Genomic DNA, 71,266 nt, shown 5'->3' with positions numbered 1-71,266 from the left:
GCTAGGGCACACTTTCTTGATTGAGTGTGAGGGGGAGGCCCAGGTCTTTGGGACGCAGCAGGGTCCCAGGGGCATTGCCTGGGGAAGGGAGGGGGCAAGGCGCACTGTCCTGACGCCCCCTCCCCCAGCAGGGCTACACAGGGGTCAACGTGGCGGTCAGCATGGCAGTCAGCAGAGCTGCCTCTTCCTTGTTGGGTGTGTGCAGGGGACTTACCCCCACCAGAGGAAACTGCCCTGGGGGCCACTGAGGGTGACAGGGAACACGCCTGGAAGCTCTGCCCACAGCCACAGCCCGTGGCATGAAAGAGTGGGGGCAGCAGAGTGTCCCTCCGGCCTCTGGGTTGGTGCTGCAGCTGGACATTCTCCATGCCCTCCAGGGTGTTGGCCGGGGGCAGGCCCAGTAGTCACGCTGTCCTGAGCGTGGTACGTACACACACACACTTGGGCACGCGGTGCTCCACCATGGGGTTCTGCTGTCATCACAGCCCAGAGGGACAAGAAAAGGAGGCTGGATCCTGAGATTACCTGCAGGGCAGGGACTTGGGCTCAGCCAACACAGGTGTGAACTGAGTGTCTAGAACCAGGATAAGCCACTGCCACACAGGCACAGTTCAGCCGCTTCCCTGCCAGACTCCCAGCAGCCTGAGGCTTGTCCTGTCCTTGGAGGTCAGAGCAAGGAGTCAGGTGCAATGTCCTCCTTTCAGATTCAGAGGCGATTAGTTACCATGGGCAGGTCCAGGCGCCAGCTGAGCTGGAGGACCTCTCCTCCTCCATGGCATTCAAATCCTTTGCTTCCAGTGCTGGTGAAAGATTCTGGGAGCCTGGCCCTCGCCAGGCACTGGGCCAGGGCTGGAGGAGCAGCCGTTGTCTTACCTTATCTTCTGGTGGCCTAAGAAGTCAGAGCTTTCCACTGTGCAGTTGAGAAAGTGAAGAGGGAAGTTTCTCAACAGTCAGGAGCCAGAGAGCAGCGGGGCTGGGCCCTGTGCCCTGCTGGAGCCCGGAGAATCACTGGGCCCAAGCCCTCCTCCTCAGTGGCCATTCTGCTGTCCCAGGCATGCTGTGAACTCCTGAGGTGGAGGTGGCACCCAGGTGCCCATCTCTGGTAGAGCACGTGGCTCACAGCAGGTCCCTGGGGGAGGGTCCCTGGGGATGAGTCGGGCTGCTTGAGCTGGGAAGCGGGTGGGCGTGGGGGTGGGAGAGAAATGTTTTGGGAGCCACCAGCTGGGGATGGGCCTGTGGGTATCTGTCTCAGAAGCACACTCTGCCACATGGTGTCATTTCTCAGAAGGACGCAGAGTCACTCTTTGTTGTGCACAGACCCCATGAACCGGGGGACATTTTTGCCCAGTTGGCACTCTCCCTCCACGCAGGCTAGGAGTGGTTGGCAGGGGTTGCAGGGTTGCCAAGAGGTGGCTCTCAGGACCTGGCATGTGGGACATGGGGAATGGGTCTGTCCTGGAGCACCCACCGTACCCACGGCGGGGAAAACATCAGAACATCCCCAAGAAGTTGGTGGCCCTGGGCTGATCCTTAGCCAGCTCAGGGGCACTGCTGGCTGGTTGGCATGGCTTGTGTTCCCTCGGTCTCTGCCAGGACAGCTCCCCAGGGAGCCAGAGGGGCCTGGAGGGCACCCTGGGCATCACAACAGGATCCATGCCTGGCCCTACCCAGGAACCAGGCAGCCCTCACAGCCTGTAGGACTGAAGTCCTGCCAAGGGTGTGCGGTGGGCTTTTGTTGCTGGGAGGAGGAGGGTGTCCCCAGGGAGGCTGTGGAAATGTCAGGCCTGCAATGCTGGCAGCTTCCAGGTCCTCCTGCTCTTCATGATAGCCTCAGTCCACCTGCACCGCCACAACACATCACCGCTGTCATGGAGTTTGGACAATGTGGTGGGAGACCTGGGTTCCCCAGACCTGTGGGCTGTGCCCTACTCAGAGGAGAGCCATGTCCAGGATTTCTGGGCAGCTGCAGTCAGTGGGCCCAGGGGCTGCCGTTTTCCCAGGGCTCAGGCTGCTGCCTGGGGAGGAGCCCCACCTGCCCTCCAGGAGCTCAGGCACCCAGGGAGTCAAGGTTCAGGGTCAAGGTCAGAGCATGAAAGCACACATATGGCTGCCATTCAAAGGTAGACAGTGTGTTGGCTCACAATGGGCTGAGGGACTCACCAGGATCAGTGGAGAAATGTCACCTCACTTAGCCTAAGGGAGGCTTGGATGAAAAGGTGAGGGCCGAGCAGGGAAGAAGTGCCCACCTCATCTCGCCTCCACCCCGGGCCCTCATCACTTCACCTGAGTAGAAACCCATGTGCATGAGCCCTGCCGTGGGGCCCAGGAGTCACCTCCTATGGGAGTGGCCGGGAATGGCCAGCATCCACCATCAGAAAACTGCAAGAAGGGGCTCCTAGGGACAGGGTGGCCCCCGTGGCCTTCTCTTTGCCAATGACTACAGACTCAGAGCTCCATCCTGGACCTTAGTCTTGACCAGCAAGCCAGCGGGGGCTCAGTTTCTTGATCGTGCATCATGGGTCACTGTCCCTGTCCACAGTTGTGCATGTTGGGTGCAGTACCAGACCAGGGCTGTGTGTCAAGTCAGGATCCCAGGCTCGCTTCCCAGTGCCAACGTGTTCCTGGCCTGACCCCTCTTGGCAGGCTGAAGGGCAGGGCTAGAAGGGAGCCGACAGGAGACATGCAGTGAGGAGATGCCTCCGTCTCTCTGGTTATTTTCTGTGCACAGTGCACCACTTAGGTGGCAGGGACACAGCGCCTTTTCTGCAGGGGTCAAGGCCAGGCCTGGGAGCAGCTGCAGGGAGGAAGCCAGGTGTGTTGGGTGCTGGGTGGGCATCTGCTGTAGCCCATGGGGGAGAAGGGCAGTGCCTTCCGGGGCTGCCAGCAGGTGTGTGCGTGGGGGCAGCTTCCAGGGCTCGAGCCAGGGGTGGAATATGGAGCCACTGAAATCCAAAGAAGGAGGAAGCTGGCCTGCGGGGGCCCGGCCCCTTTGGCCCTCCCTTCCCTGCCCGGAAGGACAGAGTCCTCTCTGAGCTTGGGGCCAAGAGCTCGAAGTTCTTTGCAGCCAGAAAATCTCTAAAATGAGGAGACCATCAGCCCAGGGCGGCAGGCAGCCCAAGGGGTCCTCAATGGGGTCCTCAGTGTGGCTGAGTCACAGGAGCCCCAAGCCCTGCAAGGCACCAAGGCCGCTGGGCACAGACCACTCTGAGCTGCCTCTAGAAAGGTGAGGATGTGGCTGTGGCCCAATGGGCACAGCCTAGGAGGAAGCAGCTGGCAGACCTGACCCATCACAGGGGACCTGCACTTCCCTGCCCTGCCTGGCACCTTCGTGTGCCTCGGTGTCCCCTGGAGCCTGGGCCGTCTTTTTCCTCCACAACCCTGCCCCTGCCCCTGCAAGCTGCCACCCAACACATTCTCATTATGCTTCTTTAATGAAGCAAAGTCACTCTGGATTATCCAAGGCCAGATTTAGCCTGGAATCAGTGTCCTCCCCGCTGCCTGTGACAGTTTGAGGCCACCAGATTCCAGTCACTAAGGCCGTGGGCACCGGGGAACAGAGCCTGACTTCCCATTAACCTGCGGGGATGGAACTGGAGGGTGATTCTGCTATTTTTGGAGAACCACATATCTGCGTGGTAACTGTCACACAGAGCTGTGTGTCAACCTGCCATTGCCCCTGCTCTGTGGTGGGAGTGAAAAGTCCAATGCACAACAAGGAGCGGCCTGCAGCAGGACCCGCAGGACCCTCCCAGTTCTCTGCTGCTGCCTTTCCTTTCCATGGGCAGAAGATGAGGCTCAGAGATGTTAAGCAGTTTGCCCAAGATCACACAGTGAACAGGGATTTGAACCCAGTTACCCAGCCACAGAGCCCATCGCAAGCTGACTGCCACTTGTCTGTGAGTGTGAAAGCCTTTCATAGAGAGGCCATTATTAAGTGTTTGAGGAGTGCAGAGGAGATGAAAGTGGTCAGGGGGAATGTCGGAGAACCAGGAGAGGGGTTTAGGGACATACACCAAGCCTCCAGGCCCAGGAGTGAGAACTGTTTCCCAGGGTAAGGCGCACCCACGGGAGGCCAAAGGAGGCAGAGGGGCTGGGCCAGTGGGGGCCGCCTCCCTGGCCTCCTTGCCTACTTTCAGGTTGAGGCTGAGAATCCAGCAGATGCAGCTGTCGGCCACCCCCACCCGCACATCTCGGATGCGCTCCTCAGGGACACTGGCACCAGGATGGCACCGCCGCCATGCCAGGCTCCCCACCAGCTCCTCTCCCCCATCCAGCCCTGCTCCCCCACCAGGCCATTTCCCTCCCTTGACAGCTGAGAGTATGTGTGTTTAGAGCTGGAATGGGCCATTTCGGCTCTGAGTCCAGATTCATCTTTATATCCACCTGGAAAAAGCACAGAGGCTCTGCTGGCAGCCAGGAAGGTTTTTTAAATTAAAGTTAAAAAAAAAAAAAGGAAGATGCAATTCCCCACACCTGGCCCTCTTCAGAACCCCATATGCCCTCCGTTGGCAACATGTGCTCAGGGCTGTGTCCCGCCCCTCCCATCCCTTCCTCTCCCAGGTGGGCACTGGGTGTCCTGGGTGACTTCCACTCTCAGCCCCTTCACAGAGGTGACCAGATGACCAGGGTGGGGTGAGGTCTGGTGGTGTCACCACTTGCTTCCCGGGGCTGTGGGACAAGTTGCCCTCCCCAGGCAGCTCCAGCAACCTCAGGGCACCCTCTGTGGGTCCCAGAGGCTGTGCATCCACAGTGGAGGTCAGCAGGGCCAGTCCTTGGAGTACCTCCACGACAACCACAGTGCCTGGCGTCCTCGGCTTGTGGTCTTGTCACTCAGCCTGTCTCCATGCAGTGAACCCCTGGTGGCACGGCTTCTGCCAGATGAGCGCCCACCCTCCTCCAGTGTCCCCTCACCCCAGTTGCTTCCTCCTAGTTCAGTCACCTGAGCCCCGGAGTGGCCCCAAAACAGATCGACTGTCCAGACCCCTCCTGGGTGAGAGCCAAGGACTTCCCGGCTGCCTGGTGTGTCTTGGCTTGGGGGAGCAGGAGGCACAGATCCCAATCCTCGCCTAGCCCCAGAGCTGCTATCCAGGACCCAGAGCAGAGCACTGGCTCCTCTCACCCTCCAATCCTGATGGGGATGCCTGGGCCTGGTCCTCTTCAAACCCAACACCTCCCTTAGCTCTGCCGAGAGCAGGCTGAGGTGATGTCAGATAACTGGCCCTGGGACTACCTGCTGTGAGCCCCACCCTTTCCTGAGACTGTTCACAGGTCACCTCTTCTGTCTCCTCTGAGCCCCACACTGGCTCATACTGATGTTCCCATCCAGAGACGGAGATTTGATCGCCCGGATTGTGAAGCTGTGGCTCACTCCTGCAGTCCCAGCAGCTCTGGAGGCTGAGGCAGGAGGATCACAAGTTCACAGCCAGCCTCACAATTTATAGAGGCCCTGAGCAACTTAGTGAGACCTTCATAATGAAAAGTCAGGGCCAGTGCTCAGTGGTGAAGCACCCCTGGGTTCAGTTTCCAGGCCCCAAAAGCAGAACACTACAGGAAGCCTTCCTGACATGGTCCTGCACGTAAAGGCAGGGCATTGGTCTGAGTGTGGAGGTTGGAACAGCAAGGAGGTAGAGGAGGAGCATGTGGAGGCCCCCAGCTGCAGGACCAGGGCTGGACCCAAGCAGCAGAAGAGCAGGGGACTCACAAGGAGTCAGCAGAAACCAAAAGGGCCTTACTCAAGAACAATGTGGGAGATAGGGCCACCGGGGCCAGAAAAGGAGAGTGGTACCAAGTGACACAGGGCTGCAAAGCTGTCATTCGGTGAGCACATGGAGCTGGGCTTCCTATAGCTGACGTGCGGGGGATGGGGAGCCTGCTAATGGGGCACCCTGTGCGTAGAGGGCATAACTCGGGAGCAAGGCCCTGGCCAGGCACCAGGCAGCCCTGCTGGCTGTGATGGCATTTGGGCCCTCACAGCATCCCCGGAAACAACCATTCATGGACAGATGGGCCCCAAGCCCCAACGTCCCCAGGCTATAGGTTCACACACTGCCTTGTCTCTTGTCCCCTTGCAGAGAGCCTTCAATGCCCTGTGTCACAGCACCCACTTGTATGGCCGAAGGTTGGTCTTGGAGTGGGCGGACTCCCAGGTGACCCTGCAGGCCCTGCGGCAGAAGACGGCCAAGCACTTCCACGGTAGGAGGGCATGGGGATGGGCCTTGACTGGGGCTTCCTGGAAGGCAGGAGGGCCTGGGCTCCAAAGGCACCACCAAGGCCCCCCACAGCCCCATGCCGGGCAGCACCCACCTGTCCCTGTGCCAGGCAGCACCCTCCTGTCCCAGTGCCAGGAGGCTGGCCCCTGGAGGCCTCCCTTCCCTCTCGGGTGCCTTCACTTTGGGGCTAGGTGACAGAGGATAGGTGCCAGCTCTCTTCCCCCTTCTGGTCTGTTAGATGGGTCATCTGGCAGGGAGTGCAGACCCTCTTCCTTATGCCTGGTGAGCCAGGCTCCAGGATGGGGCCAGGACAGTCACTCCTGTGGCCGACCATTGTGCTGAGGTGCCTGGCACAGTCCCCCTCCCTCATCAACCTGGGGCACGTGCCTTCCTGTGTCCCTGCCCTGTCATTCAGACCTGTCCTGGAGGTCAGCTAAGGGCCAAGGGGACCTGGAGCCAGGAGCAGTTGTCTGCCGCTGGCCAGGGAGGCTGGGGCTGGAGAGCAGGGACTCTGACAGCCCGCTGGACCCCAGAATGTCCTTGGAACCCAGCAGCAGCTGGAGGCCTCGGGTGAGGCCCACCTGCCAGGCCTGCAGAGGCCGACCCTGCCCACCCCAGGCTGCCCCTGCTCCGCTGCTCCCCAGTGCTGTTTCCCAGACTCGGGCAGGGCCTGACACTGCTGCTCTGTCCCCTGTACCATGGTGTCTTGCCCCTCATTCCCTCTTTATCCTGGATGCCTGTCCTTCCCATCCTTGTTCTCTCTCACCCTGTTGTGGTGGCCTCTGTGGTTCATTGTCCTTGCGAAATCCATGCCACCTGCGTGGGGCTGTTGTGCCCATCTTTGTGGGTTTTGGGTTCCCCTCTGGGTCTCTGCCACAGGCCAGGCCCTCACCTGAGGCTGTGGACATTCTAGCTAGGGTGAATGTGAAACCAGAGTCAGAGGCTGCAGACAACCTCAAGCTCAGTGAGTCTCCAAATCCTGATGTGCAGGAAGAGAACGTGTCCCTATCAACAGGCATTGATAGGCCCAAATGCAAATGTTTATGTAAGGGACTGTCCCTCCTTGCCCCCACTCCTGCCCTGGTGGGAGAGAAGCCCAGTCAGTAAGCTGAGCTCCAGGGGCAGCCCCCTCCCTATTGGGAGACTCTGCTGAAAGAGCCCCTGGGATCATCCCTGGGGGTGGCTTAACAGCAGGGGCCGGTCACAGCCCTGCCATAAACCCTTCAGGATGTGGCCCCTGCCATCTGCAGCCTCTGAGGTGAGTGAGCTCAGCCTCTTTTGCAGATGGGAAAACTGGGATCACCAGCCTGAGAGGTGACTGCACCCCTGGGACCCTCAGTTCCCCACCTGGCTTGGGTCTCAGTCCTGAACTCTCCAGGTGCAGGCCCCTGCCAGGCAGGGTAGGTGCTGTGTAGAGCCTGGTGACAACCCTCCCCTCTGTGTCCCAGAGGCACCCACAGCAGCTGGCCTGTGCAGATGGGGCCACAGGCCTCTGCCCTCCCGGCAGGGCCTTATTCCCTCTTTGCCCTTCCCTGTGGGGATGCTCTGCCACCGCCACCCAGCTCATTGTGTCAAAGTCACACTATTCAGAGCCAGCAGGCTCTGGCAGGCTCTGGGCCAGTGGGATCCGTGCCAAGTTCCCTCCCTGGCCCTGGCTCAGGCTTTGGTCTGAGGTCTTCCAGGAAAGTACTCGGAGCTCAGGGGGAGGCTGCTGAGCAGAGGCTATACAGAGGACTCCCGTGGAGGGAGCAGAAGGCAGGCTTCTTAGCTGTGCCCCAGGTCCTGGCAGTGGGCGAGCACTGACCCTGGGGCTGCAAGCAGTCCTCGGGGACAATGGGTGGCCAGAACAGACAAGTTGGCTCCTCACTGCAGCGCATGCAACCAGCCTGTGGCACCCAAGTCTGCTCTGCCCTGGGGTTCCATTTTTCAGACCACCCAGCCAATGACCTGGGTGACATTGTGGGGACAGAAAACCTGAGGGCCCGGAGCATGCAGCCCCCTGGACCAGCCTCCCTGATCCCCGGGGAGCCCAGGTGAAGGCCGGCACCAGATTGGCAAGCAGTGTGATGCTCGTGGTCACTGCTGGGCAGACTGGCCTGTCAGGCCTGACACGGGCCTGGGGGCTGGCTGTGTGCCATCACAGACATCGGCACTCATGTCCCTGGTATCTCCCATGTGAGGTGGGGAAGCCAAGACACAGAGAGGGCAAGTTACTTGCTCAGGGCCCCCAGCAGCTGATGGCAGTCAGAATTCAAGCCTGGCTTTGAGCCACCTGCTGACTGAGCTTCGGTCGTGGGTCCTCATGCCTGTCCCCTGACCCGGCATGCTCATCTTTGCTGTCTGTGTAATGGGCATATGTGGCCCTCGCTAGGGGCTTGGAGGGGAGAGTGAGGAGGCTCAGCTGCGCTGCTCCCCTCATGGACACTCCCACTTTCCCTGCCTCCCGCCCGGCCAGGCTGACTGTGGGTAGAGGGCCAGACTCGGGAGGCGTCCTGCGGCCTCACCTGGAGGGCAGAGGGTAGACAGCATGGAGTGGTACCCAGGCTGGTGCTGCCACCTGGTCACCTGTGTTGAGCCAGCAGCCAAGCCTGGCGCATAGTAGGAGCTCTGTTCGCAGTAGGACTGGTCAGGTGGAGCAGCAGCTGTCCTGCCTCATCATCAACTTGGGGGACCCGGAGCTCAGACCAGGCTGCCTGTGGGTGACCAGAGGGGCCAGTTTCCACCTGACCCACCCCTCCAGGGACACTCCACCTTGCCACCATCCTGTTCCCGCAGGTGTGGGAGCTCCCCTCGCATCTGTGAAGTCCAACAGCAGGGGCAGGTCTTGGAGGTCACTTTGAAAGGTGTTCTGTGTTGGCCAAGACCTTGACCTGGACAGCAGAGCTCCAGGAAGGGACAGCCCCGGACGTCCCCCCTGCCCCAGCCCCTCTCCCCTGTCCCTCTTCCCTCCCCAGCCTCTCACCCGCTGGTTGGTGGGTGAAGTGCGGCTCTTCAGGCCTTGCCGGGGGCAGCAGGGGCAGGGAGGCAGATAGAGGATAACCTGCCGCTGCTGTGCCCTTTTCTTCCCCAGCGCGTCCCAAGCCAGCAGGGTCGAGGCATCAAGAAGCTTCCAGGGCCTCTGTCCACGGGCTGCGGTAACTGCAAGAGATCATAATGGAGTACGCAAACAGGATTTTATTGGACCAGAAGAGAGGCCGGGCCTCCGAGTTGTCTTACTCCAGCTGCGGTCAGCCCTGTGCCTTTCCCCTGGATGGAAGCGCAGATATGACCCGCATGGCAAGTGGCCAGTGCCTCCCCAACTACCCTAGCAGGCTGGAGACCCAGGGCTGGAGACTCCGGGGAGTCTGATCTGGCCAGGCCTCAGCCTCCAGCACAGAGCCAAGGAGGGGACTCCCACACCAGCCTCATTGTCCCCCAGCATCCCAGATTGCCCTCCCTCTGGGCAGAGGCCCTATCTGTGGGCCCATGTGCCCTGTGTCCAGCACAGCTCTGGTGCTACAGGGCTGCTGGCATGGGGTGGACGGGCACTGGGCCAGCACAGGGTTACCAAGTCCAGCACTGGCATGTGCTGGCACCACCCAGTGATGCCCCTCTTGTGCCAGGGGCGCCCAGCCCGGGATCCCTTGGCCTCGCAGCTGGCATTGGAGCCATTTGGTCTGAAGCCAGGTGCTCCTGCCTGTGCCTTGAAGCTGCACCAACCTGAACAGAGGCAGCCACCCGATGTTCTGTTTCTGTTTTCTCTCATCCTGGGGACTGAACACAGAGTTCTGTCTGCCACTCGGCTGCGTCCCCAGTGCTTCCCATTGCTCTCTGGAGATGGGGCCTCTCAGCCTGTTGTCCAGGCTGGCCTCCAACTTATAGTCCTTCTTCCGCCTCCCAGGCACTGGGATTACAGGCATGCACGTGTGACTTCTTAGAAGAGGCCTTTGTCAAGGACCTACTGCGTGCAGAGAGGAACCCACAGCGGTTTTACATTCTGCATCTCAGATATAAGCCTCACAACTCCCTAGAGAAAGGTGCTGTTCCAGTTTTACAAAGGTGCAAACTGAGGCCCAGAGAGGTCTCCCAGCTTGCTTGAGGGCACACAGCTCTGGACCCGGTGGAGCAGAAAACCATTCTCACCTTGCCCTAAATCCCAAGTGCATTGCTCTAGCAAACTTGGGCTCCCCGTCCAGTAGGGAAGCAGTTGAGAGTTCGGCCCCCAGCCTGATACTATAAATAAAGTTTTGTTGGAATGTAGCCCTGAGCATCAGTGCTCTCACACTGCAGGAGCAGCGAGCAGTTGTGACAGAGCCTGTGTCCCATGAAGCCACAGGTCCTCATTGCCTGGGCCTCACTGGAAGTTTGCAGCCCCGAGGCTTTGTGGGCTGGCTGCCCTTGCTTTATCCAAAAGCCCCCAGGTGGCCATTTCCTCCTAAAATGACCATCCTTTCTCGGCATGTAATTCTGGAGCCTCCTACCTCCCTCCCCTATCCTGCCCTGCCCCAGGCCCCTGGCTTTGCTTCTCATTCTGCCCTTGGCACTCTTGCTGCCCACCTGGTTGTCCCAGTACTATGGGCTCTGAGCTGAAGGCCCGTCTAGCACAGAGCTGACCCTGGAGCAGGACAGGGAGATGTGATTACTATAGTGACCAAGTCCTGTGTGGGAAGGAGAAAGGGTAGACGGCATGATTTGCTCTGTTCCCTCGGGGACTTACAGAAACTTCCAGGGAGGCACCATTTCTCTGTCTGGAAGGGACCAGGCAGCAGAGATATGGGAGCAGGAAGCATGACAAACAGAGGAAACCACAGGTGCAAAGGCCCTGAGGCAGGAGGCAGTTCAGAGCAGGCCTCCGCAGCTGAAGAGCAGGCCCAGCCTGGGAAGTGATAGGAACAGCCTAGAGAGGCCTGTATGGGTCCATCCTCACAGCTGTCCACCTGCCTGGCCTGGCCAGCAGCCTGGCTTTCACTCAGGGTGCAGTGGGAAGACTCAAGAAGGCCCGAGAAGGGAGGCGCGTACCAGGGCCAGGCTCACACAGGCAGACCTCCTGCTCGCTGCTGTGTGAGGTGGCATTAGAGAGGCACAGGGTGCATGTTGGAGCGAGGACAGTAACCAGAGCAGAGCTGGGTGTCAGGAGACTCAGGTGGACTTTGCATTTCTGGAGAAGTTAGCATCACCGACGGGCTTCTAGGGCAAGAGGGAGAGCAAGGGTTGTCCTGGGTCTTGGCTCCGAGTCCCCAAGGACCGTGAGGCCATGAGAGGCACCACTGGGAAGAACAGGTGTGGGGGTGGGTTTCTGAGCCAGCTGGGTTACATGCACCTGTTTGGCCACCTTGGGTCTCACCAGAGACGTGCGAGTCAGAGCCCTCAGGAAGTCGGGGCTAAGAGATGAATGTGGAGCCGTCAACATGGAGAGGATGTGGCATTGAAAGGTTGTTGTGTGAATTTGTGAATTCTCTATGTTAGGTGTCTGAGGTCTCTCTTGGTACAAATCTCTGTCAGAGGTCCCTCTAGGAGGTCTTTGTCAGGTGTTCTGTGAGATCTGTGTGAAGACCCTAAACATGGTGCTGTATCTGAGGGAGGACCTTGTGTTTCTATGACTGCTGTGTTGGAGGTTCTGTGGTGGTCTCTGTGGACATCTTTAAGTTGGGTCTGAAAGGCCTATGTGGCCGGGGAGGGGTCTTCATTGTGTCTGACAGAGGATTCTGTGACATGTCTATGTGAAGGTGTCACTGTGGATCTCTAGGATGTCTCCTGGCTATTGGAATTACTGCCTCTGTGTCATCTATCAAAATTGTCTATTCAGGTCCTTTATCCACTTCAAAATCGGATGAGTGGATTTTTTGCTGCTAATTTGTTTGCATTCCTTTATCTTCCAGATTAGATGCCCTTAACAGAGGCAAGGTTTGCAAGAGTCTTCTCCCATTCCGTGGGTTCTCTTCACTATGTTGATTGTATTCTTTGTTGTATGGAAGCTTTTTAGTTCGATGTGATCCAGTTTGCCTACTTTTCTTTTGTCCCTTGTCTTTCAGGATAATAAAAAAAATCTGCTCAGATTAAGTTCAAGAAACTCTTGCCTTGAGAGTTTGCTTTTCGTAGTTTTACAGATTTAGGTCTTATGTTAAGTCTTTGGTCCATTTTGAGTTGGTTTTTCTATGTGGTACAAAATAAGTATTCGCTTTTATTGTTCTGCAGATGGACATCATTTTTCCTAGAATCTTTAGACTTTATTTGCTGTAATTCTGCTGGCAACTACTTTTAAAATTAATTTTCGATTAAGATATAATTCATACATGCCAATAATTGACCGTTTTAAAGTGCACAGTAGGGATTTTAGTGTATTCACAAAGTTATGCATCTTCTAATGCTAGAATATTTTCATCATTCACTCAAAACCCCAGTGTTCAATAACATTCACCTTCCCAAGATCCCAGCCCCAGGACCATCAATCCACTAATATACTCTCTGTAACTATGGATTTATCTGCTCTGGGCATTTTTTAGAAATTAAGCAAAATAATCTATGGTGTTTTGGGGCCTGCTCTCTCTCCCTGAGCATGTTTTCAGGCTCTTGGTGTCATTTCTCAGTGCCCCTTTAGTCTTTATGGTTGAAGAATCTCCCACTGTATGTAGAAAACATTTTATTTTACACATTAACTAACTGATGGACATTTTGGTTATTTCCACTCTTTGGAATAAATTACAAACCCATGAATCACACTACTGTGACTGGGAACTACTTTTTAGTTCACATCTAATGAAAAGTCACTGTTGCAATTTACAACTCTAGAGAAACTCTGTCTCACTTAATCCCCCAGCAACCTGGGACATAGATCTCAGTATCCCTTAACATAGAATGTCATAGACCCAGAAGACTCCTGTGTCTGGATCAAAGGATGGGAGGAGCCATTGGGTTGACAGGTTTCAGATTCAAGTCGACACCAAATGGAGTGCCCTTCTCAGGATTTCATGTAGCTTTAAAACCTGTGATATAAGCATGATCAAGTTCATTCTATTATGTCCATCTCCTCATGAATAAGATATGAGACTAAATCAGCTGGTCCTGACCACCTTATAAGGTTGCTAAGACATTCCAGGAAAGAGCTGTAAAATGCACAGCAAGACGAGTTACAGATATCTTCAGGTATGACCTGAGATGACCCACACAGTGTGCCAGCAAAGGGATCTAGATTCTTCCTCATCAGAAACTGGAAGTCAGATGGCCTGATCTTGGTCCTTACTTCCTGGGTGAGTCTCAGTAAAGTCACTTCCCTCACTATTGGACTCTCCCAAGATTGTCAACTAGTGGTACCCACGCTGGGAACTCACTTCTTCTCTTTTATTAAAAAAAGAAAAAGTCAAGCACACTGCCTGTGTGAATCCTAGTTAGCTGTATACTAGTAGACAAGCTGCTTCACTCCTCCCTAGCCCTGTTTCCTTATGTTTAAAACGTGTAATAATAACAGCCCCCATCTCATATGGTTGTGGCTCAGGGTTAAATGAGCTAATAGAACAACCTCACATAGAGTGACGCCCTATAATGTTAGTTACTTCTTAGTGAACTGCCTGCCTGGCTCCGTCAGCCTTGGATTTGGATGTGCTCTGGGTCCCCTTTCCTCCTGCCCGTGCTGCAGACTCTGCCCTCCTCTTCCCTATTGCACAGTTCTCCACGTTGACAGGGCCCTCAGAGTGGAGTTCACCTGCAGAGTTAACCCTCACTGTCCAATCTGACTGCCCGACTTCTGCTCACAGAATAAAGATTCTGCCCAGTTCCCCAGTCAGGAGCCTCTCCACAACAAACACATGCTGCCTTGCTTTTTTCCTTCTGTTTCTATAATTTAAACCTTGGGCTGGAGCTGGGGCTCAGTGGTAGAGCACTTGCCTCACATGTGTGAGTCCCTGGGTTGGATCCTTAGCACCACAGAAAAAAAAGATAAACAAAATCAAGTCATAAAAATTAAGAAAACCTCATTTGGGATGTTGGATGAACTTTACCTGGGTTTTGGCTCAGGCTTTGCCAGTAAATCACTGAAGACCTTGGATCCAGTATTTTTTTCCCCTCTTGGTTTCCTTTTTCTCATTGATGGCAGGAGTGGGCTTTGTTCCTGAAGATGTAAGGGTCCATCTTGTTTTAAAACTCTGACTTCTTCTTGTTCCTCTCTGCCAGGCTCCTGACCACCACTTTTCTCAAGTTCACCTTGGTCTGTGTTCCAGGGCTGCAGCCAATTCTTTGTCTTGGGCTCCCTTCCCTCTGTGTGTTTCCTTAGCAGAGGGAGAAGGGTGGAAATCCTCTCCTGCCTTTATAAAGGAAGTTCTGACTTATATTAATGGAAAAAACTGGTTTTCTAGAGAAGCCCAAGTCTAACAGTGAGACTGATACCCTGTCTTTATAGGTATGATGACTGTGAGACTAATAACTGACTGCCTTCTCCTAAGAGATTGATGTAGAGGAGCCTAATTAACCCACTAACAAGCAGGGCATGAAGGGGTGAATTGTCTCAGTAATTGATGAACTGATTCACAAGGGGCTAATCATTGACTCCTTCCGGCACTAATCTGATCCTTCACTGACACACAGCTTGGTTGCCTTATCAACAGACTGGTGACTCACTTGCTGCCCTTTTGGCTGACCTGGTGACTGATCTGGAAAACAGGCCGACCAGGGAACTGATGGGGAGGCAGGCTGACCAGGTGACAGGGGTGACATAGGACAGCACAGACCAAGGAGCACAGGCACAGGCTCCAGGTGAACTGACCAGGGCTCCAAGCTCTCGCTGGCCATTAACCCCTACAGGCCTGGGAGGCCTTGGTGCAGGGAGGGCCTCGATGGCCTGTGACTGGATCACTGACTCCCACTGCCTACTGGAGAGCAGCCCCGCCTCCTGAAACAGCCTACAGAGCCCCAAGGAGGCCCCCTCTGCCACTCCAGGGACGCCACAAGCAATGTGCCCCAGGGACAGATCATCACCATCCATTTGATGCTCTGGAAGGCAGTGTAGGGCTCAAAAGGGGCCAAAAAAAAAAAAAAACCCACAGGGCACTCCCATCCCTCAGTCATTCAGCGCTGGGTGGTCTTTTCATCAGCCAATCAGCAGCTGCACACACCTACTCCACACCCCCAGCCAGTCAGGCTGATGGGGCACAGTCCTCTGGGGACTGAGGCACAGTCACCAGGACCAATCAGGAGCTGAGGCTGCATGTCCCGCCTCTCCTTGTGACCAGTGGGAAGGAGCCAATCAATAGGGGGGGCTGAGTCTTGGGAGCTGATGGGGAGCAGTTTTTACTCAAGAGAGGCTTTTCTTAACCACGCTCATGAAAGCACAGATCACTGTGTTACTCTTGATTGATCCGCTTAACCTCTTATGCTTTACCTACTGCATGGTTTCTAAGCCATTTCAAAACATTATGCTGATCAATTCTGCTTTTATCGCCTGACTGTCCCACTAGGACATAAGCTCAAGTTGATAGAAATTGTTGTCACTACATTTCCTGGCTGTGTCCTCCAGGCTTGAAATATTGAGGGCATCATATTCGCCCGTGAGCGGTCATTTAATCAGGGACAAGCACGTGGGGCCGGCCTCGGAGTTCCACAGGTTAGACATAGAGATCACTTTGTAAGATGTGGCTGATGTGGATAAACAGGTGACACTCACACCACCAGAGCAGGAGAGTCCCATGTGCTCCACATCTCTGCTAACAGGTGATGAAGGCCTGTGTGTGTGTGTGTGGGGGGGATGGCTGTGTAAACTCTATATTCATTGAAGTAAAATTCAGTTGTGTTTTATTTTTATTTTTCTTGTTTTATAGCAGTTATGCAGTTGATATAAATTCTTCTTTTAGGTATACACACTGCAAATATCTTCTAGTCTTTGCTTGCCTTTCACTCTATTAGTGTTGTTTATTTATTTATTTTATTTATCAGGGATTGAAAGAAAGTGTGCTTCACGACTAAGCTAAATCTCCAGCTCCTTTTATTTTTTAATAAAAGACAGGGTCTTGATAAGTTGCTTAAGGCCTTAACAGTTTTGCAGGGGCTGGCCTCATACCTGCAATCCTCTTGCTCAGCCTCCTGAGGCACTTGGATTACAGATGTGTGCCACCACAGCTTTACAATTTTAAATTTTAATGCTTTTAAAATTGAGAGAAGTTATTAGAATTTTTAGTGAAATTCAATTTAACATTTTTAAAAAATTAGGGCCTGGGTTTGTGGCTCAAAGCAGAGTGATTGCTTCAAACCTATGGGGCACTATGTTTGATCCTCAGTACCACATAAAAATTTTAAAAAGGCATTATGTCCACCTACTACTAAAAACCATTTTTTAAAGTATGGCTAATGATTTTTTGTATATTGCTTAAGAAATATGAGCCCCACAAGGTTGTAAAGTATTCCTCTTTACTTCTTCTAGGAGCTTCAATGTTTTACAGTCACACTGAAGTCTATTATATATACCAAATTGATATTTGGGTGTGATTTGAAATGTGGATCCAGGTTAATCCTATTTTTGTTTAGATTTCTAATGACTTTGGCACCAATTATTGAAAACACCATTTCTCCCCTGAATAACTGTGGCCCTTAATCACCCCCAGTTCTCTGTGTTCGCAGGTCTTTATTTAGGTGCCCTGTTCTGTCCCAGTGGCCTATTTATCTCTGCTTCCACCAAAACCAGTGTCTTAGTTACTTTAACTTCATCCAAGTCTGAAAGTCAGGCATCTTCAAAATTCCAGCTTTCTATTACTGCAATAATGTCTTGATTTTCAACTGTTTTCCATTTTCTTATAACTTTGAATCAGCTTGTGAACCCCCCTCCACACATAACCCTACCAAAATTTTGATTGGAATTTTATTGAACTTATGGAAAAGTTCGGGGTGAATTATTCACAAATGTGATATAATAATCTTTATAATTTTTTGAGAAAATAAATGTGAAATAATAATTATGATTTTAAACATTTTAAGGTGTAACTGTCAGTGTCATTAAAGACAGAGGTTTCAGTTTGGAGTGTCATGTGGGGACCCTGGCATGGGGTTCCTGCTGGTGGGCAGCTCTATTTCCCTGTGGTCCTGTGTATCTGGCACATCCTCAGCACGATGCTGGCCTCCAGAATGAGCTGGTGCTCCTTTCCCCACACTTTATGGAGGAGATTGAGTTTCATGTTAGCCCCACATGATCAGTAGAGTTGACCAGTGAGGCCATCTGGGCCAGCACTGTCCTGGTGAAGGTTTTGGGTTAGGGACTCATCTTCTTGCCAGTGTGAGGTCTGCTCAGAGGCTCTGCCTGCTCATGGTTCAACCTGTGTAGGTTGCAGGTTCCAGGAATCTGTCCTCTCACCTAAGTGGGGCCACTCATTAGCTAGGACTGTCCCAGGGGCTCAATTAATCATCTTCATTTCTCTAAAGTCATTGGGATATTCTCATTTTCATTTACGACTTTCATGATGTGAGATTCTCTACTTGGTCAGTCTAGCTACACGTTGGTCAATTCTGTTTGATTTTTTAAGAAGCAGTTTCTTGTTTGCTTGATTTTCTGTTACTTTTCTGTTCCGGTGTCATGGTGTCTGTGGTGACCGTGGTTCCCCTCTGTAAGGTTTGTATTTTGGTCTTTGCCTGACGGCGGGTCGCTGGTTGGAGACTTTTCCTCCCCAGGTCAGCTCTTATGCTCACATTTCTCTCCAGCTCTGCCCCCTGGACCCATGAATCCTCACACTGTGTCCCGCTGCTCTTCATCTCCAGGAATTGTCGGGTCTCCCTGGGGAGTTCTTCTTGCCCACGGGGTGTTTACGGTTGGTGTAGGATTTCCACATCCGTGTGGCTCTCTGCTCTCTTCTTGGGATGGATTTCTGGTCTTGTTCCATCATGATAGGAAAAGATGTCGCACGATTCCAACCTTATAAAATCCATGATGACCTGTGTATGGCCCAGGGGTCCTCCTGCCCCAGCAGATTCTCCTGTTGATAAATCTCCTTCTGAGTCCAGGTTTGTCCTTTCCATGAGACTGCAGGGTGACGTCCGCCCTCATCCTGGCTGCCTGGCCCTTGGGCACAGACCCAGGTGACTCTGGAGGACCCTGATGTACAGGACCTGGCTGCTCCTTGGATCCTCTCTTTTGGCCAACTCCTGCCTCCCCTCCAGGTGCAGCTGTAAGGATCTTCTTCCAGGGAAACTCTCCAACCTCCACTGCCAGAAAAGGACTGAGATTTTCTCACTAGTCGGAGAACAGAGGAGGAAAGAGACAAGGGAGGTTTGTGACAATGAGGGTTTTAAGCTAAATCAAAAAAGAAAAGAAAACGGCTCCACCTTTATCTCCTGCAGGTTGGAGACCCCCCATCAAGGTGACATCCTTCTGCTCTTAGATCCAACCAATCAAGGAGGCACAAAAGCTTCCCTCCCTGGACTGCCCCTGTCCCAGGATTCTGCTCGCTCTGTGTCACCTTGTCTCTTATATCTTCAGCCAGTGTAAGTTCAGGGGAGATGATTTACATTTCTTCTCCCCATAATGTCATTCAAACCCTCCTGGTCACTTAACTCTGGTGGATGTTTTTCCAGCTGCCATCTGGCCACGCTGCTGGTGGCCCAGGGGACTGGTCTGAGGACCAGGTCTCTCCCCTGGGCCAGCATCCGTGCTGCTCACCAGCCCTTTCCTTCAGACACCTCTTAGTCTCAAAGCTGAACAACTTCCCTCCCCAAGAGCTCGTGCCCTTGGCCCCAGACCTGGGCCCTAATGACCTGTTCAATATCTTGGACTCCTTTTTACAGGAACCTCATCACATTGTGTCTTAGGAAGTCACCTATTTCTGTCCCTTTCCAAACCCCAACCACTCATGAATTTGAGCCCCACATATTGGTAGAAATAATTAACTGGGAAACCATTAGTGTTCCCAGATCTGGCTCTTGGCTCTGGTACCTTGGGTTTCAAGGTAATGAAAATGAACATTAACTCATAGTGACTGGTCATCTCCCAGGACAGTAAGCTTGAGGTTAACCACCAGAAACTGTCAACTAACCTCAAACTGGAACTTTCCAGAAGACACCAAATGTCTTTTAAAAAAAAAAATGAAGCAGAATACAACAGACACCAGAATGGCAATATGTAAATCAAAGGTTGTGCAACTGATGTGATTCTGCAATCTGTATATGGGGTAAAAATGGGAGTTCATATCCCACTTGAATCAAAGTGTGAAATATGATATATCAAGAACTATGTAATGTTTTGAACAACCTACAATAAAAATTAATTAAAAAATAAAAAATAAAAAATAAATTAAAAAAATGATACTAGGGACTGAACAAACCAACTTTCATTAACCACTGAGCCATACGCCAGATCCCTGGAACATTTTTTTTCTTTTTCTTTCTTTCTTTCTTTTTTCTTTTAGATACAGGGTATTGTTAAGTTGCTGAGGCTGACTTTCAACTTGCAGTCCTCCTGCCTCAGCCTCCCCAGCCACTGGGATTGAAACCAGGTGTGCTATTACCACTGAGCCTTTTCTTAATTTTTTAAATTTTGAGACCACCTCTTGTGCAGTTGCTGAAGACCTTGCCAGGTTGCTGAGGCTGGCGGTGAACTCGTGATCCTCGTGTCCCAGCCTCCCAAGTTACAGGGTAACAGGGGTGTGTCCCCTAAGCTGATGTCTTAAGGTGAGGGAAGCACTGTGCCTCCTTCCTCTGAGGTTCCTGGGGGTGGCAGATTCATGCATGTGGCAGAGCATGAAAGCAGAGAAACAGGAGAACCCAGCCACCCCCAGGGTTTCCTTCACAGGTGTGACGAGGAGGAACCAAATGCACTTAATTGTTTTACTGGTTGGAAACCAGACAAGGAGAGGAGTAATGGCCCAAGTAGGGAAAGTGATGTAGGAGGCTCCCAGCACAGGCTTCTTTTTTGACACTGGAGGAATGTCTGCACAGAGTGGAGACAGTTTTGCTTGTCAGCTGGACAGAGGGCACTGCCCATGTCCTGTAGGTGGAATCCAGGGAGGCTGCTCAGCTCCCACAGTGCCCAGGACAGCCCACCACACCACAGAGTCACCAGCCCCAAATGCCCAAATGGAAGGGTGCTGAGGGGGCTGAACCCAGCTCCAGGCCACCCCGTGGGAAAGTGCGGGGGTGGGGAGGCAGGGGAGCACTTGATGGGGAGGTGGGATTTGAGCCACAGGTGAGCATGTCCTGCCAAGATGGAGACAGGGGAGGGGACTTTAGTGGGCAGAACTGCGAAGGAGGTCTGGAGAGGCTTCCTGATAGTCCCAGGAAGGACCAGGTGTGCTGAGCAGGTCAGGGCTGAGACAGGGTTCTGGTGTGGAGGGGAGATGGAGAGTCCCCCAGGGGCTCACTGGAGGGGGTTAGTGGGGAAGGACAGGGCTGGTGGGGACCATTAGGAAGCTCCCTTTGCTGATGCTGTGGGTGATGGGCTGGAGGCTGAGGGGAGCCCAGAGGCTGGGGAGAAAACTGTAGGAATGATCTGGGGAACAGAGGTCACAACTTGGACCTGGAGGTGGGGAAGAGGGCACAGATCAGAAGTTGGGGACTGTGGGAAGGGACCACAAGAGAGAGAGGGAGAAGTGAAACAAAACCCTGGCCAGGCACATGCGAAATTTCTCCTTATAGAAACATTATCTAATACTTCCTATTTGCTAACTGGGACTTCAGCAGGTTTTCCCCTGTGACCACAGGGACACTCACTGTATCAGGAGGCAGGTGTAGAGCAGCATACAGCTGGCACCTTAGGGGATTCTTATGGTTTGAGTATGAGGTGTTCCCTGGAAATCTCCTGTCCCAATGCAGGAATGTCCACAGGTGAAATGAGGAGATTGTGACCCTGTCACCTAATTTGTGGATTACTCCACGTGATGGGATAATAATTTGAGGGATTACTGGGTGGTGATGGGAGGCATGTGGGGATGGCTGGAAGAAGCAGGTCCCTGGGGTGTGCCTTTGGGGCTTTTACTTGTCCCTGGCTCTGCCCTCTCACTGTGCTCTCCTCTGCCCTGGGATGAGCAGCTGTCCTCCACCATGCCCTTCTGCCACAATGTCCCACCTCACCTTGGCCCCAGAGCAATGGAGTCTGCCCACCATAGACTGAACCTCTGACTGTGATTCCCAGATAAACTTCTCTTCCTCTGAGCTGTTCTCACCAGGTGTTTGGGCCACATCGGTGAAAAGCTGACACAATCAATTAGAAAATTGAACAATGACCTCAGCAGCATGTGGCACTCAACTGAATGAACTTTGTCCAGTCCCCCAAAGCTGACTGCTGCTGGACCCTTACCACACCCCAGACATGCACCAGACTGCTGTGCCACTTCCCTGAATCCTCAAGATGAACCCGTGAGCTAAGTGGTCCTGTTATCCCCATTTACAGATGTGCAAATGGAAGAAGGAAGAGATGGAGCTGTGAAGCAGGCATTAGAGTTCTGGAGATCTGACTTCAAATTTCCATCCCCATCACCATCACCCCCATCACCATCATCATTACTATCACCATCAACATCACCATCATATTACCATCAGCACCATCACCATAATCAGCAGCATCACCATCATCACCATCATTATCATCACCATCATCACCATCATCACCATCATCATCATCACCATTACCACCATCAACATCACAATCACCATCATCACCATTACCACCATCACCATCACCACCATCACCATCACCATTACCACCATCACCATCACAATCACCATCATCACCATCATCATCATTACCATTACCACCATCACCATCCCCAACACCATCATTACCATCACCATCACAATCACCATCATCACCATCACCATCACCGTCACCAACATCATCATCACTATGATCATCATCACATTTTGGTTTTGGGGACTGAACCCAGGGCCACTTTACCACTGAGACACATCCCCAGCCCTTTTCAATTTTTATTTTGAAAGAGGGTGTTGTGACTTTGCTCAGGGCCTCTTTTATTGCTGAGGCTGGCCTTGAACTTGTCATCCTTGGACCTCAGTCTCCCAAGCCAATGGGATTACAGGCACATACCACTGTGACAAACCTATTATTTTTGTAATTGAGGCAAAATAACATGACATAAAATGAACCATTTTAAAACAAACGATTCAGTGACATTTAGTACATTCATAATGTTGTGCAACCACCTCTATCTAGTTGCAAAACAATTTAATAACGTCAAAAGGAGACCTTTTGTGTCCACTAAGCTGTTGGTATCCATTTCCTCCTCCTCCACTTCCTGGAACTCACCAATTTAATTTCTGTTTCCATAGATCTACCTCCTCTGGACATTTCCTTTTATTGGAATCATGCAATATGTGATCATTCGTGTCGGGCTCTCTCATGGAGCATCATGTTCTTGAGATTCATCCATGCTGGAGTGGACTTCCATGTTCAGTCCTTTTATGGCTGATTGATACTCCACCATATGGGTAGGTCACAGTGTGCTAATCCATTCATCAGTTGATGGGCATTTGGTTTTTCTCCACCTTCTGGCTGTTACCAAGGCTTTAAACTTTACCCATTGTTCTCTATTGTTTCCCTCAGACAATTTAGACACTCTCTACATCCTGTAAATACAGCTATGGAGAAGAGATGGATGAGATACAAGAGGCAGAAGTTCTAGAATTTTCCCAGGGTGGTACAAAGGACTTGAAGAAGCTCATGCTGGAGAGAATTTTGTCATTGGGTCTTGAGGCTCTTTATACAGTACCAGAGAGCTCCCAGGCCCAGGGAAGCAGGAGGAGGGGAAGACTCACCAAATCAGGAAGCGGCTCAGTGGCCCCTTAGAGAAACAGGCAGAGAGGACCTCAACTGGGACATGAGAGATTGGAGGATGACAGGGTGAGATCTGTTCCACAAGATCCTGTGAGTGACAGGCCTGGGATCACATTCAGTGGTAAATCAGAGCTGGATGCAGAGAACAATTCCATCCCACCCAACCGGCCTATATATAGGACAGAATGCACATGCCACTGTCACCTCCTCATGTGGCGATGTCATGAGGTGATCTCAGATTTCAACAAGGGCATCTGGGTGCAGAATTTATAGTCACTCTCTGTACCATCTCAGCAACTTCTCTGTGAATATAAAATTCCTCCAAAATTAAGAATTTGTTTAAAAATAAGAAAGGGTTGGGAATGTGGCTCAGGGGTAGGGCACTTGCTTAGCCTGTATGAGACCTGGGGCTCCATCCTCAGCCCTGCAGAAAAATAAAATGAAATAAAAATAAGATACAAGGCAGCATGCATAGAAAGTGTGTGTGTGTGTGTGTGTGTGTGTCTGTGTGTGTGTGTCTGTGTGTGTGTGTACTTGAATGTACACACAGAGGTTCCCTATGAAAGGATAGTCTAGCAGGGAGAGACACAAGATGTGAGGATTACCTTACACTTACTCAATTTTACTGCGTGTTGAATTCTGTTTTCCTAGAATCCATGTGTTGAAGCCCTAACCCCCAATACAGTGTTATTTGGAGACAGTCCTTTGGGAGGTGTCTGGTGTCACTGAGGTCATGGGAGCAGAACCCTCATATAGGACTAGTAAGAGGAAACACTGTCACCAGGGGGCAAAGGCTCGATGTATGCGGTCGAGGGGAGAAATAAGGAATGTCCACACACTTCTGCCCTTTTCAATGCTTTATTCCCTCAAATCACTCAATACAATTTCACTCTGTAGGTTCTTAACCAAGAAAAGGACAATCCTTAATGCCAGGCACTGCAATGGTCATAATCAATTCACAGCAAACAATTCTAGATTAATTAATTCTAGGCACTGCAAACACACTTAATCATTAGGCTCAGGACAGACATCCCCTCTGGGTGCTAAGTTCTAAAGTCTCAAGCCTTAGGCTTTACGTCCAGCAGATGCCACTCACTCAGACCACGGTGATCAGGTCCTGACCCAAGGCAGGCTTCTCCTGGTGTGAAGTGGACGACCAGTCGAGGAGAGGGTTACAGGGAGTAGTTGTGATTCTCACCAGGGTCCAGATGAGCTGGTAGTTTGAGGGCAGTGAGGATCACACAGAGGATCAGGAAATGATGACAAGTGATGGGACGTCAGTCCAGGTCCTCGTCAGGTCCTCCAGCTGAGTGCATCCTTGTTTCCACTGGCTGAATCCCTGTTCATTAGCTCTATTATTTATAATAAATTTTGGGGCTTTTTACCCCCGCTCCTTCAACCCTTATCATCTACCACTGGGTTTCTCCATGACATCATTTACCATGGGGTCAGAAACATTTGGTCTGCTGGTCTCCGCCCTGAGCTTCTCGCCTTTCCCTCTTATCAGACCATGACAGCCTGCCAGGGGCTGCACTCTGTTATCAGGGTGAGGGGAGGTGACTTCTCTGAGGCCACACTGGAGGTCCCCCTTAGGTGAGCAACTGACACTGCAGGTTTTCAACTGGAGTTTTAAAATGGAGTAGCTTAGGCTCAGGCCTCAGGCTATCCTCCAAACACCAAAGAGCTTGGATCCTTTTTCTCCACAGTGTGAGACAGGAAGAGGAGAAGATGGTCATCTAAAAGCCAGGAGGAAAACCCTCACCAGGAAACAAATGGGCCAGCACCTGGAACCTGAACTTTTAGCCCACAGGACATAGAATTAAATTTCTGTTAAGTCACTCAGTGCACAGTATTTTGTTACAGAAGCTCAAACAGACTAAGACAAACTGTGTGCTTACTATTATAAAACAATAACATTGCAAGATTGAAGGGGATCAGGCTAAATTGGGACCCTAAGGAGAATGAGGGCAGAGTTTGGGACAAGAATGTAGCTCTGGGAGTGGGGTTGTGGCTCAGTGGTAGAGAGCTTGCCTAGCATGTGGGAGGCACTGGGTTTGATTCTCAGAACAACATAAAAATAAATAAATAAAATACATGTCCATTGACAATTAAACAATATTTTTTTAAAAAGAATATGGTTTGAAGGCAAAGGAGCATCTTTGAATCATTATGAGTGAAATATGTAGAAGGAGGTACTAAGTGAATGAATAAATAACCACCAAACTAAAAAAAAAATGTAGCCCTGGGACAGGTGAGAGGGGAAGTGACCTTGGGATCCCTTGGGGACAGCAGGAGGATGGAGTTGGAAGGTGACAGTGGGTGGCTTCCTGCCTTTGCTGGTCCTGCACCTGGTCTGACTTTCTCCTGAGCTCTGAAACCCAGGTCTTGTCTGAAGCTGAAACAGTCCCCACCTCCATCACACCCCAGAGAGGGTGGCTGTGCCCACCTGTGCCATCTCACATGGCCAGGTTCTGTGGAGACAGGATTGTTCCCTCTCAAGTAACAGGAAGGTGGCTGTGGATACCTGTCCCCAGAGATATAGGAAGGGGAAGGCGATGGGGTCTGTGATGCTACCCCCTTTCTCCTCAGTAATGGCTTTTAGGGACCTGGGCACCCTGACCTGGCACTCACAGGACACATTTAGCCTGACAGCTCTCTCCACCATCACCTCCGCTCCAGGGAGGTCACAGGAAAGGTGTGGTAGGACCCCTGGTCGTGGGGCCCTGGTGTGAGGTGACACTGGGGAGTGGGGCGTTCTCAGGCCTGGGGGAGAAGCTTGTGCTGCCTCGGGAAGGTGCATGGCCTCTCTGGGCAGCTGGATGCCCCTGCCTCAGGGGTGTAGGTTGAGCCTACAGTGAAATGGGGTCAATCAAGGGAATTGAGGGATGGGTTGGAGGTGGGGTGTGGTTTCCTGAGTGTGGTCAAGGAGGGCCTGGCTGAGAAGAGAACACCAAACTCCATGACTCCGCCCACACCACAAGTTGGCTCCACCCACTGGCCACACAGAGAGGAGGGGTTTGCAGGCTCAGCTCCTGATTGTCTCTGGTGGCTGCTCCATGTGGCACTGGAGCCTTCTGTCCCACTGCCTGGAAGTGGAGTAAGCGTTTGGGGCCCCTGCTTGGCTGCAGGATGGGTGGTCCCTGTGAGGTCCAGGGTGGCCCAGGGCTGCAGTGAAGCCCTCCATCTTGTGCCCTGCACTGTAGAAGAATGGTGACTGGCCCCCTGGAGTGGCAGTGGGATCTGAGTGAGGATCCATAAACTGGGCTGCAGGAGGCCGGGCTGGTCTCTGATGGGCCACTGTAGCCAGCCAGGCAGCCACCGGCCGTCCAAACCCCGCATTCAAGACCCTCACCACCGCCCTGGCAGCCTGTCGGGTATGCATGACCAGCTCCTGATGGTCAGACCCCAAGAGCGCAGACTCCTGGTCAATTCTCTCAGAGCCCATCCATTTACTGATCAATGGTCCCTTTTCAGCATGTCCCCCTCAGTCACCTGGACCTGCAGAAGACAGCCAGTGGGTCACCAGTCACAAGGCAGCCAGTGTATGCTAATGACCAAGTCACTGTCCTGAAGGGTGGAAAGCTCTTCCCCTTGAGGATCGGTTCATGTGGTCACCCCCAGCCTGCCAGGCCGAGACTTCATTAGGTTCCACTTTTATCTTCCTAAGATAGTCCTGTTCTAGGTCACCAGTCCCTAGCCCTGTGCCTATCCCATGGGTAGGGCAGGTAATGGGTTTCACCTCAGCCCATCTTTTACCCTACAAGGTCTCACTTTGGGACAGGCACCCACAGGGCATCACGGGTTGTCTGCTGTCCCACTCCACCCCTTGTCCCTTCAGCCTCAGTCATGTTCTTATCCTGTCTGCTCTGGGGTCATGGGAAACCCAAGTCTCAACTTCTTCCCTTCATCACCACCTCCTCATCTTCATCCTCCTCCTGCTCTCTGGGGACATGGGTGGTGACTGAGCCACCAGGTGAACTCTGCAGCCAACAGCCCTCACAGCTGTCCCATGGGGGACACTCTGGTTCCCTCCTGTTCAGCCCCTTCATCAGCACATTGGGCCCCTCCAGGAGCTTGGAGACCTGGCAGGAGAAGGGACACTCTCCAAAGGGTTGTTCCTCTGGGGCTGTGGTGGACGAGGAGATGAGAAGAATTTTCCAGACATGCTGAGGGGCTCTCAGAACAACCTGTGAGTCCACCACACCTTCACAGGGGCAGGGGCTCCAGAAACAGATCCACTTCGCAGTGCTCCTGGGCTCCCTGCTGGCCTGGGACCCAGGACCCCCCTCTTAGCCTCCCTGCCTCTCTACTCCCCACACCTATAGGGGGACCAGTTCCCCTCTCACCTGGCCTGGCTGGTCCTTTCCTGCATTCCTCAGAAAGCTGCCTGGCCCTGTCCATCCTGCACTGTTCACTTTGAGCATGTATGCAACTGGTGCTCTAAGTTGGGCCAGCACCAGGGTTGCAAGGCCATGGGGTTCCTGGATCTAAGCAACAGGAGGAGAATGGTGACGTCAGTGAGCAGGGCAGCTGGGCCCTGGGAACTAAGTCATCCAGATGGCAGACAGTGGCCAGAGGCACTGTGACACTGTCATGTCTCTTCTACCAGGACACTGGGCCAGAGCTCCAGTTTCCCAGGGCAGAGTGAAAGAGCCCTCAAGACCCAGGGTGGCTGCTGCTCTGCTGTGTGTGTTGTAGCATGATCGGGTCTTGCCTGTGTCCATGGCCAGGGTTTGTGCATTGTGGTGTGTTTGTGTTGGTATCTGTGGCCTCTGTTTGTGTCTGAGGTAGGTGTGTGTGTGTGCATATGTGGTATGCACATCAGCATCTGGAGTGTATATGTGTCCTGCATGTGTGTCTGCATGTGTGTCCATGGTCTTTGTGCACATGTCTGAAGTGTGCATGTGGATTTTTGTGTGTTTGAGCTGTGATGTGTCTGAGGTGTGTATGCATCTCATCTCTTAGTGCATGTGTGTCTGCATGCAGCATATGTGTGAATTTTGAGATGTGCCTGTTTTTATGTGTGAATGTGTGTTTGAATTTGTGCGTGCGGGTGCATGTGATATGGTCACTATCTGTATGTGCAGATGGATTTTCTTTGTGTCTGTGAGTGTATATCTGTGGTCTGTGTATGTGTTTGTGTGAATTGTGTGTGCATTTGTATGATTGCCATTTTATGTGTGTGCATTTGCAAATATTAGTTTCTCAGGGATGATGTCCTTGGGTGACATATTGAAGAGTCCATTCCATCCCTCATTCCCCATAAAAATAATCCTATTTTGTTTCACTCCAAACTTCTTGTCACCAACTGGAAAAACATGCAATACACTTAGTTATTATTTACCTGACTTTCTCACTATTAAGTTGTGTACCTAATGATGATTTTGTTTATCTTCTGCTTACTGCTGAATCCTTCTTAAAAAATGTGTGGCATATGTGAGGTGCTCACTAGTTACTTTACAAATGGTAAGGAAATACAGAAATGCAAAATGAGATTGCTTCTCAAAGGGACGACTCTGTGCTCTTAGAACATCTTGTCTGCAGTGATATGATTCCAACCTGCTGTGCCTTTGTGCTGTGTGACAATGTCCTAAGGGAGAGATGGAGAAGGGCAAACCATTCCTGCCACATATGCACCTACCTTCTGTCTCCTGGAGGCCCTTGTTGCCCACACAGTGAGCTGGTTTCATAGTTCATCCACAAATTCCAATCAAAACACTTGTGTTTCTTTCTCTCCTTTCTGGTTCTCTCATTACTAATGAGTGAAGTAAAATATCTAATGTGTAAATTTTCTCTGTATGACAGTCATGGTGGTGTCCCTCTTTGGGGAAAATCGTCCTTGGATGGAGTAGTGAAGAAACCCAGGTGTGCAAGATGGACTCTCCAGACAGAATTGTGAGAAGACAGAGGGAAACCTCTGAAGGGAAAGAGGGGAATAAATTCAGATGAAGAGGAAGAGGGGGGAAGCCCTGCGGGTGTGGGCTGCCGGGAGCAGGCTGCTCACCAGAGCCAACCTTATTCTCCCAGGGTCTGGTGAGTGCTGTAAATGCCACTGTGAGTGACTCATGCTCCTTACCAATGCTGTCCCAAGACAGCACGGCCACTCCCACCTGGTCACTGGAGATGTCCCTGGCTAACCAACCCTCACCTCAGGACAGCCTGGATCCCTAGTTCACACCCCCGGGGACAAGAAACCCCAGCCTGGACACACACCCCACAGGGTCCTGGACATCCTTGACCAGCTCACAGACAGCGTGTCACCAGGCTCCTCTGTAATCCCACCTCTGCACTGGTGTGTGGCCAAGGCTCTGCTCAGGGACGCCCATCCACCAGAAGACTGTGGCCCAGGGACATTCTTGCAGAGGGGCTGCCATTGACCATGGTGCTGAAACAGGATCAGGATCCAGCTCAGCTGCCCCAGCTCTGCAGAGGGCTGAGCCCAGAGCCTGAGGAGCCCAGTGTGGCCCAGGAGGGGATGGCCAGGCCTGCTTTAGAGGCACTGGTGGAGTCTCAGGGGACCAGAAATCAGAGGTAGGTTGCCCTGCAGCTGCCAGTCCCCCTCGGGCAATGTTCTCCTGAGGGCAAGGTCAGCCTGCCACCCTGGCTAGGTCACAGGGAAGGGGCTGTGCTTGATAAGGCCCTCTGCTGGCCCTGAGGTGCCCCTTTACCTTCTTGCTTCACACCAGCCTCATGACTTTGACCAAGAAGAATACTGAGGGTCAGAAATACCAGTGGCCATGGCTCAGGCCTGATGGGGAGGGGACCACCTGTGACCACTGATTCAGCTCTGATTAGCTCCCCTTCCAGGAAATGTTGGTCCTGCCTGAGGACATCAGAGGGATCCTCTTCTACCAGGAGCCCATGTGGCTGCCTTCTGCTGCTGGCCGGGGGTGGGGCCAGGGTCCTGAGGGACCTGCCACTGTTGGGTGGTGGCAGCTGAAGGGGCAGAAGGGGCTCTACCTCCATGTGTCTCACCAGTCCAGGGTCCCGACCAGCTGGCCTCGCCCACTTCTCAGAGTCCCTCTGTCTCTTGCACCATTTACAAGTTCCTAGTTGTGCTGAGGCGGGAGGAGCAGGGGACATGGGAAGATGCCAACTTCTCATGACCAGAAGCCTCACAGCCACCTCCCAGTGTCTCGGCAGTGAAGTCAAGCTGGTCACGCCTGCCACCAGCCTGGACAGGAGCCTGACTCAGCTACCCTGCTGAGGACCTGGGAGTGGCGTCCAGGCCACAGGTGCTTTTCACTCACGGCCAGAGTCCACCATTATTTACTGGTCCTCATGAATTTCTGGCATAATGCTGTCCCTGCCATGGTTTGGTGCTGCTTGGTGCATGTTGGGCAGTTACGTCCTGAACTAGCTTTCATTATTATATTTAGGCTTTCTAGAAGGACAGTCATGAGCTCTACTTCACCACTCTACCCAGCATCTGCCTTTGAGCTCATTCTGAGGGCACGGAGGTTTTAGCCTACCTGTGGTCAGCTCTGAGTTCTAGAAAGTTCTCTCACTGCTAGCCTGCAGTTTGCCTGTGGCAGGACATAAAGGATCTGGGAAGGCTGAGTAGGAGAGAAGAGGGATGGAGAGAAGGAGGCCGGGAGTGGAGGGCAATGGTGCAGGTCAGGGGGAGAGCGCCCCCTGCAGGGTGTGGGCAGAGGGAGCCTGAGCTGCTGATTCAGTGTCTGTGCTCAATGGGCCTCTGGACTAAGGTCAGCAGGAAGGACCAGGATGCACAGTCATGGGCTCCTGCAGGTGCATGCTGGGAGCACCTCTGCCGACCTCACAGTCACTGTTACAATAATGCAGACCTGGAATCTGGTACACGGAGGGGCAGAGTGACTGGCCTGTGTCACACTGTTCATCAGGAGGGAGCACAGATGTGATCCAGGTCTCTGGTGGCAAAGTCTCAGATGATGTAATTACAGCAGGAAATGCACTCATGGCTGCTTAAGGACCCATTCTCTATGAGGTGTCAGTAATCAGCCTCTTGGTCCCACAAAGTGCAGGATTGCGCCTCTGAACAGCTCGGGCAGCTGAACTAAGATGGCTCCTGTGAATTTGCAGGGACACAAAATAAAACACAATTTACCTTAACACAAGCCTCAGGACGGCTTCCCAGTCCTGGGCCTCATACTCACCCAAAGGAGAGAACAAGAGAAATTCACAATAGCCTTATGAGAGAGAGAGAGAGAGAGAGAGAGAGAGAGAGAGAGAGAGAGAGAGAGAGAGAGAGAGAATATTTGGAAGTCATCTTTAATTGGGGGACTCTGTTCTTAAAAAGTTCTATCCATAAAAGGGCAGAGGGGCAGGACTAGAAGGGAACAGGTGAGTGTGACTCCACCCTAGGGACATGCCCCACACAGAAGCCCTCCTTGCTGTCCCCTTGGGTCTCTGACTAGGCCACAGGAATGCAGGGTTGGCCAGAGCCTGGGGCATCAGGACTGGAGGGCGTGGTCACTCAGTGTGGCTCCACCGCAGGCGTCCTCTGCTGAGACAGGTACCTGCTGGTCCCTCCCTGTGCCCTGATGTCTGAGTACTGGGTGGAGGTATTCTCTGCAGGACTTGCCCCGTGGACGTTGCGAGAGGCCCGGTGAAAGCTGAGGGTGGAGTAGTGCAGCTCCTGCTCCTGCCCCAAGCCAGGGCCAGCTCCTGAGGAGCTGCAGGGGTCAGCAGGGCCAGGCAGCAGGGGCTCCTGCCAACACTCCTGTGTGGAGAGGAGAGAGGGTCACACAGGGCAGGGTGGGGAAGCTGGAGGGGCTGGGCGGGGTCCACCCTGACAGGACCCTCCTGCCCCTCCTTCCTCCTCCCCAGGTGGCCTGATGCCTCACAACACAGGAGTCCCCTGCTGCTCCCAGTCCTGCTCTGCATTCACAGACCTGGATGCAGACCCCTGTTCTGCCATCTCACAGACACGGGAACTGACTCAGAGAGGAGGGGCTTCCCTTCACGCACCCTCCATCCCAAACGCCACTGGGGTCCTGGGCCTCTGTGCCCAGCACTGGGTGCACAGGAAGGGGCAGTGCAGAGGGAGCCCTGTGGGTCAGTGTCAGAGGGGACCAGTGCAGATTGCTGAATAGGCAGGTGATTGCCCATGGCGACTTCAGAGGACAGGGCACAGGTGACCACAGAGGTCTTGTTGTGGAGCTCAGGTGAGGAAGCCCAGGGAATGAGGCTGCCACCAGATGTGGGACAGCTGTGCCCACAGGAGCCTGGGCAGCTATGGAGTGGGGCCGAGTTGCCTGGAGGGTTCGGAGATGCAGCCCTTCTCTGCTACAGGCCCAGTTCTGGGCTCTAGGTCCACTCCGCTGACCGTGACCCTGCCTTTCCAGCCCCAAATGCCAGGGCAGGCTGCCCAGGGGCTCCTCTTCTGCAATGAGGAGAAGCAGTGCTTTTCAAACTTGGATGGGGACAAGGACAGTTGGTGCAGGTCCTGCTGATGGGTTGGGGATGAGTGTGAGGCAGGAAGGAGTGGGAGGGAGCTGTGCTGAGGGGGAGGGCTGCCTTAGGCTGAATTCAGAGGAACAGGAGTACCTTGGTGCAGGTGGGCAGAGGGAGAAGGATGGGGGACTGGGCTGGAGAAGGGCCAGGTCTCTGTTGGGCTGTGGGGACAGTAGTGCCATCAGAGATGGGGAACCCAGCAGGTGAAGGGTGTAGGGATGTATTAGCCATGCACTTCTGAGGTTCTGACATCAGGGCCTTGCCCACCCCAGACACTGCCTCTCCCAGAGCCCATCCCTAGGGACAGCAGAGGACACGCCTACTATGCACCTTTCCCTGCAGACCAGGTACCCAGACCCCAGACCAACCACGTCCTCCTGGAGCCCTTCCTCTCTGGACGACCATCACATACCCTAATAACCTAGGGCAAAGCACCAGGCAAACAGAGACACCCCAATCCCAAGCTCTGCTGACACAGAGCAGCCAGTCCTACCTGTTGCCCGCCCGGTCTCGCCCAGCCCCTCAGCATGGGCTCCTGCCCAGTCTTCTTCTCACCCTGTCCCCTGACCAGCCCTCCTGCTCCACGAGTGGCCTTGCATGGCGTGGCCTGCCTGTTCCTCCAGGAACTGGGAGTCACACACTGTCTTCACACAAGGCCATCGTCTCCTGCAGACTGGCCTTGCCATGTCTCAACACTGAGACCTAAACTCTAAAATAAGGGACAGCGACCAGCTCAGTTCTGGGCATGCTGAGTGGGCACCACCATGGCCACCTGGGGACATGCCATGGGGACAGGCTGGATCCCAGGGTGCCCAGGGCACTTACCAAGGAGGATGCCTGGAGGGTGGGGTGGGTGTCACTCATGCCCTCTACTGCCCTGGCTGCCTTCCTCCTGTGGGACGTCACTCTGATGGGACACGGGTGTCTTTGAGCCTGGTTTGCTCAGACTCTAACAGCTCCAGGGAGGCCCCTCCTGCCTGGGTCACCACTGGGGATACACTGACCGCAGGGTTCTCTGCAGCACCCTCGACAGGATTGTTGCTCCTTTTAGTTGGATTGAAGATGAGGCAGCACTCCCCCCACCCACCCCGTAACCACAGACACACAGAGAGACAGGTCTGTGACCTCCAAGGTCCCTGATTCAAACCAGGCCCCCAGGACATGGCCACAAAGTGTTCCTAGCTCTGGGGCCCAAGCCTCCATCCCTGACACTCACAGCCCCAAGGACCCAGGTGTCCTGGCCCATTACTCACAGGTGACATTGAGCTGGATGGTTCTCTCTGTGGTCACACCAGCTGCAGGGAACTTCACCTGACAGGTGAGGTTGGTGCCATGGTCCTGGGGCCGCGGGGTGAGGGTGAGCACCGAGGAGTGGATGATGTTGGGACCCAGGGAGGACACAGAGGGCCCTACCCAGGAGAAGGTGGGCGGTGTCCCCTGCTCACAGGCCCAGGGCACAGAGCAGGTCAGGTTGCTGGGGTGGCAAGACTCCAGGGTCCCACGGATGAGGATGTCAGGGGTATGGGTCAGGGCTGGTGAGCAGAGGGGGACAGGCAGGGTCAGGAGGGAGGGTGGGAGGTGGGGCCCTGTAAGAAGCTCAGGCTCTGACCAGCTGCTCCCTGAGCCCCTAATGCTTGACCCCAGCTCCCCCAGGGCAGGGTCCCACCCAGCCCTCTCCTGTGACCTCCCTGAGGCTTCCTGGAGCTGGAGTCTTACCTGTCACATGCACTGAGACCTTGTTGTCACAGTAATTCCACTTAAACTCTCTTTTCTCCATCCTGAAGAAGTAGGAGCCATTGTCACTGCTCTTGGTGTCTCTGATGCTCAGGGAGCAGATATTGGTTCCTGGGTCCCTGAGGAAATGAAACCGGCCCTGGGTCTCGTTACTCACTTTCTGAGTAGAGTTGGTGGTGGCCATGCAGAGCCATGGTTTGTATTGGTCCCTTCACGGAACCAGGAAACAGCGACGTTGCCAGTCTCTGAGCCGTGGTAGGAGAAGGTGCAGGGCACCAGGACACACAGACCCTCCTGCACCGTCACAGACTCGGGCACATCCACGCTGTGTTTTGGATACTTATGGGAGCGCCCCAGAAGAAGCCGAGGGTCATTAGGGAGCACCCTCCTCGGCCCCTCTGCACAGGTCCCCTCCACTGCCCACAGCAGGGACAGCAGCAGCAGCAGCCACAGCATCGGGAGGCAGAGGGTCCTGGGCTCCTGGGACTGAGCAGAGCAGTGAGAGCCTGCGGAGGGGAAGCTGTGGGACCCATGGAAGCTGGGGAGGGGCGAGACCTGGGCGGTTCTCAGAAGAGGAACCTCAGACCCACTCACCACTGCAGTCCATCTGCTCTGTGCTGAGGAGGGACACCCCACAGCCAGAGACCCAGAGGCCTGCCAGAGAGGGGCAGAGGAGAGAGGAGACAAGGCTCTGCCCCCGTCTTGGGTGCTTCCCTGAAACACTGAGTTGGGAGCAGGGCCTTAGGGACACTGGAAGCGTGTAACACTGGCGGGGTTCTGAGTCCTCATACCCTTAGGGCTTTTCTGTGTGTACTGTTCACACCAGGAGCTGGCCAACTCCTGCCTGGACCTGGGGCCCGACTCCTCTCATTCTGTGGAGTGGTCAGTCCTGCAGGAGGGACTCTGTAGGGCCTCGTCTGAGCACAAGAAAGGCAGAGGGACACAGCCAGCCAGACACTCTGTGCCAACCACCAGGCGCTCCCTGCACTGCTGGTGAGGCCACAAGAGGCTGCCACCTGGTCCCCACCTGGGGCGGCCCACGCAGGAGCTCAGGGCTCAGCTGCCTGCCCCAGAGCTGCAGGTGCTGGGGAGTTGGCCACCTGCCTTGGTAGCATGAGGGTGGGGTACAATAGGGCACAGAGCTGTTCCCAGTGTCCAGTGCAGACACCAGGTCAGTGACCCTCTAGAACAGGGGCAACACGGTGTCCTTAGGAGGCACACATAGGGGGCAGTGTCCTCAAACAAAGTTGAGGGGCCTCTCTCCCAAGAGTGCTAACTGCTGGGCAAGCACTGGGGCCATTTGGGGACTTCCTGTGACACATATTGGCATTTCCACATTAGTCTGCCTCTCACTGAAGTGGCCCTCAGGGACGTCAGGTTTCCAGACAGCCTAGTGGCCCACGAGGACAAGATGCAGTGCTCAGCTCGCGGGTTCCCCTCCCCCAGCAGGGGCTCAGGTCTGCTCCACTCTCCTGGCTCCACATATTCCAGGGTCATCGTGGGTTGGCTGTGTCCCCAGGAGCTCCTTTCATGACGGACCCGCACACATGGCTTCTTTGGACACCTCTCACACATTCACCAGGTGACGGTGGGGTTGTTGTCAGGCCTGGTGACAGTGACAGAAAGCTGCTCTAAATATAGAAACACAAGGACAAGCCACTTATTGTGTGGAGGAGAGTCCCCATGTCACTTGGTAAAGATTTGGGAGAGGTTGGCTGAATCCCTGGCAAGAGTGTAGGTTCCCATTTAGATGACATCTCCCAACTCCTCCCAACGGGGCGGTACCAGTCCTTGTCCCGCTGGCAGTCTTGGGAAGCTCTGGTGGCTGCAGGTCCTCTTCAGCATTTGGGGCCACCAGGGTGTCCCCAAACCTCTATCATGTTAACCCTCCTTGTTCCTTTGTGAAGGTTTCCTGAGTGCGTTACAGTTGTGTCTGAGAGCAGGGTCACTGGGACACCTTCATCTGGGCAGGGAAGGTGACTGGCTCCATTGAGTCCCAGTGCTGTGTCCCCTCCCTCTGTCCTCCACCTGTCCCCTCCCCCACCCACTGGGCTTTTCTACTGATTCACTGTCCTCTCATTGGGGCTCTGTTGGAGCAGGAGAACGTGGGGTTCAGGCCCTGTTCCTGGGGACGCACAGCAGAACTTGGTCGACTGCAGTCCACGGTCCTCCCCCTCTGGTCGCTGTATTCCCCTGGAGCAGGCCACGCACCACCCCTGGCTGCAGTCTCCAGCCCCACAGGCCAAGGCTGCTGAGCAGCTTCTCCTCACTGACTGGCCCTAGATTCTCTGTGCCCAGTGGAGGCCTCTTCCTGGGGCCCCACCATGGAGACCCCAATCCCATGTGAACTCTCCTTCTCCGGGGCCCCCTCAGTGGAGATGGTGCTGTCCCCTGTGCCTGACCTCCTGTGCTCAGGGGGCACCCTGCTGAGGCTCCTGCTGGGTCCTCCTCCCCTGCAGGTTAGGGCAGGCTGGGTTGTTCCCAGCAGCTGCTGAGGGACAGGTGGCCACTTCCCCTTAGCTACAGTGAATGCTGCCACAGTGACCCTGGGGTGGACGCGTTGCCTCCCAGGTCTGTGTGGGTTCCCTGGGGGATGGTCACAGTGGAACCTCTGGTGACCAGATCAGCTGTTCCTGGTCTTTTGAAGAACCATGGCATTGCCCTCCACAGCGGCCGTCCCCTTTCTCCTTCTCAGCACAGAGCACAAGCCTCCAGCCCCCGCATCCTCTTCCTCACTGGCATTGCCCATTTTAAAATAGGAACCTCATGATGGGTATAAAGTTGTCTCCTGGTGTCTTTACGGCACACATTTAACAGGTGCAATGTGAAGGGTGACGTGCAGGCTTGGGGTTGCACTTCCCTGGTGACAAGTCCTGCTGGTGTGTGGTCATGTGATTAGCCACCATTTGTACATCCTTGAAAAAATGTCTCTAAATCCTTTCCCCAGTGTTTGACACAGCAATGTGTTTATTCCTTATGGAGTGACGGATTTTTGATCTGGTGGGGACCCTCTATCTCCAATGTTGTTTGCAGATAGCTTGGTTTTGAGGGTCCTTCTTTGAGGAATGAACCCAGTGCCCCACACACTGGGCAAGCTCTCCACCACTGAGCTGTACCCAGACTGGAGGATCCCCCCTTGATATGCTCTGCACACAGGACACTTAGTTGCCCTAGGATGTCCTCTGATGTGTAAGGTTTCCTCTCCCCTGAATGAGAGACCCAGAGGTGTAAACACTGCTGGAGGATTCACAGGGACAGCTCCAAGACCTTGGCCTTGCAGTGGTGTCATTTCTTGGGAAACCCCAAAAGCACAGGTTAAAAAAACTAAAGAAGATAGATGGATTGCAGGAACATGAAGAGTTTCTGCATAATCAAGAAAGTAAACAGACTAAAGACAGGGAGAGAAGGGAGAGGGTCGCATGTTTTCAATAGATACAACTGGATCAGACATCCAAAATACACAAGAAACACAAAGTTCACCACAAGAAACAACCTATTAAAAATGGACAAAGACCTGAATAGATATTTCATCGAAGAAGATTCATGGGGACAACAGATGTATCTTAAAACACACCATGTCACTAATCATAAGGAATATGCAAGTCAAAACAACAGTAGATGTCCCCACACCCCTGCTAGGACAGTTAAAAAAATGAGTATCAGCAAGACATGTAGGAAAGAAGCCCATGCCCAGTGTCTGTGGGGTGTCCATCAGCAGAGCGGCCCTATGGAAGAGCACAGCCCCCACCCTGAGAGAAGGAACCGCCCAGTATCCATCAGGCCCACTGTGGGGGTCAATGGCCACCGCAAGAAATGAGCTTGTCAGAGAGACGCCTACAGCCCATGTCCATTGCTGCACTGTCCACAAGAGCCAAGGCAGGGAGCCAGCCTGTGGGTCCACCAGCGGGTATTTGTATGTGAAGAGGTGATATACACACACACACCCAAACACAAACACACACACACATACACACACACACACACACACACACACATGCCTGGACCTGAAGGAGGACCAAGACGTGCAGAGGCAGGAGGGGGTGGAGCTCCGTGTCAGGAGCAGGGTCTGCGCCTGCCAAGTCTCGGACCCCAGCAGCCTGGCCATGAGGGTGTGGGGGTCTGCAGAGGAGGGAGGACGTCTCTGGGGGAGAGTCCACAGCATGGCCCTGGGAGGCCTTCTCCAACAGGCTCCCCTGTTCCCCTGTCACCGTCCATGGAGGGGACACGCAGCTGGGCAAGCAGTGGAGGAAGTGGACTCATGCTGGAGGCTGGTGCTGGGGACAGATGGCAGGAGCTGAGGCAGATCCAGTGAGCAGGGAGACCAGGGTCAGAGTAGACAGACATCAGGGAGGCCAGGCTTAGGAGGAAAGAAACGCCAGGTGGTGACTGAGGGGACCAGGGAGGTACAGTGAGGTCCAGGTGGGGACCAAGCTGGCTCTGCTGTAGAAAGGGTCCCTGAGCCAGGGACCCACAAGACCCCAGCAGGAAGGGTGGCCTTCAGGATGGGGACAGGCAGCTCAACTGTGCCCATGGGGAGCTGGCCTGGGGACATGATGGAGGAGGGGTCCCTGGGCATGTGGGATGCTGAGATCTTCTTTACTGAGCTGAGACTAACTGGTGACAGCATTTATATGTTCCACACCCGTAGCTGATCTTTCAGCCCTCTTCCTGCAGGACCTCACTCTGAGGGAAGAGACCAGGGCCTTCAGGGGGGCAGCTTGGGTACAGTGGGCAGTGGTCCCCTGTCCTGTGCCCTGTCAGGGGCTGGAGGTGACTGAGGGAGACAGATAAGGCCTGGCCTGAAGACCTCCTTGAGAGACCCACTTCCCCTCACATTGGGCCAGAACTGGGGACAGACAGCGTTTGTCCTCAGCACCCACTAGCCCCTGCCAGGCACCAGTGCTCTTGGCCACTTTGAGTCCCCTTTGCTGGACTCTGGGATTCAGTGCCAGAAGCCTGCCCTGCCCACACCACCTCTCCACCCCTGGGCAGCGCTGACCTGAGCAAGATGAGGCAGAGGCCAAGGAGCAGGATCTTGACAGCCACCTCCCCGATGGCCACCAGGACCACCTGGGCCATGGGCCCTGACCTCTCTGCCGAAAAGTGGACGAGGCCAGAGTCACCTGCTAATCCACAAGCCGAGTCCCTCTTCTCACCTGAGGCCATGGACATGGCTCCTCCATCCTCAAGTGTCGAGGTCCATCGGCCCAGCCTCCCCTGAGGCCCTGACTGCCCAGCAGCTGGACAGGGAGAGCATGAGTTTCTCATTGTCACAATGAAGTCTTTTGCTAATCCATCGACACCATCAAGAAAATTAACAGACAACACACAGAACTGGAGCACAGAGTGGCCAGTCACAGGGTTGCGGGTGGGCGGGTCACTGTCCAGTGTGTGGAAAACCCTCCTAGGGCTCCAGTGACTAAGGGCCCACACACCCAGGCTAAAGCAGAATCCCGGGATTTGAAAACACCCCCTCTGAAGGGACCTACAAATGACCACACGTACAGGAAAATGTTCCCATCTCCCTCCACGGGGACCTTCATGACAGTCAAAGCTGCAGTGAGTGTCCCCTTCACACCCACAGCAGAGCACAGTTTGCACAAAGGAAAACCCCAGTGTTGGTGAGAGTGTGGAGAATTCAGGACACGTGGACAATGCTGGTGGGAATTCAGAGTGTCTGGAGCTGTGGGAGGGGCTGTTCATCCAGACACAGGGACAGTGACAAGAGCCTTGGTAGCTCCATCCGCAGGTTATTCCCAAGGAACAGGAAACCTTTGCTCAGAGTAATACGTTCTTTAAGGTCATGCCCCAGACTGAGAAGAGCATGGGACCCAGGTGCCTCTGCATTCAGGAGCTGAGCTCACTGAGTGCACACCCAGCTGTGGACGGAGGCTCAGGTAGGACCATCCACTGCTCACTCCTGTGGGCTGAATGGACTCAGAGCCAGGACGGTCAGTTGGTGGAAGCCATTCACAGAACAGGGTCCATCAGTGCCATGAAACACCACCAGAAACAAGGACCCTGAGTGCTACTGACCTCTCAGTCCTCAGGTGGACAATTCAAGGCTCAGCTTACATAGACATTGCATACTTCTGGGAGTGACCTAAGCTCTGGGGACAGACTGCTGTGCGTGTTCTGCGTGTTCCCTGGACTGTGCCTCCTCCCACAAACACTTAGATCAAAGCTGTTGGGGAATAAGAAGAGAAGGCTCGAGGTGGGTCCAGGAGGAGGCTGGGAGGGGGCTTCGGAGCCCAATTTTGCTGTGAGAGTATCACCCTGTCCCTGTGGGGATGAGGAGCAGGCACTGGAATCCCAGGGAGCCTGGGGGGGGGAGGGCATAGGACATCCAGGCAAACTTGAGGCTTTGGTGGGGAGGGGTCAATGGGTTCTCCAGTAAGGGGTTCTGTCACCAGGCTGAAGGGACCCAGCCCTGCCCTGAGCTGAAGAGGCCCTGCCCCCCCCAGCCTCAGAGAGGCACCTCCCTACCTGGGCTAGCTCCTTGGGACACAGTTACAGTCAGGTTCTGTGGAGACTCTGGGGCAGGGAGACACACAGACCTGTCAGTGGGAGGCTGGGGACAGAGGAGACACAGGGCTGAGTTCTCTATCGTAAAACACCAAGGACGCAGAGGGACCCGGCTAGCAGGTGACCTGAGGGACAGAGAACCCAGGCTTAGACCTTATGAGGAGGGACTGGCCAGGAAGACAGTTTGAAGAGAAGAGGCAGATTTTAAAAGGTGCAAAACGTCTCCCTCAATCACCAGCCACCAGGATGGACTCCTTCACCACCATGCTCTCTGCTGCCCGGTTACTCCAGAGCATGTGGACCTGGGGCCTCCAGAGCTTGTTGGATCTACCACCAGGAGTTCCAGGGAAGAGAAGGAATAGAGCACGAAATGCAAGTGTGGACGGATCACTTGGGGGAGGCCAGGATTTCATGTGAGCAGCAGCATGTGCCTGAGTATTGTGATTTGCAGCTGGGGCAGGTCGTGGGGGTCCTGGGAGATGGAGCCCTGTGACTTGTGTGGGTTTTCCTTGAAACTTTTTTCTGGGGGAGGTGGAAAGATGTGTCATGTGGGTAAATGACATTTCCACGTGGGGCTGGGGCTGTAGCCCAGTGGTAAAGTGCTTGCCTCGCATGTGTGAGGCACTGGGTGTGATCCTCAGCACCACATGAAAATAAATTAAGATATTGTGTGTCCATCGACAGCTAAAAAAAAAAAAAAAAAAAAAAAAAAAAAAACTCCATGTATTAGGGCCAAATGAGTGTCCTCCAGGACAGGCCACCAGAGCACCCAGGGCCACCGTTGTCCTGCTCCCCATGGCCACCCCTGCTCCCCTCGGGCAGCCCTGGCCTTCCTCTGCAGTTCTCCATCTGAGCTCACCACCTCCAACACCATGGCTTCCTCTGAGACTCTGTGCAAACAGAAAGTTTGGCTGTGTTTGTCCACTCAGCCCCATGGATCTGTCCATTCCATGGTATCCCCAGAACCAGCTCCCAAACCTGGGGTGGGGTCGTCCCCTGCGATGGCTGGGGGGGAGGGGTGGGGTTCCACACATAGGCCCAATCCCACCCCCTGCATTGCCAGCTGCAGTCCCACCTGCAGCCCTCCTAGGCCCCCCGCTGCCCAGACACCTTCCCAGCAGGAGCAACTGCAGAGCCCAGTGGGCAGAAGGGCTGGTCAGGACCCTCTGTTTTCCATAGTCTCCAATTTCCAAAGAAAAACAGAAGAATGGGAAGGAGAGACCTGGGGAAGCCACAGAGAATCTGCATGTAAGAGAGGAACTTCTGAGAGAGCTGGAGAAGCCCTCTGTTCCACTTCCCCAATTTCAGAAGAAGACACCCAGGTCAGAATGGTGAGTGCTGTGTGCTGAATGCTGTGTCCCTCCAAAATTCACATGTTGAAATCCTAACTGCTAAGGGGAGGGTCACAGGAGGTGGGGACTTTGGGAAGTGATTGGTCCTGGGGGCAGAGCCCTGAGGAATGAGATTAGTGTCCTTACAGAAGGGACCCAAGGAAGCTCCTTTGCCCTTCCACCACAGAAGGACACAAGGAGGAGGCAGGGTCGAGGAGGACACTGGCCTCCCCAGACATGGGATCTGCCAGCCCCTGGGGTGTGGGCTTCCAGCCTCCAGAACTGCGAGGAGCAATCTCTGCTGTTCACAAGCCCCCAGTTAATGGCATCTCCCCGACAGCCCAAGGACTCAGAAAGAGAGTGGTTCCCCTCTCTTGCCTCTTGTCTGGGGGAGCCACCTCCTCAAACGTTGTCCACCAGGGCTGACTGGGATGGGGGAGGAGAAGTCCCATCAGATGGGGAGGGAAGAACTTTCAAGTCTTTCCAGGGGACAAGGAGAAGCTGCATTCATGCCACAGCCAGGTGGTGTCCATTCACACTGGGCCCTGAGGTCTGCAGCTAAGGGGTGAAGAGAACAGATTCAGTGGTTTCCTTGAGGGACAGCAACGTCTGGTTGGGGACACACAAGTCTCCAGACTATGCCAGTGCTAAAGGGCAGGTGGCTGAGATGGGCAGGCCCAGGTAGGGGTGAGGGGGATCTTGCTCTTCTGGAGAAGAAGGTGAACTCTCAGGGGAAACAGGCAGAGGGACATGGTGGGGACGTCGGGCAGACCTGAGGGACATGGGTTACCCAGGGGATGCTGAGACAAAGGCCATTCCTGGCTGAATTCCCAACACTTCTGAAGCCCCCTCTGCTGAAGTCCTCAGCCAGGAGTGAGTCTGTGCTCTGTCTTTGTCCACTCCCACTCTGCCCAGAAGGGAAAAGGGCGCTGCTCAGAGTGGGCGCTGCCTCTGCTCAGGACTGGCTGTGGCTTGGGGATGGGAGGCCTTGGGGTGCTGTCCATGATGCTATGAGAGTGGGTTCTGACCCCGGAGATGCACACAGCTCTGTGGAGGAGCCTACCAAGAGTCTGTAGTCAGGGGGTCAGCATGTCAGGTGTGCCAGGGAGTGCCCAGGTCCATCTGGAAGGGGACACTCAGGAGGGGGACAGATCTCTGCTTCTGTCCTGTCCACCCTCAGGAATGCCCTATGGACCACACCGGGCTGCTGGCTCTGTCCCCATTTCACCCTCCCTACACCCCTGAGAGGGGTGATTGTCCTTGGCAGGGGGACAGGGCAGCTGGTGTGCAGGTGGGTGATCAGCTGTGAGAAACAGTCTCCAGACACAACCCAGACACCACCCAGAGAACAAGGGGTTCCTCGGGTCACTAGAGGGTTACTCCCATTCCCACAGCCCCTCCTCTTGGGGTGAATGGAGCCCATGGCTTCTCTGGCCCATAGAACATGGAGGCTGAGAAGTTCTGAGACTGAGGAGGTCAGGCAGCCTCCACCCCACCCCATGGATCTCTGGGCACCTGGGCATCCTAGGCCCTCTGCTGGACAGAGACCCACGTGGAGGAGCACCAAGATGTCACATGCCCCACCGTGACAGAGGCCACCATCTCAGTGCAGCTGCCTGAGAGAGCCCAGGGCCAACCACCAGACACAGTGCCCAGCCGGGGCCCCACCCACTCACAGCAGGGGAGGTACAATCCAATGAGTCCTAGGGTTGATGGGCAGCAGTACCTGCCTGGAACAGCAGGCCACGGGGCACAGCTGAGGGAGAAGGTTGGACTGCAGCTGGACTGCTCTTCTTGCTCACTGATCTGAGAGGGCTGCTCTTAGCTGGCCACGAGGAGCCCTGTGTGAAGACGCCTCTGGAGGTCTCCACTCGGTCAGCCTGGCCAGGCCAGAACTGCATTCCCAGAATCCTTTGCTCCACATGCTCCAGGCTAAAGTGGACCCAGGACCAGGTGGAAGGAGAAGCAGCCACAGGGCTGGGAGGGTCAGGAACCCTGGGCTATTACAGGGATGGGTCACAGGTCATCATGATCTGTTGGTCATCTCACTGGTGTGATGCAATAGCTCCTAACTTCCAGGCCAGAGGGAGGGTCCTGGGGACAGCCACTGGGAGCAGGGATCACTGAGTGTTGGGCCAAGGGTTGGTGGCCCAGGTGGACCCAAGTGGCCGAGACTGAAATGGGCAGCAACATGCAAACAACCAGGGAAAATGTCATCCCTGATATTTCACTTTTACCAAGACAGTGACCTAGGACCTCTGACCTGACCACTAGGTCCTATTCACAGGTGCCCCATCCTCCCAGGAAAGAGGGCAGGATGAGGCCCATCTCAGTACTCGGAATGCCCAGTGCCTAGGTAGGTTTGTGTGGGTGTATGTGTGTGTGAGTGTGTGTGTGTGTGTGTGTGTGTGTGTGAGAGAGAGAGAGAGAGAGAGAGAGAGAGAGAGGGAGAGAGAGAGAGAGCGATAGAGGGGAGGGGGCAGAGAGAACCAGGCAGACACTACAGAGTCAGGCTGTTCTCTGATACTATAAAGAAGCAGCTGAGTCTGGTGATTTATAAAGAGCAGAAGTTCATTTGCCTCATGACTCTGGAGGCTCCAGATGAAGAGCATGGAGCCCCATCTTCTCCCCTGGGGGGGCTCCCTGCTGTGTCATAACATGGCAGAGGCACCACAGGGTGGGGTGGGGCAAGCACGCTGGCCCAGGTCTCTTCTGACAAAGCCACGAATGCCATCAGGGGTCCCCACCCCCATGAACTCATCTAATCCTACTCAACTCCCAAAGGTCCCTCCTTCTGTGGCTTTGGGACCACATTTCCCCTTGTGGACTTTAGGGGACACATTTTAGTCACAGCACATGACATAGAGATACAAAGCAACTAGGAGCCGGTCTGCATGATACCAGATATTGTCATGGAAGGGATTGCTGTCCCCCAACATCCCATGACCCCCATTCACATTTGTAACCTGAGAACCCTGGGGTGGCTGTGCCCACTGTAGGTAACACAGAGGCAGACCAGTAAAGCCACAGATTTATGGGGGGACAACAAATCTAGAATGCAACAGAGCCTCAGGGTGGAGTAAGTACAGTACAGTGTTACCAAGGGAACGTTCAGGTGGCAGAGGACAGTCCCCTGGCATTCCCACCAGCATCTCTCCTCAGAGCACTGGGTGCTGAGGTCCCTGCTCTGCAGCACCCCTCCAGGCTTCCCCAAGCTCAATGTGTGACACCTGAGAGGACTTCAGCAGAGCTCCTGAGTTGATCACGGGATGATCAAGGTGTCGTGGGACAGGCACCTGACTGCAGGGGAACAAGGACTTCCCATCTCTGACCCCAGCCTTTTCACACGTGAGCTTGGTCTCCTGGCCCTGCCATGGGGTGGCGGAGACCCACCCTTTTCTTCATACTTCGAAAGTCACTGAAGGCGGTGGTGCCGGGGGAAAGCAGGTCTGGGATGAGATGAAAGTTCCTGCTCAGGGTGGGGGTGCAGCCATGGATGCTGGCCCCCTCAGTCTACAGCCAGAGTCAGCACAGAAGGTGGAGTCTGGGGTCCCTCTCCGACGTCTGTCCCCAGGAACCAGGCACTCAGTGTCCCAAACCTGAACTCTCCCTGGGGTCCCCGTTGCTCTCAGGGTCCTGGAGCCCTGGCCCCTCTCCTATGAGACATCCAGCTGGACAGTTCCTCCACTCACCTGGCCCCAGAACACAGCGTGCATGGTGCTCGATGTCACTTTCCCAGGTACAGAGCAAGGACCTGGAAATGGCTGCCAGCGCCCTGCTCTTTCTGACCTGTGGTCCACCTTCTCCTTCCAACCTGACCCTGACCCCGTCTGTCTGGGAGGCACATGGAGGTGACTCAGCACACAGTGAAACTGTCCTCCCAAGACAGGGACCTGGGGGGTCCCAGGCCATGGGAGGTGCTGTCCACGATGCTGAGCAGTGTTGGTGGGGCATGGGCTTAAAACCCACCCAGGTCTGAAGAGGAGTCAGGGCCCACGGGAGGGGACCCAGCTCAGACCAGGGGAGTGGGCGGGAAGTTCTGGCTTGTCTTTCTGGAAGGATCTGGGAACAAGCAGACCTGGATCTGGAAAACTGCCATCCCCTTCCTGGTCCATCGTGGACTCTCCTCTTGTCCCTGCTCTTTTAGGAACACTGAGTCTCCAGGAAACCCCATTGGGCCTAAGATTGAAAATCCCAAACCTGAAGAGAGAAGGATCCCAGGGAGATGGGCCATGGGCACAGATGGGGACAACTGAGTGACAAGGACTCGTGGGTGAGGGGCCATCTATTCCAGAGATTGATCATCATAATACCAAGAAGTGGGGTCACTCTTCCTTAGGACCGTCTTCCATCAGGATTCTTTAAAAGGTGCTTTCTCACCAGACTTTGCTGGTGCAGTTTATGCTAATTCAACAGTTTCAGTGGATCCAGGAGAGACCAGATGACTTCCCCTTTCCTGAGTGTCGGCTGTGCTCTGTGTCAGCCCTCCTACAGGTACAGTCTATGACACCATCAGAGCTGGTTCTGCTCCCCAGACCCAGCAGCCCTGGTCATCCTGGCGCACTTATGTCTTCACAGTCTGGGCATTTCTTCTCTCTGTCATCTGGAGCCTCATGGCATGTGGTCTGTGTCTTCTATTTTCTCTTTCTTGGTAATTATCCAGCTTTCCTCGTGTCCTCCTGGTTTTGAAGAAGTGTATGGCACATGACTGACCTCTCAAGGGAGGCTGGGAATTCATGATCTCCACCAACTCCTTAGTAACGTGCGATGACCTCATGACTTCTGCATGACATTTTCCAGGTCTTTCTCACTTGGCAACGGGAGGACTTTCTAGAACAAATATTAGCGCACCTCAAACCTCCATTAGACCTTGTCAGTACACCCCCCGATCATTTTCTCCTCAACAGCATCCATCAGCCCATCTCCCACCTGAGCAAAGATGACACTAGAACGCCACCTTCCTGGAGCTCATGTCCCCAGAGGCCCAGGGAAGAGTTGGGGAAAGTAACCAAAGCTGGTTTCTGTTAAAGGTTAGGACAATGGATTTGTGCCAAAAAGGACTGACTTTCCTCCAGTGTCACTGCCTTCCCATCACCACCTCTGAACTTCCTCAAAGAAAGAGCAGAGAAATCAGAGCTGTGGGTCAGAGTGTGGGTTCCCCCTTACTATGTTCTCCTCTGGGAAAAGCTAAATGCTCTAGATTTAGGTGCTAAAACGTTGATCATGGTGACAGTCTTGAGTCCTTCCTGGGAAAGGAAGACCTTTGAGCTTGCCCACACCTTAAAGAAGGGGGGGCAACCTGCTGGGGAGGGTGGTCCCCCGGGAGTCTCTGTGTTGGGCTCATCTTGGTGGCACCCCCAAAACCTGAGGCACTGATTTCTCTACCCACGTTCTCAGGCTGTGCCTGCAGGGAGAACCCTGGGGATGAGACAATGTCTCCCCAGGACATGGAGCAGGCTCATCCTGCTTCCCAGAAACCACTAGGTTCTCTAGCTGGTCTGCTTTGCTTCCCGGGAGATCTCACTGAGCCAGAAGTTTCTCTGAGCTTGTTCTAACAGTAAAACTTACCTAGTCACCCTGAGAGCCACCAAATACCTGATCCCTGTATACTCACCATCTGGCAGGACAAAACAGGGGGCACCTAAACTGTCACTAAAGACAGAAAGGCGGACAGGAAAATGCTGTGGTCAGAACAAAGACCTGAGATGAGAAGTTTCTGTAAACAGTAGCATCATTTTTCCAAATCTCAAAAGCACTTATTGCGAGGATGTATCCAGCACGACCCTTGCTGTGGAAACTAGATAAAAACATCTTCATCCAGCATCAAATATTGGGCAGAGACTTGTCCTGGAAATGGACAGTGAGGACTGGATGGCTGAGGTGGCAACAGGCAGATAAAGGAGAGGGGCTGTTAAGTGTTTGTCCCCTCCAGGGCCAGGCTGCACATGACAGTGTTCACAAATGGATCATGCAAGGCAGAGAACTTACTAATGACCCCAGAGGTACCCAGGCACGGTGACACTGAAGGAAGAGGAGGGAACTAGGCTGAGCAGGGCTCAAGTGTCAGGCTAAAGACTTGCATAGGGTGACAGCAAGGGAGGGATGGGGCCCTTCTTAAAGAACCCCAAAGGGACGATATGAAAGACCCATGTGGGAGAGACGGGGAGACGGGGCTGAGGAGGAGATCAGCGTGAAGCTGAGAAGAAGAGGAAGTGAATACAACCGACCAGGAGTTGAGGCCACAGGGATGTTGGCAGAGGAACTGAGTCACCTTCAGGAAGGGACATTCGCAAGACTCGTGTAGAGGAGTGTGGTGGGTGAGAGAGACCCCAGGGACTCCTAGGGTCGTCACTGGGGAGTGGTGGCAGGTCCATCACCAAGAGGGAAAAGGAGCTCCTCTGAGGCTCCCTGCAGATGGGACAGGACAGAAAGGAGTGAGAGCCACCAGGGGCCATGAGGGAGAAGGGAGGTCGGGCAGGTGTGGAGACTCAGAGAAGGCTCCTGGGGGGAGAAGCAGGACAAGGCCAGAGGTGGACAAGAGCCTTTAGACAGGGCTTCCAAGGAAGGAGTGGGCAGCAGCTGGAGGATTAGAGGAGCTGTCTCATCTCTGTTCTCAGTCCCCAGAGGTCCTGATACGGAGACATAAAGTGCCAAAGTCCGTGCCTGCTCAGAGTCTCACTGTTCAGGCTTCCTCAGGGTGGAGGCGCAGCACCTAGGATGGCCTAAAGATACCTTGATGGCACAAGAGGACCAAGGTCTCCCAGGAGCAGGGCCTCACAGCCCTGGATTAAAAGCTGGGGGGCCACCAACAGCCAGAGCCCAGACCTGATGAGAGAGACTGCAAATCCCTCAGTTGTAGCATACCCACAGGTGGCACCTGGACCAGCCACTAGACGTGCGCTCTGCCATCCACACTCCAGGTTACAACCAGCCTATTTCCCCATCCACTGGGTCATTTAAATCCCTCCACGACTGGCCAGATGGGGAGCTTTGAGCTCTCCTCCATCTCCTCCTCATCTGCCATCAAGTTCTTTTGCATACACTGGTGCCCAGCATTGGCCTCTCTGCACACTGGGCACTGTCACTCACTCAGTGACAGTCCCAACTCTGCTCTTAGTTTGGTGGCATGCCATGCCCTACCATTGCCCTCTCACCAGCATATGCCATTAGCCAGTCTCTGTGAAGCGTCTAGAGAAGAAAGTTCTAGTGCAGGAGGGCCAGTGTGGACTCAAGAAGCATGGATCTGAGGAAGGAATTGGTGACTGATGTGCCACCAGCTCCCCAATAGTTACCAGAATCCAGACATAAGTCACCCACAGCTCTGACCACCAACACCACCCGCCATCCCATTTCCTCTGCAGAGAGAAGCAATGTGGGATAAGACAGTTCTCCTGGCCACACTGACTCTGGGGATTTCACCTAATGAAGAACCCAAGGACTCCAAGGTTGCAGAGGGATGGACACTGGGCCACATGGACTCCTTGGGGGCAGGATATAAGGGAGACTGGTGTCCATGGAAATGGAGGAGGTCACCCTCTGGAGGGCTCTGGCATTCTGCAGGTCTGATTTCTGGGGTGGCCACACTCTGAAGACCACAGCCCATGGATGATGTGTGGGTCAGGACTGAGGGGAGGGGAGTGACCTGATCATGAGGAGGAATCAGGCTGTAATCTTCAGAGTGGCCAGTCTCAGGTCCTCAGCGCTATAACTTCTGGATTCTCAGAGAGGATAAGATTAGGAGTGAACCATCTGTGGCCCCCCAACTCCCCCCTTTGGGTTCAGGACCCTCCCATCTTCTCCCCACTCCCACTCCCCATAATAAAACCAGAGCTAGCCCAGGCCTTCAACATGTCTGGGACCCATGCACTAGACTCCTTTCACAGACACACTTAACTACTGTGGTCTTGAATCTTGAGTCAAGAGTAAAGGATTCTCCTGGGGCCACCAGGGACAACTTCCAATGACAGGAGAACTTGGACACATCTGAAAAACTAAGAAGACTCCTGGGAGTGTCCCAAGCATTTCTCTGCATGTGGAAAAAGCTCAAAATCATCAGTGCTTGCTCTATGACCACCTTATTATCTACTCTGCCAAACAAATGCCACAAGACTCTATGGATCTTAAACATATTTCAAATCTCATGGTTTCTCTGGGTCTGAAATCAGAGTGCAGCGTAGTCATGTCCTACAGCATAAGGTCTCTCACAGGCCATGATCCAACGGATGCTCTAGTCATTTGAAGACAAGGGAAGGAGTTCCCCCCAGGATGACTCTCGAGGTTGGGGAAAGGAGTCAGGTCCTGAAGCTGCTGGGTGGAGGACCAGTCAGAGGCACTGATTTATTAATGACAGCAGACACACGTTCAAGACTGAATGCAGGCCATCTTGAGGGTGAGAAGCTTCTGGAATTAAGAAAAGAATTCACGTTCAAGGGGGAGCATGGGCCATCTCCAGGGGGAAACAGCAACACCTTGGTCTGGGGTGTCCATATTTACACAGGGACAGTAGTTAGGGACTGTATTAGAGGGGATCAGGGCTGTTTCTCTGGCCCTTGGGCATTGCCCTCGAGTCCATCTTTGCAGACAGGGCAGGGGCTGAGGACCTGAGTTGGTGGCTCAGGAGGGATTGTTTGGCCAGTGGCTCATGGACGCTTCTCTTTTGAGACTCACTATACCTTTACATTTCTGCATCCCCAAGTTCCTCCCTCAGGGCCAGTGCAGAGGCCACCCTCAGACAAGTAGGATGACATTGCATGGACCAAAGTCCCCAGGCCACAGAAAGACGGAGACCTGGCAGGGATGGACCAGACCACTGCCCACTCTACCAGGCATCAGTTGCTTCAATGACCCTATAGAGAGCAAGGCATGTTGAGGTGGAGGTGGGCAGGGCTCCAGTACAGTCTGAGGAAGGTGGCTTTATCATGATGGCACTGGGGAGCCCTGCCAGGGTCCTCACAGGGAGAGACACTCATCCATCTGGGAACTCTGAGGGAAGACTCTGGTTCTGACGGAGATTCGAGAAAGGGGGGCCAGGGAAGCCTTTGGGACCCTCAGTTTTGGGTCTCTAGCATCTGGGGATCCCATCAAGGCCTGTATCACCCACTGTCCTCCGCCCTGAGCTCCACCCCAGGTCCATGGTAAAGCAGAGGGTAGTCGTCTCACTGCACGGCAGACCTCAAGTGCACCCACCATCGACCTCAGCTGCACCCACCATCACAGCTCTCTCCCACACTCACCTGTGCACACACACCACTACCACCCCCAGGGCCAACACAGACCCACTACATCCTCATCCTCTGAGACTCTGCCCCGCGCATGTGCGTTCTGCCCAGTACAAGTCCCAAGCCTCTGCACCCACCCACCCTCCACATCCTCGCTTCACTCCCTCCCCACAACCCCACTGTTAAACCACGATGCAAAGAAAGGCCACCAACTCCAATTGACATCAAATTAAAGCAATCCTGTAATTCTGACCAGCCAGGGCTGTCTCTCCCAAAAACCGTGGGAACAGAAGACAGCCCACAGCTCTGAGGCGCAGCTTTATAGCACAGAAAGTTACAAAAAAGGGGGATGTCTGCAAAACTCACAGATATCAGGATTTTGACAAGCATAACACAGAGGCAGGCAGTAGGTTAATGGTCAAGCACTTAGGGAGTAAATTGGATTCTAGCATCAGAATTCATAAGGTGCCATTAGAGCTTCAGAGAGGTCCTTTCTGGCCAGGGAAGGCCAAGAGTTATGAGACGTCACTAAAGTTTCAGAGAGGGCTGCTATCTGGTCAGGGAAACCAGGCGTGGGTGAGGTCAAGGCACAGACAGGCATTCCAAGCAAGTTCAGAAATGGCAGTGATTCATAGTAAAGCTGAAGTTAACTTTTCATGCCTTAGTGATGTGATGACTCCCCATCTTAAGAAAAAATTAGGCTGCTTTATCACCCACCTCAAAGGGTGCAAATCATATGTTCTATAATTCCTGTAGCCTATAGTGACCACAAAACCAGGAAATCAGGACAAAGCCATTTCCCCTCCAGGTGATCCACCAACAACAGCCCTCTGCCTCATCCATACCACAGTCCTCACACCCTGGCGCAGGCACAGAGGAGATGCCCAGTAGTGCCCTTGGAGCCTCAGGCCTAGTGGAAGCCTGGACTACAGGGTTGGTGGGAATCCCCCAGCCTCAGGCTGCTTGAGGACTGTTGCATTCTGGGAGTCGTAGGCCAGGCAACACCGAGGACTGGAGATGGCCAGAGGTGCAGAGGCAGGAGGGGGCAGAGCTGCGTGTCGGGAGCGGGGTCTGCGCCAGCCAAGTCTCGGATCCCAGCAGCCTGGCCCTGAGGGTGTGGGGGTCTGCAGAGGAGGGAGGATGGCTCTGGGGGAGAGTCCACAGCACAGCCCTGGGAGGCCCTCTCTTCCAGGGTCCCCTGTTCCTCTGTCACTGTCCATGGAGGAAACACACAGAAATTCAAGCCATAGAGGAAGTGGGCTCTTGCTGGACACTGTTACGGGGACAGATGGTGGGAGCTAAGGCAGATCCAGTGAGCAGGGGAGATGATAAACCGGCATGACCAGCATCAGGATGGACAGACATCAGGGAGGCCAGGCTTAGGAAGAAACAAAGGTGCTGAGGGGACCAGGGAGGTACAGCAAGGTCGTGGTGGGGAAAAGAGGAAAGAGAACACTGGAGTCCAGAGAGGGGACACACACACACTCAAGGACTGAATGAAGCACAGGAAAACACACCCTTGACATGGGCCCAGGAATATGGCCAAGTTGATGTTCCTGTGACAGATGCATTTTCCTGTACCTCCTTCAGCTATATTGACTCAAGCTCTTGAACCAGAACATGTGGCAGAGCTGTATTTTGTGCTCAGGAGCTGAGCTCACTGACGTGCACACCCAGCTGTGGACATAGGCTCAGGATCATCCACTGCACACTCCTGTGGGCTGAATGGACTCAGTGCTGGTTGGTAGAGGACACCCACAGAACGGGGTCCATCTGGGCAGTGGGACACCCTCACCACCAAGAACAAGGACCCTGAGTGCTACTGGGGACAGACTGCTGTGCATGTTCTGCGTGTGCCCTGGACTGTGCCTCCTCCCACAAGCACTTAGATCAAAGCTGTTGGGGAATAAGAAGAGGAGGCTGTAGGCAGTTCCAGGAGGAGGCTGGGAGAGGGCCTGGGAAGCCCAGTTCTGCTGTGAGAGTGTCACCCTGTCCCTGTGGGGTGAGGGGCAGGTGCTAGAGTCCAGGGATCCTGGGAGGCTGGGGACAGGAGCTCAAGGCAGACGTGAGGCTTCACTGGGGAGAAGTCAGTGGGTTTCCCAATAAGGGGCTCTGTAACGAAGGTGAGGGCACCCAACCCTGCCCTGAGCTGAAGAGGCCCTGCCCCCCAGCCCCAGCGAGGCCCCACCCTACCTGGGCCAGCTCCTCGGGACACAGTTACAGTCAGGTTCTGTGGAGAGTCTGGGGCAGGGAGACATGCAGGCCTGTCAGTGGGAGGCTGGGGGACATCAGCTCTCTGTCCCAGGAGCCTCATGGTGGAGAGGGATGGAGGCTGCATCCTCCTGGCCCAGCCCCCACATGATTTCAGGACCCAGCACCCAGAGTCCAGGGTCTGACCCCTCTCCCTGCTCCCTCAGGGACCAGCCCCATCAGAGACCCAGTTTCCCAGCCCAGCTCTCACATGAGATGTTCAGGTGGACGGTCTTTGTCCTGGTCACATGGGCCCCAGGCAGGGTCACCTGGCAGGTGAGGTTGGTGCCATGGTCCTGGGGCCGCAGAGTGAGGGTGAGCACCGAGGAGTGGATGATGTAGGGGCCCAGGGAGGACACAGAGGGCCCTACCCAAGAGAAGATGGGCGGCGCCCCCTGCTCACAGGCCCAGGGCACAGAGCAGGTCAGGTTTCTGGGATGGCCAGACTCGAGGGTCCCAGGGATGAGGATGTCAGGGGTATGGGTCAGGGCTGGTGAGCAGAGGGGGAAAGGCAGGGTCAGGAGGGAGGGTGGGAGGTGGGGCCCTGAGAGAAGCTCAGGCTCTGACCCAGCTGCTCCCTGAGCCCCTAATGCTTGACCCCAGCTCCCCCAGGGCAGGGTCCCACCCAGCCCTGCCCTGTGACCTCCCTGAGGCTGCTTTGACCTGGTGCCTTACCTGTCACTTGAACTGAGACACTGTCATATATATAATTGAATTTCAAGTGTCCTCTCTCCACCCAAAAGTAGTAGAACCCCGCGTCCATCTTCCTGGCGTCTCTGATGCTCAGGGAGCAGTTGTCGGTTCTTGGGTCCCCAAGGAGGTGGAACCGGCCCTGGGTCTCCTCCCGCACTTTCCGGTCAGAGTCATTTGTGGCCACTGGAGCATCAGTGCTCTTGTCCTGATGCTGGAACCAGTAGCCATGAACTGGGTACCAGTTAGTTCAGCTGTTCCAGGGGTAGGAGAATTGGCAGGGCACATGGACACACAGGCCCTCCTGCACTGTCAGGCTACAGAGGTGTTGGGAACAGGAAACCTTTGCTCAGAGTAATACATCTTTTGAGGTCATTCCCCAGTCTGAGAAGAGCTTGGGACCCAGATGCCTCAGTGTTCAGGAGCTGAGCTCACTGAGTGCACACCCAGCTGTGGACAGAGGCTCAGGACCATCCACTGCCCACTCCTGTGGGCTGGATGGACTCAGAGCTAGGACGGTCAGTTGGTGGAAGACCCCACATAACAGGGTCCATACTTGCATTGGGACACCTTCCTCACAGAGAATGAGGACCCTGAATGCAGTTGACATGCAGTGACTTCTCAGTCCTCAGGTGGACATTCAAATGTTTGCTGCAGCCTGCATGGACACTGGCCACTTCTGGGAGGGACCTAGGCTCTGGGGACCGACTGCTGTGCGTGTTCTGCATGTGCTCTGGACTGTGCCTCCTCCCACAAACACTTAGATCAAGGCTGTTAGGGAATAACAAGAGGAGGCTGGAGGCGGGTCCAGGAGGAGGCTGGGAGGGGGCCTGGGAAGCCCAGTTCTGATGTGAGAATGTCACCCTGTCCCTGAGGGGCAGGTGCTAGAGTCCCAGGGAGCCCAGGAGGGTGGGGACAGGTGCTCAAGGCAGTCGTGAGGCTGAGGGTGGGGAGTGGTCACTGGATTACCCAACAAGGGGCTCTGTGACCAGGTTAGTTCAGCAAGAAGGGGACCCAGCTCTGCCCTGAACTGAAGAGGCCCTTTTCCCCAAGCCCTAGCTAGGCCCCCCACTGCCTGGGCAGCCCCTGGAGAGACACTGACTGCAGAGTTCTCTGCAGCATATGGACAGAAGGGTGGTTTGTTTCCCCTTTTAGTTGGATTGAAGATGAGGCAGCACTCCCCACACCCACCCAGTAACCACAGACACACAAAGGGACAGGGCCTGTGCCCTCCAAGGTCCCTGACTCAACTAGGTCCCCAGGACATGGACACAAATTGTCCTCAGCCTTGGAACCCCAAGCCTCCTTCCCTGACCCTCACATGCCTTGAGACCAAGGTGTCCTGGCCCATTACTCACAGGTGACATTGAGCTGGATGGTTCTCTCTGTGGTCACACCAGCTGCAGGAAACTTCACCTGACAGGTGAGGTTGGTGCCATGGTCCTGGGGCCGCGGGGTGAGGGTGAGCACCGAGGAGTGGATGATGTTGGGGCCCAGGGAGGACACAGAGGGCCCTACTCAGGAGAAGGTGGGAGGCATCCCCTGATCACAGGCCCAGGTCACAGAGCAGGTCAGGTTGTTGGGACGGGAAGACTCCAGGGTCCCAGGGATTAGGATGTCAGGGGTGTAGGTCAGGGCTGGTGAGCAGAGGGGGACAGGCAGGGTCAGGAGGGAGGGTGGGAGATGGGGCCCTGAGATAAGCTCGGGTTCTGATCCAGCTGCTCCCTAAGTCCCTAATGCTTGACCCCAGATCCCCCAGGGCAGGGTCCCACCCAGGCATGTACTGTGACCTCCCTAAGGCTGCCCTGTAATTGGAACCTCACCTGTCACCTTCACTGAGACCTTGTTGTTATAATAAATCCACCTAAACCTTCCTTTCTCCAACTGTACAAAGTAGGAGCCACTGTCACTGCACTTGGTGTCTCTGATGCTCAGGGAGCAGTTGTTGGTTCCTGGGTCCCTGAGGAGGAGGAAGCTGCCCTGGGTCTCCTACTGCACTTTCCGAGTAGAGTTGGTGGTGGCCACCGCAGAGCCATATGCTATATTGGTCCCTGCACGGAACCAGGAGACAAAGACAGAGCCAGTCTCTGAGCCGCGGTATGAGAAGCTGCAGGGCACCAGGACACACAGACCCTCCTGCATCATGATGGACTTGAGCACATAAACGCTGTATTCTGGATCCTTAGGGGAGCACCCCAGGGGAAGCCGAGGGTCATCACGGTGCACACTCCTTGGCCCCTCTGCACAGGTCCCCTCCACTGCCCACAGCAGGGACAGCAGCAGCAGCCTCAGCATCTGGAGGCAGAGAATCCTGGGCTCCTGGGACTGAGCAGAGCAGCAAGAGCCTGCAGAGGGGAAGCTGCAGGACCCATGGAAGCTGGGGAGGGGCTGAGGCCTGGGCGGTTCTCAGAAGAGGAACCTCAGACCCGCTCACCACTGCATTCCATCTGCTCTGTGCTGAGGAGGGAAACCCCATAGCCAGAGACCCAGAAGCCTGCCAGAGAGGGGATGAGGAGAGAGGAGACCAGGTCCTGCCCCGTCTTGGGTGCTTCCCTGGAACACTCAGGATGGGACCAAGACCTTGAGGACACTGGGAGTCCAAGACACTGGCAGGGTTCTGGGTCCTCCCACCCCGAGGTGCTGTTCTGTGTGTACTGGTCACACCAGGAGCTGGCCAACTCCTACCTGGACCTGGGGCCATACTTGTCTCATTCCGTGGAGTGGTCAGACCTGCAGGAGGGACTCTGTAGAGCCACGTCTGAGCACAAGAAAGGCAGAGGGGCACCAGCCAGCCAGACACTCTGCAAACCACCAGGGCTCCCTGCACTGCTGGTGAGGCCACAAGAGGCTGCCACCTGGTCCCCACCTGGGGCGGCCCACGCAGGAGCTCAGGGCTCAGCTGCCTGCCCAAGAGCTTCAGGTGCTGGAGAGTCAGCCACCTGCCTTGGTAGCATGAGGGAGGGGTTCAATAGGGCACAGAGCTGTCCCAGTGTCCAGTGCAGACACCAGGTCAGTGACCCTCTAGAACAGGTGCCACGGTGTGTCCTCAGGAGGCACAGAGAGGGGGCAGTGTCCTCAACCAGAGCTGAGGGGCTTCTCTCCCAAGAGTGCTGCCTGCTGGGTGAGTACTGGGGCCATTTGGGGACTTCCTGTGGCACACATTGGCACTTCCACATTAGTCTGCCTCTCACTGTGATGTGGCCTTCGAGGGAAGTCAGGTTTCCAGAGAGCCCTAGTGGCCCACGAGGACAAGATGCAGTGCTCAGTTCGCGGGTTCCCCTCCCACAGCAGGGGCTCAGGTCTGCTCCACTCTCCTGGCTCCACATATTCCAGGGTCATCGCGGGTTGGCTGTGTCCCCAGGAGCTCCTTTCATGATGGACCCGCACACATGGCTTCTGTGAACACCTCTCACACACTCACCAGGTGACGGTAGGGTTGCTGTCAGGCCTGGTGACAGTGACAGAAAGCTGCTCTAAATATAGAAACACAAGGACAAGCCACTTATTGTGTGGAGGAGAGTCCCCATGTCACTTGGTGAAGATTTGGGAGAGGTTGTCTGGATCCCTGGCAAGAGTGTAGGTTCCCATTTAGATGACATCTCCCAACTCTTCCCCACGGGGCGGTACCATTCATTCTCCCGCTGTCAGCCTCGGGGAGCTCTGGTGGATGCAGGTCCTCTTCAGCATTTGGGGCCACCAGGGTGTCCCCAAACCTCTATCATGTTAACCCTCCTTGTTCCTTTGTGAAGGTTTCCTTGGGGGGTTACAGTTGTGCCGGAGAACAGGGTCACTGGGACACCTTCATCTGGGCAAGGAAGGTGACTGGCTCCACTCAGTCCCAGTGCTGTCCCCCCCTTCTGTCCTCCACCTGTCCCCTCCCCCACCAACTGGGCTCTTCTACTGATTCACTGTCCTCTCATTGGGGCTCTGTTGGAGCAGGAGAAGGTGGGATTCAGGCCATGTTCCTGGGGATGCACAGCAGGACTTGGTCCATTGCAGTCCACGGTCCTCCCCCTCTGGTCACTGTATTCCCCTGGAGCAGGCCATGCACCACCCCTGGCTGCAGTCTCCAGCCCCACAGGCCAAGGCTGCTGAGCAGCTTCTCCTCACTGACTGGCCCTAGATTCTCTGTGCCCAGTGGAGGCCTCTTCCTGGGGCCCTGCCATGGAGACCCCACTCCCCCTGTGAACTCTCCTGCTCCAGGCCCCCCTCAGTGGAGATGGTGCTGTCCCCTGTGCCTGGCCTCCTATGTTCAGGGGGCACCCTGCTGAGGCTCCTGCTGGGTCCTCCTCCCCTGCAGGTTAGGGCAGGCTGGGTTGGCCCAGCAGCTGCTGAGGGACAGGTGGCCACTTCCCCTTAGCTACAGTGAATGCTGCCATAGTGACCCTGGGGTGGACACGTTGTCTTCAAGGTCTATGTGGGTTCCCGGGGAGGTGGTCACAGGGGAACCTCTGGTGACAGGATCAGCTGTTCCTGGTCTTTTGAGGAACTGTGGTGCTGCCCTCCATAGTGGCTGCCCCCTTTCTCCTTCTCAGCACAGAGCACAAGCCTCCAGCCCCACGTCCTCCTCCTCACTGGCATTGCCCATTGTAAAATAGGAACCTCATGATGGGTGTGAAGTGCACGAATTTAACAGGTTCAGTGTAACGGGGGATGTGGAGGTTTGGGGTTGCACTTCACTTGTGACTCCTGATGCTGGTGTGTGTCTGCGGGCTTAGCCATTTGTATACCTTGGAAAAATGTCTCCAAGTTCTTTCCCCAGTGTTTTGTACAGCCATGTGTGTATTCCTTACAGAGTGACCATTTATCAATCAGGTGGGGACCGTTTTTATTCCTTTGTCATTTGTATATGGCCTGGTTTGAGGTTTTTCTGTGAGGATTGAACCCAGTGCCCCACACATGCTGGGCCAGCACTGCACCACTGAGCTCCAGCTCCATGCCAGAGGGTTCACCTTGACATGCTCTGGACACAGGACACGCCCTAGTCCCAGGGTTTCCTCTCATGTGTGACTTTCTCTCCCCCTTGAATGACCTCATCAGCAAAGCTGGTCCCTGTTACCCAGCATGGGTGTTGCACACCAGGAGCCCACTAGTGTGTTGGGGCTAGAAAAGCCGAGCAAAGTTCAGGAACATAGGACAGGAGGCCACCTCAGGAGCAGAAGGTCACAGGACATGGCTGTGGGCTGAAGGGAGCCATCCAAAGAGGCTCAAGCCTTAGCCACCAGAGCTATATATGTTTGCTGCTAAAAGGGGGGTTGCAGATGAGACCAGTTAATGACCTTGAGCAGAGTTGATCCACCAGGATTATCCAACAGGTGCCTGAATCCAATCACAGGGTCTCTCTGTGGGAGAGACCTGGGCAGGAGGCCAAGCATCCACAGAGGAAGAGACTGGGGGACGGCAGCCAGGGGTCCAGGCTACACCCTGGGAGAAGCAGGGGTAGACCCTACCCCAGCTCTGCAGAGACAGTGTGGGAATTGTCCCCCGTGGCCATCACAGACCAATGGGCACGTGGAGGGGATTCACAGGGCAGCTCTGGAGGGTGTGGAGCAGGATCCAAAAAATGCCCTCTGTCCCCAGAGCCATTTGTGTGTCCCTCTTTGCACCAAACTCTTCCAAAGAAGTCCTTGTACTCCCAACCTGACCCTCCTTCCAGGTTTTCTGAATGTTCTCCAGGGAAGTCTCCACACCTGTCCCCTTCACTGCATTGGGACTGCTGTTGCCCACGATCCTCCCCCTGCACAAAGGCCACCACAACAGGTGGAAGGCCCCAATGTGAGACCTAGAGCTGTCACATGCTGGAGGGAACACGGGGACAGTGCTTTGACCCTGGCCGTGGCAGGGGTATCATTTCCTGGGTAACCCCAAAGCACAGGTGACAAGAACTGAACAAGACAGATGGGAATGCAGAAAAATCAAGGAAGGGACCAAGCAGGTGACAAGGAGAGAAGAGACAGGGTCAGATGTTCACAAATATAGACACACATGGATCAGGGCTGGACATCCAAAGTGCACAAGGAACAAAAAGATTTCACAGCAACAAACCACCTGTTAAAAATGGAGAAAGCCCCAAATAGATATTTCCCTGAAGCAGATTCCTGTGGAGAGTAGGAATATTTAAAACACCCAGGTCACTAGTCATCAGGAAAATGCAAATCAAAACCACAGTGGAGGGCGGGATTGAGGCTTAGTGGTAGAGCACTTGCTACAGGTGAGAGGCCCTAGGTTTTGTTCCTGGTTCCACATGAAATTAAAAACAAATAAAATAAAGGTTAAAAAAAATGGATGTCCCCACACCCTTGCTAGGACAGCCAGGGTCAAAAAGAGAAAAGACAAGTGTCAACAAGACACAGAGGAAGGAGCCCGTGCCCAGTCTGTGGGGTATCTGTCAGCAGAGCCGCCTGTGAAAGAGCACAGCCCCAACCCTGAGAGAAGGACCCGCCCAGGATCCAGCAGCCCCACTGTGGGGGTCAGTGGCCACAGCAAGAGATGATATTGTCAGAGAGACGCCTGCAGCCCATGTCCATTGCTGCGCTGTCCACAAGAGCCAAGGCAGGGAGCCAGCCTCTGTGTCCACCAGGGAAATTTGTATATGAAGAGGTGATGCACGCACACACACACACACACACACACACACACACACACACAAGCTTACAGGAGAACACATTCATATACATACATGCACACACATACATGAAGTGATGCACACACAATTGCACACACATGCACACACACACAGCATGATCTTATACGGCCTTAGAAAATAGAGCTGTTTTCACAACACACACGAGCTTGGATGGCATGATTTTAAGTAAAATACGGGGGAACTTGAAAGAAAAATATCCCATATGTCATTGTGTGTGGAATGTGACAAATTCACACCCAAATACAAGACTACAGAGCTGGGTGAGCCAGGTGAGAGGAGGGTCCAAGGGTCCAGAGCTGCACCTGGGAGGAATGAGTTCTGGGGTCGAGGGCACCCAGGGGACAACGTCAGTGTGACGTGCAGTGTATTTCAGCACAGCCAAGAGAGCACCCCCAATCTCCCATGACAGAGCAACAGGGCACACACTGCCAGGCACAGAGCATCTTCCCACAGCACAGGGTGTGCCAGGTGGGAGTGCAGAGGGGCTGGTGGGGTTGAGAGTGCTCACATGGGAGTCCCTGTGCTCAGCCCTCCAGGCTATAGGTGTCACAACTCAGTGCTGCACACAGTGAGCAGATGCCACCTCTATCTGTCCATAAGAGAGTGACATTAGTGATGGTAACAACAGAGCACAGTGATGCATATTCACAAAAGCCACGTTGTGCCTAAATATGGGACATTTTATTTGTCAGTTGGACCACATTGAAGTGCTTGTTCTTTTGGGTGAATATAGAAATATCTGCACAGATTAAGGTCAAGAAACTCTTTCAATGAGTTTTCTTTTCGTATTTTTACAGATTTAGGTCTCATGTTAAGTCTTTAGCCCATTTTGAGTGGTTCTTCTATGTGGCACAAAATAAGTGTTCACTTTCATTCCTCTGCATGTGGATATCATTTTTCCTAGAATTTGTAGACTTTATGTAGCTGTGATTCTGCTGGTAACAACTTCTAAAAATAATTTTCAATTAAGATATAGATATACACACCAAAAATTGAACGTGTTAAAGTGCACAGTAGGGATTTTAGTGTATTCAAACTTGTGCAGCCATCCCCATCGTCTAATTCTAGAACATTTCATCATCACTCAGAACCCCAGTGTGCTCTAACCTGCACTCTCCCAGCTCCCAGCCCCAGGACCAGAAATACACTAATATACTCTCTGTAACAATTGATTGATCTAATCTGGGCATTTTAATAAGTGAAATAAAATAAAATATAGTTTTGGGGACTTTCTCTCTCTCTCACTGAGCATGTTTCTAGCCTCTTCGTGTCATTTCTCAGTGCCCCTTTAGTCTTTATGTTGAAGAATCTCCCAATGTATGTCCACCACATTTTATTTTACATATTTATTAACTGATGGACATTTTGGTTATTTCCACTCTTTGGCTATTATGAATAAATCACAAACCCATGAATCACACTGCTGTGACTAGGAACTACTTTTTAGTTGACATCTAATGAAAAATTACTGATGCAATTTACAACTCTAGAGAAACTCTGTCTCACTCAATCCTCCAGCAACCTGGGACATAGATCTCAGTATCCCTTCACATAGAATGTCATAGACCCATAAGAGTCCTGTGTCTGGACAAAGGATGTGAGCAGCCATTGGGTTGACAGGTTTCATATTCAACTAGACTCCAAACGGAGTGCCCTTTTCAGGATTTCATGTAGCTTTAAAACCTGCGATATAAGCATGATCAAGTTCATTCTATTATGTCCATCTCCTCATGAATAAGATATGAGACTAAATCAGCTGGTCCTGACCACCTTATAAGGTTGCTAAGACATTCCAGGAAAGAGCTGTAAACTACACACAAGACAAGTTACAGATATCTTCAGGTATGACCTGAGATGACCCACACAGTGTGCCAGCAAAGGGATCTAGATTCTTCCTCATCATAAACTGGAAGTCAGAAGGCCTGATCTTTGTCCTTACTTCCTGGGTGAGTCCCAAGAAAGTCACTTCCTTCACTATTGGACTCTCCCAAGATTGGCAACCAGTGGTACCCAAGCTGGGAACTCACTACTTCTCTTTTGTTAAAAAAAGAAAAAGTCAAGCACACTGCCTGTGTGAATCCTAGTTAGCTGTATAGGAGCAGACAAGCTGCTTCACTCCTCCCTAGCCCTGTTTCCTTATGTTTAAAACGTGTAATAATAACAGCCCCCATCTCATATGGTTGTGGCTCAGGGTTAAATGAGCTAATAGAACAACCTCACATAGAGTGACGCCCTATAATGTTAGTTACTTCTTAGTGAACTGCCTGCCTGGCTCCGTCAGCCTTGGATTTGGATGTGCTCTGGGTCCCCTTTCCTCCTGCCCGTGCTGCAGACTCTGCCCTCCTCTTCCCTATTGCACAGTTCTCCACGTTGACAGGGCCCTCAGAGTGGAGTTCACCTGCAGAGTTAACCCTCACTGTCCAATCTGACTGCCCGACTTCTGCTCACAGAATAAAGATTCTGCCCAGTTCCCCAGTCAGGAGCCTCTCCACAACAAACACATGCTGGCTTGCTGTTTTTCTTCTGTTTCTATAATTTAAAATCTCAGGCTGGGGTTGTGGATCAGTGGTAGAGCAATCGCCTCACAGTTGTGAGACCCTGGGTTCCATCCTCAGCACCACAGAAGAAAATAAGTTAAAAAAATAAAGCTATAAAAAATAAGAAAACCTCATTTGGGATATTGAATGAACCTTACCTGGGTTTTGGCTCGGGCTTTGCCAGTAAATCACTGAAGACCTTGGATCAAGTATTTTTTCCCTCTTGGTTTCCTTTTTCTCATTGATGACAAGACTGGTCTTTATTCCTGAAGATTAAGGGTCCATCTAGTTTTAAAACTCTGACTTCTTCTTGTTCCTCTCTGCCAGGCTCCTGACCACCACTTTTCTCAAGTTCACCTCGGTCTGTGTTCCAGGGGCTGCAGGCAATTCTTTGTCTTGGACTCACTTACCTCCGTGTGTTTCCTTAGCAGAGGGAGAAGAGTGGAAATGCCTCTCCCTGCCTTTATAAAGGAAGCACTGACTTACATTAATGGTAAAAATGGTTTTCTAGAGAAGCCCAAGACTAACAGGGAGACTGATACCCTGTCTTTATAGGTGGGATAACTTGTGAGACTAATAACTGACTGCCTTCTCCTAAGAGATTGATGTAGAGGAGCCTAATTAACCCACTAACAAGCAGGGCATGAAGGGGTGAATTGTCTCAGTAATTAATGAACTGATTCACAAGGGGCTAATCATTGACTCCTTCGGGCACTAATCTGATCCTTCATTGACACACAGCTTAGTTGCTTTACCAACAGACTGGTGACTAACTTGCTGCCCTTTTGCCTGACCGGGTGATGGATCTGGAAACAGGCCGACCAGGGAAGTGATGGGGAGGCAGGCTGACCAGGTGACAGGACTGATATAGGACAGCACAGACCAGGGAGCATAGACACGATCTCCAGGTGAACTGACCAGAGCTCCAAGCTCTCGGCTGCCCTTGTACCCCCCACAGGCCTGCAAGGCCTTGGTGCAGGGCCTCCAAGGCCAGTGGCTGGATTACTGAAGACCACAGCAACCCCGGCTCGTGGAGCTCAGTCTGGGGAGTCCCAGGCAGGACCCCTCTGCCACTCCAGAAAGGCCACAAGCAATGTATGTCCAGAGACAGGTCATCATCATTTTGTGGTGCAGGGAAGGCACAGGGAAGTCAATTGCTGGCCAGAACCCCCCCCCCCTCCGCAGGTCACACCCACATCATCAGCCAATCAGCAGTTGCATGATATTTTCAATAGCCAATCAGCGGCTGTGTGCATTTTCAGCAGCCAATCAGCATCTGCACATGCCTACTCCACACCCCCTCCCAGTCAGGCAGATGGAGCAGGGGCCTCAGGAGCTGAGGCACAGTGACCAGGGCCAATCAGGAGCTCACCTGCATGTCCCGCCTCTCTTTGTGACCAGTGGGACAGAGCTAATCAATAGAGGGGGGCAGAGTCCTGGGAGTTGGTAGGCAGCAGTTTTTACTTGGGGAGGCTTCTCTTGACCACACTCATGAAAGCCCACCCACCCTCCAACCCAGACACTCCCTTCCTCTTGATTGATCCTTCTAATCTCCCATGCTTCACCCACTTCATGCTTTCTGACCCACTTCAAAACATTATGCTGATCAATTCTGCTTTTATCGCCTGTCCCACTAGGACATAAGCTCGAGGTAGCAGAAATTGATATCACTACATTTCCTGGCTGTGTCCTCAAGGCTTGAAATATTGCCTACATCATATTCACCCGTGAGCGGTCATTTAATTAGGGACAAGCACGTGGGGCGGGCCTCGGAGTTCCACAGGTTAGACATAGAGATTACTTTGTAAGATGTGGCTCATGTGGATAAACAGGTGACACTCCCACCCCCAGAGCAGGAGAGTCCCATGTGCTCCACATCTCTGCTAACAGGTGATGAAGGCGTGTGTGTGTGTGTGTGTGTGTGTGTGTGTGTGTGTGTGTGTTAGGGTGGTTCCATGATTTTAATTTGCATTTCCCAGAGGGGTAATGTTATTTTCTATTCTTATAATCCATTTGAAAATGTCTGGGTGTGAGGGCTGTGTGAATACTATTTTCATTAAAATAAAATTTAGTTGTTTTGTAATTTTTATATTTCTTGTTTTATAGCAGTTATATAGTGGGATATGAATTCTTTTTTTTTAGAATCACACATTGTAAATATCTTCAAGACTTTGCTTTCCTTTCACTCTCTTAGTGTTGTTTATTATTATTATTTTTAATGTATTAGGGATTGAAACCAAGTGTGATTCACTACTGAGCCAAATCTCCAGGCCCTTTTATTTTTTATGTTGAGACAGAGTCTTGTTAAGTTGCTTTGGGCTTTGCTAATTTTGCTGAGACTGGCCTCATACCTGCAATCCTCTTGCCTCAACCTCCTGAGTCACTTGGATTACAGATGTGTGCCACCACACCTGACTTTAGTGCTTTAAAATTGAGAGAAGTTCTTAGAATTTTAAGTGAAATCCAATTTAACATTTTTTAAAAATTAGGGTCTGGGTTGTGGCTCACCAGTACAGTGCTTGCTTCACACCGATGAGGCACTAGGTTCAATCCTCAGCACCACATAAAAATAAACAAAATAAATGTATTGTGTCCATTTACAACTAAAAAAATTTTAAACATGGGTACTGATTTTTGTATACTGATTAAGAAATATAAGTCCCCCTAATATTATAAAATATTCCTCTTTGCTTCTTCTAGGAGCTTCACTGTATTATAGTGACACTTAAGTCTATGATATATAACAAATGGATATTTGGATGTGATATGAAATGTGGATCCAGGTTAATCCTCTTTTGTTTAAATTTCTAATGACTTTGGCACGAATTTTTGAAAACACCATTTCTCCCCTGAATCCCTGTGGCCCTTAATCACCCCCAGTTCTCTGTGTTCCCAGGTCTTTACTTAGGTGCCCTGGTCTGATCCAGTGACCTGTTTATCTCTGCTTCCACTAAAACCAGTGTCTTAGTTACTCGAACTTCATCCAAATCTGAAAGTCAGGCATCTTCAGGATTCCAGCTTTCTATTACTTCAAGAAAGTCTTAACTTTTCAGCTTTTTTTGCATTTTCTTATAACTTTGAAACAGCTTGTGAACCCCCTCCACATATACACCTGCCAGAATTTTGATTGAAATTTTATTGAACTGATGGAAACGTTTGGGGTGAAATGATACCAAATATGGTACAATACTCTTTATAATTTTTTGAGAAAATAGATGAGAAATAATAATTATGGTTTTAACCATTTAAAGAGTAATTGTCAGTGTCATTAAAGACAGAGGTTTCAGTTTGGAGTGTCATGTGGGGATCCTGGCATGGACGTTCCTCCTGGTGGGCAGCTCCATTTCCCTGTGGTCCTGTGTATCTGGCACATCCTCAGCACGATGCTGGCCTCCAGAATGAGCTGGTGCTCCTTTCCTCACAATTTATGGAGGAGATTGAGGTTCATGTTAGCCCCACATGATCAGTAGAGTTGACCAGTGAGGCCATCTGGGCCAGGACTTTCCTGGTGGAGGTCTTGGGTTAGGGACTCATCTTCTTGCCAGTGTGAGGTCTGCTCAGAGGCTCCGCCTGCTCATGGTTCAACCTGTGTAGGTTGCAGGTTCCAGGAATCTGTCCTCTCATCCAGGTGGGGCCACTCATTAACTAGGACTGTCCCAGGGGCTCAATTAATCATCTTCATTTCTCTAAAGTCATTGGGATATCCTCATTTTCATTTACGACTTTCATGATTTGAGAGTCTGTACTTGGTCAGTCTAGCTACACTTTGGTCAATTCTGTTTGATTTTTTTAAGAAGCAGTTTCTTGTTTGCTTGATTTTCTGTTACTTTTCTGTCTGGTGTCATGGTGTCTGTGGTGACCGTGGTTCCCCTCTGTTAGGTTTGTACTTTGGTCTTTGCCTGACGTCAGGTCGCTGGTTGGAGACCTTTCCTCCCCAGGTCAGCTCTTATGCTCACTTTTCTCTCCAGCTCTGCCCCCTAGACCTGTGGATCCTCATGCTGTGTCCTGCTGCTCTTCATCTCCAGGAATTGTTGCATCTCCCTGGGGAGTTCTTCTTGCCCACGGGGTGTTTACGGTTGGTGTAGGATTTCCACATCCGTGTGGCTCTCTGCTCTCCTCTTGGGATGGATTTCTGGTCTTGTTCCATCATGATAGGAAAAGATGTCGCACGATTCCAACCTTATAAAATCCATGATGACCTGTGTATGGCCCAGGGGTCCTCCTGCCCCAGCAGATTCTCGTGTTGATAAATCTCCTTCTGAGTCCAGGTTTGTCCTTTCCATGAGACTGCAGGGTGACGTCCACCCTCATCCTGGCTGCCTGGCCCTTGGGCACAGACCCAGGTGACTCTGGAGGTCCCTGATGTACAGGACCTGGCTGCTCTTTGGCTCCTCTCTTTTGGCCAACTCCTGCCTCCCCTCCAGGTGCAGCTGTAAGGATCTTCTTCCAGGGAAACTCTCCAACCTCCACTGCCAGGAAAGGACTGAGATGTTCTCACTAGTGACAGGCTGGAGAACGGAGGAGGAAAGAGACCGAAAGGGAGGTTTGGTGTGACAATGACGGTTTTAAGCTAAATCAAAAAAGAAAAAACAAAGGCTCCACCCCCCTCTCCTGCAGGTTGGAGATCCCCCATCAAGGTGACATCCTTCAGCTCTTAGGTCCAACTAATCAAGGAGCATCAACACCTTCCCTCCCTGGACTGCCCCTGTCCCAGGATTCTTCTCGCTCTGTGTCACCTTGTCCCTTATATCTACAGCCAGTGTAAGTTCAGGGGAGATGGTTTACATTTCTTCTGCCCATAATGTCATTCAAACCCTCCTGGTCCCTTAACTCTGGTGTGCCAATGCATGAATGTCACAGGTGAAATGAGGAGACTGTGACACTGTCACCTAATCTGTGGATTAGTCCACATGATGGGATAATAATTTGAGGGATTACTGGGTGTTGATGGGAGGCATATGGGGATGGCTGGAAGAAGCAGTCCCTGGGGTGTGCCTTTGGGGCTTTTACTTGTCCCCGGCTCTGCCCTCCAACTGTGCTCTCCTCTGCCCTGGGATGAGCAGCTGTCCTCCACCACACCCTTCTGCTACGATGTCCCACCTCACCTTGGACCCAGAGAAATGGAGTCTGCCCACCATAGACTGAACCTCTGTGATTCCCAGATAAACTCCTCTTCCTCTGAGCTGTTCTCACCAGGTGTTTGGGCCACATCAGCGAAAAACTGACACAGTCAATTAGAAAATTGATCAATGACTTCAGCAGCACGTGGCACTCAACTGAATGCACTTTGACCATTCCCCCAAAGCTGACTGCTGCTGGACGCTTACCACACCCCAGACATGCACCAGACTGCTGGGCCACTTCCCTGAATCCTCAACATGAACCCATGAGCTAAGTGGTCCTGTTATCCCCATTTACAGATGTGTGAAGGGAAGAAGGAAGAGATGGAGCTGTGAAGCAGGCATTAGAGTCCTGGATATCTGACTTCAAATTTTCATCCCCATCACCATCATCACCATCACCACCATTTCCACTAGCACCATCAGCAGCAGCAGCAGCATCACCGTCACTATCACCATCACCACCATCACCACCATCATCACCATCACCATCATCACCATCACCATCATCAACATCATCATCAGTATCATCATCATCACATTTTGGTTTTGGGGACTGAACCCAGGGGCACTTTACCACTGAGCCACATCCCTAGCCTTTTTCAATTTTTATTTTGAGAGAGGGTCTCTTGACTTTGCTCAGGGCCTCCCTTATTGCTGAGGCTGGCTTTGAACTTGTGATCCTTGGACCTCAGCATCCCAAGGCACTGGGATTATAGCCAATGTCACTGTGACAAACCTATTATTTTTCTAATTGAGGCAAAATAACATGACATAAAATGAACCATTTTAAAGCAAACAACTCAATGACATTTAATACATTCACAATGTTGCGCGACCACCTCTATCTAGTTGCAAACATTTTTATAACCTCAAAAGGAGAACTTTTGTGTCCACTAAGCAGTTGGTATCCATTTCCTCCTCCTCCACTTCCTGGAACTCACCAATTTAATTTCTGTTTCCATTGTTTTACCTCCTCTGGACATTTCCTATTGTTGGAATCATACAAAATGTGACCATTGTGTTGGGCTTCTCATGTAGCATCATGTTCTTGAGATTCATCCATGCTGGAGTGGACCTCCATGTTCCGTCCTTTTATGGTTGAGTGATACTCCACCATATGGGTAGGTCACAGTGTGCTAATCCATTCATCAGTTGATGGGCATTTGGTTTTTCTCCACTTCTGGCTGTTACAAAGGGGTTTAAATTTACCCATTATTCTCTATAGCTTCCTCTCAGACAATTCAGACAGTCTCTAGATCCTATAAATACAGATATGGAGAAGAGATGAATGAAATCCAAGAGGGGGGAGTTCTAGAATTTTCCCAGGGTGGTAGGAAGGACTTGGAGAAGGCTCATGCTGGAGAGAACGTTGTCATTGGGTCTTGAGGCACTTTATACAGTACCACAGAGCTCCCAGGCCCAGGGAGGCAGGAGGAGGGGAAGACTCACCAGATCAGGAAGTGGCTCAGTGGCCCCTTAGAGAAACAGGCAGAGAGGACCTCAACTGGGCATGAGAGATTGGAGGATGACAAGGTGAGACCTGTCCCACAAGATCCTGTGAGTGAAAGGCCTGGAATCACGTTCAGTGGTAAATCAGAGCTGGATGCAGAGAACAATTGCCCCCCCCACCCCGCCCTGTGCTTAGGACAGAGTGCATGTGCCACTGTCACCTCCTCCTGTGGCGATGTCCCGTGATGATCTCAGAGTTCAGCAAGGGCATCTGGGTGAGGGATTTATAGTCACTCTCTGTACCATCTCAGCAAATTTTCTGTAAATATAAAATTCCTCCAAAATGTAAAGTTTATTTAAAAATAAGAAAGGGTTGGGGATGTGGCTCAGGGCTAGGGCTCCTGTTTAGCCTGTATGAGACCTGGGGCTCCGTACTCAGCCCTGCAGAAAAACAGAATGAAGTATAAAAATGACACTGTCATTATTCTTCTACCCGGACATTGGGTCTGGCTGGCCTAAGAGCCAGAGATCCAGTGTCCCAGGGCAGAGTGAAGGAGCCCTCAGGACACAGGGTAGCTGCTGCCCTGCTGTGAGTGTTGTAGCATGAGCGGGTCCTGCCTGTGTCCATGGCCAGGTTTTGTGCATTGTGGTGTGTTTGTGTTGGTGCCTGTGACCTCTGTGTGTGTCTGAGGTAGGTGTGTGTGGGCATATATGGTGTGCACACAGCATCTGGTGTGTATATGTGTCCTGCATGTGTTTCTGCATGTGTGTCCATGGTCTTTGTGCACATGTCTGAAGTGTGCATATGGATTTTTGAGTGTTTGAGCTGTGATGTGTCTGAGGTATATATGCATTTCAACTGCTAGTGCATGTGTGTGTCTGCATGAGGAATATGTGTGAATTTTCAGGTGTGCCTGTTTATATGTGTGAATGTGTGTTTCAATTTGTGCGTGCATGTGCGTAATATATGGTTCTCTCTGTATGTGCATATCAGATTTTTTGGGTCTGAGTGTGTATGTCTGTGGTCTGTGGTTTGTGTGCATGTGTGGGTTGTGTGTGCATCTGTATGATTGCCATGTTATGTGTGTGCATTTGCAAATATTAGTGTATCATGAATGGTGTCCATGGGGAACATATTGAAGAGTCCAGTCCATCCCTCATTCCCCATAAAATAATTGGTATTTTGTTTCACTCCAAACTTCTTGTTACCAACCAGAATCACATATAATATACTCAGTTATTATTTACCTGTCTTTCTCACTATTAAGTTGTGTATCTAATGAAAGATTGTGTATCTGTCTGCTTACTGCTGAATCCTTCTTAGAACAATGTGTGGCATATGTGAGGTGCTCAGTAGTTACTTTACAAATGGTAAGGTAATACAGAA

The 71,266-nt window shown here is 53.1% G+C and overlaps 2 pseudogenes; both read right to left on the bottom strand.

The window, feature by feature from the left end:
- Nucleotides 1-33,621: 33,621 nt before the first annotated feature.
- On the bottom strand, nucleotides 33,622-54,852 carry LOC143640631 (sialic acid-binding Ig-like lectin 12; annotated as a pseudogene).
- A 622-nt stretch (nucleotides 54,853-55,474) lies between these two features.
- On the bottom strand, nucleotides 55,475-56,419 carry LOC143640630 (myeloid cell surface antigen CD33-like; annotated as a pseudogene).
- Between the last annotated feature and the right edge of the window lie 14,847 nt (nucleotides 56,420-71,266).

The sequence above is a fragment of the Callospermophilus lateralis genome, unplaced genomic scaffold (assembly GCF_048772815.1).
Source record: "Callospermophilus lateralis isolate mCalLat2 unplaced genomic scaffold, mCalLat2.hap1 Scaffold_378, whole genome shotgun sequence".
NCBI classification, from domain to species: Eukaryota; Metazoa; Chordata; class Mammalia; order Rodentia; family Sciuridae; genus Callospermophilus; species Callospermophilus lateralis.
This window is presented reverse-complemented; position numbering and strand designations above follow the sequence as displayed.